Source organism: Rhinatrema bivittatum, chromosome 1, assembly GCF_901001135.1.
Source record: "Rhinatrema bivittatum chromosome 1, aRhiBiv1.1, whole genome shotgun sequence".
Lineage (NCBI taxonomy): Eukaryota > Metazoa > Chordata > Amphibia > Gymnophiona > Rhinatrematidae > Rhinatrema > Rhinatrema bivittatum.
The window spans coordinates 366,727,177-366,799,265 of record NC_042615.1 but is presented as its reverse complement, the minus strand read 5'-3'; the positions used below and the strand labels follow the sequence as shown (position 1 = coordinate 366,799,265).

General features: G+C 43.9%; 1 long non-coding RNA gene across 1 annotated transcript; it reads right to left on the bottom strand.

The window, feature by feature from the left end:
- Window positions 1–45,122: 45,122 nt before the first annotated feature.
- LOC115080834 lies at window positions 45,123–47,975 on the bottom strand. The gene is made up of 3 exons (XR_003853681.1): window positions 47,550–47,975; window positions 46,235–46,436; window positions 45,123–45,227 (listed from the first exon to the last, which is right to left on the bottom strand). It is a non-coding gene; the product is annotated as an uncharacterized LOC115080834 (long non-coding RNA).
- Window positions 47,976–72,089: the final 24,114 nt, after the last annotated feature.

Sequence of the window (72,089 nt, the reverse complement as noted above, 5' to 3'; positions counted from 1 at the left end):
AACTTAAACACAAACTTGATATCTATAGTACCCGAGCCGTGGAGCGCCCATGCAGTATCACCGTGCCGCCCACAATCCGCCATCTGCTGCAGTCAAGCAAGACAGCTGTGGTGTAAACAGCCCCCCCCCCCCCCGCCACATCGAGCAAGGGGGGGCCCCACCAACAGGCGTTGCCGTGCCTCACTGACCCATTTGCAACCGTCTTAGACAGGATATAATCTGGTGTTTGCCCCAGGCAGCAAATCCAGCATCACATTGCCTTGCCACCATGGCTCGGGTACCCCGCCCCTCTTACATTAACCCTGAGCTGCAACATATCAAACAACATAACATTACAATATCACAGTACCAGTCTCACTATCTAACACGGTATCCTCATACTGCCTACTGAATTTCCTCCACAACCGATTATATATAAATGGGGTGAGAGAGTGGGAATGCTGCCACTGCTGCCAATATGGCGCCTCAGATGATGGCCAGGCTTTTAAATTTGTCCCGAGCACGTCATCACGAGGTGCCACCTACCGTTGCTCCGGCATTGCGCGTATGTGTGGCCGCCGAAATCTCATGGGCTTGGGCAAGCACAGGATTCCCACCGTGCAGGACAATGCCAGAGCGACGGCACAGGGACCCCATGCAGGCATCCCCACCCGAACTGAATGAGGAGAAGGCCATAGTTGGAAGAAGAGCGGTGGAGGCCCCAGCGCCAGGTTATCAACGAACCGGACAATGGCTGGGATGTGTTGGGCCCAGTGTTTCTTTTAACGCTGGCAGCCGGATTTTCCCCCACCACCCCATCCTCCCCGCACGTCCCTGCCCCCCCCCCGCCCCAAGAAGATAATGGACTCAGTAGTGGATAACAAAGGCGCAGCTTTATTTGAACTACAACACAAACTTGATATCTATAGTACCCGAGCCGTGGAGCACCTGTGCAGTACCACTGCGCTGCCCACAATTCGCCGTCTGCCGCAGTCAAGCAAGACAGCTCCAGTGTAACCAGCCCCCCGTCATGTCGAGGAAGGGGAACCCCACCTCTGGGCACTGCTGCACCCCACTGACCATTCGCAATCATCATAGACAGGATATAATCCGGCGTTTGTCCCAGGCAGCAAATCTGACATCACATTGCCTTGCCACCACAGCTCAGGTACCCCACCACCAGCATGAGGCAGTGGGTGACTTGCTTCATGCCCCCTCCATCATCTAGCTGTGTCTGTGTACACCCTGACACCCAAGCATGCTTCCAAGACTTCCTGCAGTGAGTTGTTAAATAGGTCCTGCCCGATGTCAGACAAATGAACCAAATGACCTTGATACAGCTCCTCACATTGAATATTAGCCCATTCATGTTGAATCTGCAGGCATACGCCCACCTGCCTGAGCACATGCCACTGCATGCTGACTCAAAAGAGGCAACAGTTGTTCCCACAGCATACCGCGGTTACCGATCCATTCAACGTGGACCCTATATAGTGCCAGCCCGAGATCAAGATTGATATTAATGATTGTAAATTAGTTTTGCCAGTGTGAAGCATAGAATTTAGATATTATGTTAAATTCCCACCTAAGTATGAAATCTCATGCCATAACAGTTGCTAAATCTGTATTTTTCAAATAAACACCAAATAAATAATGCTCTTACAATATTTTTCCAACTCTTAAATATACACACAGGATTAATTCAAGCTTTCAGACTGCTTCCTACTACACAAATATACAAACACAGCAATAGTTTAACCTTCTAACAAATTCCTTTGCAAGATTCAACATCCCTTTCTTTTCAAATCAGTACAGACTTTCTGCTTACCCACAGCAGACCCAGCTTCTGCTTATGGCATTCCCTCGGGATCTTGAATTCATGGCAAGGAGACCAAGATGACTGGAGATCTTGCTATGCTGCAGGCTTCATTTGTTCTTTGCAGCTTTTGAGATCCTAATATCTTCTACCACCTGCTCTACCATTGAGGAGGAGTAACTCCTTTGATGAAGACTATGCAGCTTTAATATACTGGTTACGTCTTTTTGCCATATCACAACACTGTCAAAAAGTAATATAGTGGAGGGAAATTGTAACCAATGACGACACATTTCAAAGGAATCTAGGTGCCTAACTATGGGGATTGGTACCTAGATCCTTGGGTTGAAAGTGTTCTCAGATGGAGGGTCTGAATATATCTGAGTAATTTCCCACTATGACTATATTTAACTGCCAGTAAAGCAGGTGAACCCAAGGGAGTGTTTGAGTTTGGGGGAGAGAAGAACACACACATAATCACATTTTCAGTTAGTTTCATTTATAATTATAGAGCATAGTCTCTCTCTCTCATAACTCCAACCATAACTCCAAAGTCTGCAGATACGTTTGAGCCCATGTAACCAAGCAGTTTCTCTACGAAAACTGACTAAAGGTAGATGGACACAAAAGTGCCCACAGACGTTTTTCCTTCTATCTAGTGCAGCTCTTTTAGCACAAATCCCCTATTAACAAAGGTTTGCCAGCTGACAGAGAATTTATGGGCTGCCTGTATGAAAAGAAGCTTAAACACTGACCTGTCAGTAAGGTTTATAATTTATGTTAGGCAGCCCTTAATTCCATCCATTCCCTGTCTTCCTGCTGTACCTCCCACTATGCAGTCCCTTTTAAACTCAAAAAAGCAAGTATCATGCCACCTTCCATTACCTGTAACTCCCAGAGGTCAAACGGTGAATGGAGGACAGCATCTGGCAAGGAACTGTCCCAGGGATGTTGCTTGGTGAGATTTTTATCCAAGTATGTCCCTGTCTAAATGTCATTTTTTATTTTTTTTTTTTTTGCCTTTTGAGAAATTATCCCAGTTTTTTGATGCACACAGAGTTGATTCTCATTCATAATGAGTTTATTCACCTCGTTTTATTTTCTGCTCTTTTAGAAATCGAAAAGAATGACATTTAGGGGATGGGTTTCGAGTAAGGTGAGGAAACCAAAGTAAAAGTTTATTTGAAAATGATCCATATGTTTTGTAGTATGCACCTGCACCATACTCATTGATTGCTGATACATCTGTCTTTTTTTGTACTTTCAACTAAGATAAATCTTGAACTCCAGAGCAAATTTGAGCGTGTGCGTTCTATATTTATTATTTTCATATGGTTTTTATTCTTTTTTTTTTTCCAAGGCTCTTGTAAACCCTCCCCTCTAAAACATATCCCCAAAACAAATTGCAGACAATGATACAAAAAAAATATAGGCCCATCCGCTCAAAACTTCACTCAGTAAAAGAGCTCTTTCCACTGCTGGACCTAAACTCTGGAACTCTCTCCCTCCTGACCTGAGATTGGAACAATCAACACCCACCTTTAAAAAGTGACTCAAGACTTGGCTGTTTAATCAAGCATTCTCCTTATCCCAATAACTTTTCTTAACTTTTCAACAATCGACCTCAGGCCCAACTCATTCAATTCCGAATTTATCCTCCTATATTATATTGTATTTAAATTGTACTCTCCTTGCTCCATTGAAGTTATTTATTGCTCTCACTAAGTTATTTTATTTATCTCCAAGTTAAATCTTCCCTGTTCTCTGTAAGACATAATTCTATATTCTGTCAATTTTTATTGTTACAATGTAAACCGAATTGATTAGTAACTTTGTTACTGGAACTTCGGTATATAAAACTGTTAAATAAATAAATAAATAATGAACCCGTTGCCAATAAAGCAAAATCAATACATGGTGTATGTTTCAGTTATCCTGAACCCCAGACAATGAAGTTAAAAGTTGGATTTATATAGACACTGGAAGCAATTGCTAAATGCAATTAATGCAAAAAGGTATTCAGTGTTTCACATAACATAACACAATAAATGACAGCAGAAAAAGATACAAATGGCCCATCCAATCTGCCCAGAAAGATTTTTCAGGGTTACTGCTGCTCAGTGCAGGTTTCCCCATGCCTTCTGTTTACATTTTTAATTGCCTCTCCATTCATGTTATCTCAGTGTTTCATTATCATCCCAGTGATACTTTCTGTTTACCCCATGCCTTCTTGAATTCTTGTACTGTTTTATTTCTCCACCACCTCCACTGGAAGGGCATTCCATGTATCTACCACACTTTCAGTCAAAAAAATATTTTCTAATGTTGGTCCTGAGTTTCTTCCCTATTTCCAGAACTTACATTCTATTTATTTATTTATTTATTTATTTGACAGTTTTTTATACCGACATTCTGGTAACATAGTTACTAATCACTTCGGTTTACATTGCAACAAATAACTTGACAATATATAGAATAATGTCTTACAATTTTACTATTGTAAAAGATTTGCTTTTTTTGGCATTACAAATATATTTCAGGTATTTAATAGCCTGTATCATATCCCCCCTGTCTCTTGTTTCCTTTAGAGTATACATTTTTCCATCCTCAAATCTCCTCATATGCTTCTGATGTAGACCTCACACCATTTTAGTTGTCATTCTCTGGATTGCCTCTAGCCTTTCTTGATCCTTTCTGACATGTGCTCTCCAGAACTGAACACAGTATTCCAGGTGAGGCTTCACCAATGACCTGTACAGAGGCATTATCACTTCTATTTATTTTTCTGCTGGATATGCCTCTCTCTATGCATCCAAGCATTTTTCTGGCTCTAGCCACTGCCTTGTCACACTGTTTTGCTGCCTTGAGATCATAAGGCACTATCACCCCTAGGTCTCTCTCTTGTTCGGTGCACATCAGCTTCTCTTCTGCTACTTACAGCTCCTTTGGATTTATACAAATGCATGGTTTTGTACTTATGCCTTGAATCTCATCTGCCAAGCACTCAATCACCCCTCAAGCTTTCTAAGATCACTTTTTATTTCGGCTACTCCCTCAAGTGTGTCTACTTTGTTGTAGATTTTAGGGTCTCCTACAAAAAGACAGACTTTTATTTCTAACCCTTAAACAATATCACTCATAAAAATAATGAACAGAACCAGCCCCAGGTCTGATCCCTGAGGCACTGCAGTAATTACTGTTTTCTCCTCAAAGTGAATTCCATTTACTACTAAGTGTAAGCAGGTCAAAATATGTCATTTTATGTTGTGTCATATTGTTTTGGGGGGGGGGGGGGGAGAGTGTCGATTTTCATTTTTCCCATTTTTTATTTTCATTTTTTACATTTCTGTAAGAATGCACACTATTTCTGAATAGTGCGCATTATGTTTGAATAGGGCACATTGTTTCCAAATAGTGCAAAATATTCATAAAAAATGTGCATTAATAAAAGGATAGTTTAGAACAACAAGCAACAACATTGTCTATGACGTTTCAAATGAATGCACTTTCCTATTTACTACCACTCTCTGTCGTCTATTACTGAACCAGTTTTTAATCCAGTCCTCTACCTTAGGATACACCCCAGGCTGCTCTATTTATTCATGAGACTCCTATATAGGACAGTATCTAAAGCTTTGCTGAAATCCAAGTAAACGACATTCAGCACATGTCCTTGAATTAATTCCTTTGTCATCCAGTTGAAGAAATCAATCAGGTTTGTTTGATATGAACATTCTCTGATAAAACCATGTTGCCTTCAATCTACTTGGTGGTATTGGAGATGTTCATGGCATTGCTAACAGTGGAAAAATTCTATCATAGAGGCCAACATTCAAATAATGCTGAGAGGTCCATATTCAGCAGAGCAGGGAACAGAAATTTAAATATAGAATCAATGAATAAAAATAGGCACAAAAGGCACAATGAGACAAACAATGCCTGGTACGAGGAAAGGAAAATACTGCAAAAGCCAAGTGTTGATAATAAATGCCTGGTTGAAAAAACAGATTTTGACTGCTTTACAAAATTTTAAAAAATTCAGTTGTGCTCGGATGTCAAAAGGGAGAGAATTCCAGTCGAGGGGAGCCTGATATGAAAAGGATATGTTTCGCCACCTTCAGATCACGCACCATCAGTCCAAGGTCTCTCTCCCAATTTATGCTCATCAGTCTTTTGCCTCCCAACACATACAACTCCTTCAGTTTGCTGTATCAAAATACATGACTGCACTTCTTGGCATTGAATTCCAACTGCTAAACTTTTGAGCACTTATCAAGTTTTTCTAGGTCAACTCTCATTCTCTCAGTGGACAATTTTCTCAGTAGAAAAGGGTATACAGTGGAGTGCCTCAAGTATCTGTACTAGGACCTGTGCTTTTCAATATATTTATAAATGATCTGGGAATGAATATGATGATTGAGGTGATCAAATTTGCAGTGGATACAATATTATTCAGAGTGATTAAATCACAAGTGGATTGTGATAAATTGCAGGAGGAAAATTGGACATCCAAATGGCAGATGAAATTTAATGAGGATAAGTGCAAGGTGATGCATATAGGGAAAAATAACCCATGCTGTAGTTACATGATGTTAAGTTTCATATTAGGAGCTACTGCCCAGGAAAGAGATCTAGGCATCATAATGGATAATACTTTGAAATCATTGGTTCAATGTGCTGTGGCAGTCAAAAAAGCAAACAAAATATTAGGGATGTGAATCGTTTTTTGACGATTTAAAATATCGTCTGATATATTTTAAATCGTTAAAAATCATTAGAGGCATAATACAATAGGAATTCCCCCGATTTATCGTCAAAAATCGTAAATCGGGGGAGGGGGGAGGGGAAGGGGGAGAGCGGGAAAACCGGCACACTAAAACAACCCTAAAACCCACCCCGACCCTTTAAAATAAATCCCCCACCCTCCCGAACCCCCCCCCAAAATGTTTTAAATTACCTGGGGTCCAGTGGGGGGGGGGGTGGGTGGTCCCGGTGTGATCTTCCACTCTCGGGCCACGGCTGCGTTAATAGAAATGGCATGTCCCCCGACATCACGAGCACAGGAGATCGCTCCCGGACCCCCGCTGGACCCCCAGGGACTTTTGACCAGCTTGGGGAGGCCTCCTGACCGCCCACAAGACTTGCCAAAAGTCCAGCGGGGGTCCGGGAGCGACCTACTGCACTGGGGCCTTATTGCAAAATGGCGCTGGCCGTATGGCCGTATGGCCGGCGCCATTTTGCAATACGCCATTTCTATTAACGCAGCCGTGGCCCGAGAGTGGAAGATCACACCGGGACCCCCCCCCCCACTGGACCCCAGGTAATTTAAAACATTTTGGGGGGGTTCGGGAGGGTGGGGGATTTATTTTAAAGGGTCGGGGTGGGTTTTAGGGTTGTTTTAGTGTGCCGGTTTTCCCGCCCTCCCCCGATTTACGATTTAAACGATTTAAAAAAAACAAAACAAAACAAAACCGCGACGATCAGATTCCCTCCCCCCCCCAGCCAAAATCGATCGTTAAGATGATCGATGACACGATTCACATCTCTACAAAATGTTAGGAATTATTAGAAAGGGAATGGTGAATAAAATGGAGGATGTCATAATGCCTCTGTATTGATCAATGGTGAGACCGCATCTTGAATACTGTGTACAATTCTGGTTACCGCATCTCAAGAAAGATATAGTTGTGATGGAGAAGGTACAAAGAAGGGCAACCAAAATGATAAAAGGGATGGAACTGCTCTCCTATGAAGAAAGACTAGAGGTTAGGGCTGTTCAGCTTGGAGAAGAGATGGCTGAGGGGGGATATGATCGAGGCCTTTAAAATCATGAGAGGTCTAGAATGGGTAAATATGAATCGGTTATTTATAGGGGTGTGCATTCGTTTCCTACGTATTGATAATCCGCAACGTATAGGGCCATATTCGTTGTATTCGTGGGGAAGCGAAACGTATCGCGATTCCCCATGAATACAACCAATCTTCACCGAAATATTCGGCCGTCTTAAGGAACAAATCTAAACAAACCCCCCCCCCTCCTGACCCCCACAAGACTTGCCAAAAGTCACTGGTAGTCCAGTGGGGGTCCGGGAGCGATGTCCTGCACTCGGCCGTTGGCTGCCAGTATTCAAAATGGCGCCGATAGCCTTTGCCCTCACTATGTCACAGGGGCTACCGTGCCATTGGTCAGCCCCTGTGACATAGTGAGGGCAAAGGCTATCGGCGCCATTTTGAATACTGGCAGCCGACAGCCTGAGTGCAGGAAGTCACTCCCGGACCCCCGCTGGACCACCAGAGACTTTTGGCAAGTCTTGTGGGGGTCAGGAGGGTCCCCCAAGACTTGCCAAAAGTCCCTGGTGGTCCAGCATGGAGTCCGGGAGCGATCTCCTGCACTCAGGCCGTCAGCTGTCAGTAATCAAAATGGCGCCGATAGCCTTTGCCCTTACTATGTCACAGGGGCTATGGGTGCCATTGGTCGGCCCCTGTCACATGGTAGGAGCACAAGATGGCACCGGCCATGTGACAGGGGCCGACCAATGGCACTGGTAGCCCCTGTGACATAGTAAGGTCAAAGGCTATCGGTGCCATTTTGAATACCGACAGCCGAGGGTGTGAGTGCAGGAGATGGCTCCTGGACCCCCCGCTGGACCACCAGGGAGTTTTTGTAAGTCTTGGGGGGGCCATGAGGGTGGAGGGTTATAGTTAATTCAATTTTAGCCGGGAAATGAATAAGAATTAATGCATGAACGTATTGGGGGACCCCTTGCCAAATGCAACGTATCTGCCCCCCGACGAATCCGAATCCCGAATACAACGTATGGCGTCCTTCTGCACATCTCTAGGAAAAATGCCTAGTAAAAGACCCCCTATGTGTACACTCGTTACTGTCTGCCCATTTATGGGTGAGTTGAACTTACCAGCAGCAGCTCGTGTGGTGTGTAGCTGCTGATCCATGCCCTCAGACACGTTTGGTCCCAGCCTTTCAATAAGGCGCTGCTCCATTTCTTTCACGACAATGGGACGGGGGCCCCTCCTCCAGTCTGACTCATGTGTTTGGAACACTCTGCCATCTTCACCTTCAGCTGGGCCTTGATGTCTCTGTAGCAATGTGCGACCTGCTCCCCGCTTTGTTGAATGCCGCTGTGCTGGGTGATGGCCTGGGCAATGTTGCACCAAATTTGCCCTTTAGCTGCTTTGGATGTCTTGGCTGCTCTGTTTCCCAAGAGACTGACGTAGTGCTGCAGGACCCCAGTGATGAGAAGCTCGTTCTCTGCCTCACTGAACCTGATTGCCCGCAGTCTCTGCCGTACTGCTGGCTGACTGGCCGAAGGCAGTGCCACTTCCTCTCCTGGAGATGTGTCCTCCCTGCCCTCGTTCTCCATCCCGCTCTCCTCTCTCGTCCATTCCTCCTCCCCGCCTGACCCTTCCCTACCAATTCTCTTCCCGTCTGGCCTCTCTCTAACCCTATGCTGCCGTACTCTTCCCACCACTCTTTCCTGCCTATCCCCTCCCCCCCCCCACCCTTCTATCCCTTCCCTCCTGCCTGTCTCTACTTCCCCCCCCTATCCCTACTCCCATTCCCCCTGACACTTCTGCCCTCCTCATCCTCATGCTCCCTCTGCCTCCTCCTTCCCCCTGCTATCCTCACCCCTCTTCTCTCTCCTCTTCCCAGGCCTATCACGCTCCATGCTTTCCTCCTCACACACACTCCTTCTCAGCTCCTGACACTCCTCCTCCACTCATGATACTCCTCCTCCAACTCCTCCTCCTCTCAACTGAAAATGACAGACACGACGTACTTTCTTTCACTCCAACAAATATCACAAAAGACCAAGGTAAAGGAAACAAATGACAACAGAAAACAGAACAACTCAGTCAGAAATCCGCAACAACACTGACCACCTCTCCTCTCACTCCAATGCTCGACACACCTTCAAAGAAGGAGGGGCAGGAAATGAGTATTTATACTAGAAAAAAATATCGCATTGTGCGATAATGTACCATGCACAGAGATGACGTAACATGTACTGTGATGTCGTAAAATGCACCACTATGACATAATGCATACCGCAATGTCATAACGTGCAATGCGATGACATAACACGCACGGCTATGATGTAACACGCACCACAATGACTTACTGCGGCATGCGTTAATTCCTTCTGCACTGTGGAAAGTCGCCGATTTGCATAAACAAGCCCTTTTTGTTATCATGGGTGTTAGCCGTGCAATATTACAGCATTTTGATGAATCTAGGGGCATGCTGGATAATCTATACCTGCCCCATATTGCCACCAGAATGCGTCTTTTTTATCCAACTAAATTCTACCTGGATAACTTTATTTATTTATTGAAAAATCACTTATTGATTGCTTTCCTGATAAAAATCTCTCAAAGTGATATACAACATATAAAATAACATATCATCATTAGAACAAAACCAAAACAGCTGCTTTTACAAAATATCTAGTCTACCATGGTGAGATATCAAAGGCTGATAACATTACCCACATTTTTAATTTTTTTTCTAAATCTCAATGGACCCTTTTCTTGCTTCAGCTCAGATGGGAGACTATTCCACAAACCTGGAGCTGTAGCTGAAAAGAACCTATTTTGCAACCACTGCTGACAAAAGGTCTTTGACTTAAGAGGCTGCAAAAGGAGTTTTATAGCTGATTGCAAGATTCTGCCTGCCTCATACCAATTTAGTTGTCCTTTCTGACGAGAGGAGCAGTTGCCTCACAATTTCTTAAGGGCCAGTCACAATATTTTGAATGTACAACGCACGTGCACAGGCAGCCAATGGAATCCTAGAGGCAAATTTTAAAATTGCGAATAAGGCAGGCCGGCGTGTGCTGAGCAGATTCTAAAAGCCACCCGGATGTGCGCATATTTTTTGCAGCGTGCTCATCTCCAAAAAAAGGGGCAGGTGTGGGCATGGTCTGGGCATTTTTGGGGCGTGAACCAGAGATGCGTGTGTAAATAATTACGCACCTCAGCGCACGCCGAGGTCCCCTGCCGTGTAACTTTACTTCTGCTATGTACGATGTGTAAGTTAAAAATTTAAGAAAACTAGGCAGATCTGCGGGGTTTTAAGGATCAGGGCTAACTGGGGGGAGTGAAGGCTATTAAACTAACAATTATTCACCATAACTTGAATCCCAACAATGAATTGCTAGGAATAAAATGCAATCCTCGTATCCCTACACCATCACTAAGATCTCATAACAAAGGCTTACTTGAAATCCCAGCTATAAAAAGCTACCACCTAAAACAAACAAGAGACAGAGCTATATCAATTGCAGGCCTATGCTCTGGAACTCCTTTCCAGAAAACCTTAGAATATCTACTGACACCAAGAAATTTAAGCAAGATCTGAAATCCTGGTTCTTCAGCAATGCCTTCTCGCTAACTCAGTAATTAAACGTTTTCCACTTAAATCTATAACTTTTCCATTAATTGTCCTCCTGTTTATCTATCTTCCTTTTAACTTTTCCATTGTTCATTATTTTTAACCTTATACACCGTTATGATCTAGTGATTCTCACATGGAATGACGGTAGATAAAAAACCTAAATAAATAAATAAACTGCGGGGGGGGTTGGAGGATCTGTCTCTTAACTGGGTGAACTGGGGAAGAACTGGTAAAACTGGGAATGGTGTCAGTGCACACCCCCTTTAAATGCCCTGATTTACGCGGTAGAAGCAGGATTTGCATGTACATGCAAGCGCTCACTTAAAATTCAGCACACGTGAGCATAGCAAGACTATTTTACATAAGAACATAAGAAGAACATACGCAATTGCCATGCTGGGTCAGACCAAGGGGTCCATCAAGCCCAGCATCCTGTTTCCTACAGAGGCCAAACCAGGCCACAAGAACCTGGCAAGTACCCAAACATGTGTGCATATATTATAAAATGGCCACGTCCTTGGTGCGAGCCAACGTATGTGCGCAAATGTGCGCCCGTGTGCCACTTTCAAAGATACTGTCCCTGCCAGTTAAGGGTTCCCTAATATTTAAAAGTTTGCATTTAGTCAAATAACTCAGAAGTGCCATTGAATATTGACCCTCTAGCAGGGCCGGTGCAAGGGTCTGTAGCGCCCTAGGCAGACCGATGTAACACCAGCCCCCACAAACCCATTCTGAGGTGAATGTGCCCTCTGACAGTGGTAGATAATATATAGAGTTATGATCATCCTCTTTCAGTGCTCTCTCTCTCTCAGCAAGTACTCCGTGACTGCTGTCGCCCCTTCCTCACATTTTGAAAATGGTGCCCAGTGGCACGCTGCCCTAGGTGACCAGCCAGTCGCACCAGTCCTGCCCTCTAGTGAATCTATATAATGCTCTTTCAAAGCTATTTTTAATTGAGTGACAAGGCAGATAGGTTACAATGGAGAAAATTAGCAGGCAGTTGCTAGGTCCAGTTGTGCAGGCAGTTTTTTTCCCCCAATGTTTATGTATTTAACAAACTATTTCAGTCAAATTCTTCTATTTTAAGACTTGTATGCTGAAGCCAATCAGCTGCTGAAAACTAGAATGGCATCTTCTAAACAACTGTGGGGTAGATTTTCAGACAAGCGCGAACAGCCTACTTTTGTTTGCGCTCCAGGCGCAAACAAAAGTACGCTGGATTTTAGTAGATACGCGCGTAGTCGCGCGTATCGGCTAAAATCCTGGATCGGCGCGCGCAAGGCTATCGATTTTGTATAGCCTGCGCGCGCCGAGCCGCGCTGCCTCCCCCCGTTCCCTCCAAGGCCGCTCCGAAATCGGAGCAGCCTCGGAGGGAACTTTCCTTTGCCCTCCCCTCACCTTACCCTCCCTTCCCCTACCTAACCCACCCACCCGGCCCTGTCTACACCCCCCCCTTACCTTTGTCGGGGGATTTACGCCTCCCGGAGGGAGACGTAAATCCCCGCGCGCCAGCGGGCCTGCTGCGCGCCGGGCCGCGACCTGGGGGCGGGTACGGAGGGCGCGGCCACGCCCCCGGGCCGTAGCCACGCCCCGTACCCGCCCCCAAAACGCTGCCGACACGCCCCCGGAGCGCCGCGACGCCCGGGCCCGCCCCCGACACGCCCCCCTCGAGACCCCGGGACTTACGCGAGTCCCGGGGCTCTGCGCGCGCCGGGAGGCCTATGTAAAAATAGGCTTCCCGGCGCGCAGGGCCCTGCTCGCGTAAATCCGCCCGGTTTTGGACGGATTTACGCGAGCAGGGCTCTGAAAATCCGCCCCAGTGAGTGTGGATCATTTGGACAGTTCAAAATTTAAGTCTACAGGGAACACATTTATCAGGTTTAAAACTGCATTGCAGTGTAAAACGTGAATTACCATCATCTGTCAAGCAATTTATGGGTAATGTAAAGACATTTTATATGAATGCAGCAAGTGCAATCAAGAAGAGAATGCAAATTGGTAGCAGAGTTCTGAAGCTTCTTGAGATTTTAAAGCCTGCAAACAGAGCCACAGTGGAAGAATCCAATATTTTGGTGAAATAAGAATTGTCCACAGATTATATATCTGGAAGAATTTGACAGTTTATGGTCTGTTCATGGATTAAGTTGGCATTTTAAAGGAGTGCTGCAGTTACAGAACCATATGATGACTATTAGCATCAAATTGAACACATAACTTAAGCATGACAAACAGAACACACAGTTGCAAATTTAGCATAAACTTGGTTTGCACTGCTATAATGCAGCTGAATGAGTTTTTTCAGTTGTTTCTCTAATGCAAACAAGTATTAGAAAAATGGAGGCATATTATTCAGAAGGATAGTCTGGCTAAGTTCAGGATTTAGCCAAACAAATCTTGTCTTAAATATTCCCCCTCTTCCCAGCCACTGCTGACCAGATAAAATATGGCCAGATAAATTGTTATCCAGAGAAGACCTGAATTAAAAAAGAGGGGGCCCCGGAGGTGGGTAAGTCAGGCCATATTGGAAAACAGGCCTAAAGTTGGTATGCAGACCAAATACGTTTATCTGGATAACTTTAAACCTACAGGGGGTCCTTCTAGCACCTTGCTGGGCAATATAGAATTCTTGCTATATTTTTTGTAATTTCGGTTCCATTTCCCAGAAGTGCATCCCAGTTACAGTAAAAAAAAAGTGCTTCTCTCCCATTCCCTCCCTCCCCCTTCCCTGGGCATTACCATCTACCTACAATCTGTTGAGTGGAAGACCACAAGGAATATTGAGTTATAAAGGATGTAATGGCCATATCATAATGCTCATTCATCCTATCAAACTAGTATCATACCAGTACCTTAGCGTGGAGTGTTCTATGCATACTAAGTATTTTTTGCCTGGAAGAGGTTAAATATTGCAACATATTTGAGTTTTACTCAACATTAACTGTTGCAAAATGTATGTATCTGCATAAATTTCTCAAGGCAACTCCTTAATAATAGTGTGCAGACCAATAATGCTGTGTCATGTCGTGTTTTAATCATTTGGAGGTTGATTTTCATTTTGTTAGTTTTCCCATTTTGTTTTCTTTTTTACATTTTTTCACATTGATGGATCAAGGCTATATTTTACACCTCTAAACAGGAATCTGCAGGAAATTTCTGAATACTGTGCACTATTTGCAAAAAGGTGTGCATTGTTTTTGAATAATGCACACTATTCTGAAATAGTTCACACTAAAACGAAAGAAGAAAAAACATGAAATTTAATGTTTCTTTTACTATCATTTCAGTTTGAAAATGACAAGAAAACATAGACAATCTCTATTAGGGGTGTACATTGATTAAACTTTGTTTCATTTTTTGTTTCATTTTTCCCCTCTTTGTTTTGTTCATTTTATTAGGTTTACAATTTTTCGTTTACTGCATACTATTTCAATTTAGTGCACACTGTTTGAGTTAGTGAGTGCTCTTTGCGTTATAATAGTGCACACTAACTCATATAGGAGTAGATTTTACAAATTTGCGCACACGCGTACTTTTGTTCGTGCACCAGGCGCAAACAAGAGTACACGGGATTTAATAGATACGCACGTAGCTGCGCGCCATCTGTTAAAATCCGGGATCGGCGCGCGCAAGGCTGTGCAAAATCGGCAGCCTGCGCACGCCGAGCCGCGCAGCCTGCCTCCGTTCCCTCCAAGGCCGCTTCAAAATTGGAGCGGCCTCTGAGGGAACTTTCCTTCCACCCCCCAGCACCTTCCCCTCCCTTCCCCTACCTAACCCATCCCCCCAGCCCTACCTAAACACCCCCCTACCTTTGTTGCCTGAGGCAGGCGTAACTGCGTGCACCAGGCCGGCCACTGGCGTGCGAATCCTAGGCCCAGGAGCCGTTTCGGAGGCCTCAGCCATACCCCCGAAATGCCACTGGGCCGGAACCACGCCCTTGGCCCCACCCCTAAATGACACGCCGCTGCGACACGCCCCCCCTGACATGCCCCCGCAGGAAAGCCCCAGGACTTATGTGCATCCCGGGGCTTGTGTGCACTGCTGAGCCTACTCAACATAGGCTCGGCCCACGAAGGGGGAACTTCGGGCAGGTTTTCGGGGGTATCTAACGCACGTACCCCTTTGAAAATCTGACCCATAGTGTGCATTCGATCAAAAGTGCACATTAAAATGAAATAATAGAAAATACCAAAATGAAAATTTTTTTTACTGTTTCAGTTTAGAAACAATATGAAACAAAATAGGCAATGTCAATGACTTTGCTTATGTCATGAAAAATAAAACCACATCCCTATTGTCTTTTTGTTTGCATCCCTACTCCTTAAGGGTTGCAGTCTAAGTGGCTGTTCAGTCATTCAGATCCAGGTATGAAGTAGGGTACAGTAAATATGAGATATATTCTCCACTTTAGTTAGATTTTAAAAGATGATGGAAGGGAGAGCACCTGGAGGCGTCTTCTGTTGCTGAACCTTGTTGCTGAGGCCGCTGACGTCACCGCAAGCCCAGGGTCACCCCAATAAACCGCGGTGTGCAAGAAACATCGCTGGGAGAGTGCCTAGAGGCTTCCCTGTCAGTTCCCTTACATCTGGGAACCTTGTTGCTGAAGCCGCTGACATCACCACAAGCCCAGGGCCATGCCGATAAAGAACGGTGTGTAGCAGCGTGCAGCTACCGGCGCACGCCAAAACCATGCGCCAAAGGGACGCGCCCCTTCTGCCATTTTTTTCCTGGAAGTTTCTTAACTGTATTACTTAAGTTTCATCTCAGGATATGGGCAAGAAGAGAAAAGGTACTTTGAGGAGTTTCCCTCCTGCCTCTCAATCTACCCAACCTGGTTTAAAAACTTAACTTTACTAGTTCATTGTTGGGACCAAGCGAGCTTGGATCTTCTGGGTTTTCTGGCTCTGCTCCTACGGAGCTTTTGCTCTCTTAGTCCATCTGGTCCAATCCCTCCGCAGCTGCCTAATCCACCTCTCTTAGGCCCTAGGGAAGGATTGGTAAACGTAGCAAATCTTTCCAACCCTTCCCCAGAAGTGAGGGCCCCAGGAGTTAGGTGTTTCTTTACCAGTGATACCTTGTAAGATGGCTAAACCTGCTGAAATCACATTAGATTCTCTATGGTCCGCAATCACTAATTTGGAGTCAGCTCTTTCCCTATGTATTGCTAATGTTTTGGGATCTTATGAGGTTTTACCTGGTTTAGTTAATGAACAATCTCAGAAAAATTATCGATTTAGAAAGTCAGATTACTAATGTTGTTTCTGATTGTAATAAATTACAAGATACCATGGTCTCTTTGATTAGAGTTAATCAGTTCTTACATAGGATGATAGAAAATATGGGTAATTATTCTAAAAGAATTAACCTGAGATTTCTTAATTTCCCTCATTTGCTCTTTAATTTCCCCATTGGAGATGATTAAGAAGTTTTATACTGATTTTTTAAAAATCTCTAAAGAAACCATCCATGAGATTGTTAACCACTTTTTACATCTTGGGTGATAAATCTTCTGCTCAGGGTGAGGTTGTTAAAAGAAAGCTGGATGCGAGTGAGAAATTATTAAATCTTTCTGAATTTTTTGGAGATTCTGTTACTGATGTTAAAGATCGTACTGCTTTGTTAGAAACTTTTGCTCGTGAATGTGATAAACAATGGACCCTTAAACTTTTTTTTCGCTTTAAAATATTCCTTATTTCTTGGTTCTAAGATAAATGTTTTCCCTGATGTTGTTAAAGAGACTCAGGATCGTAGAAGATGTTTCTTATTAAAAAGCCCATAATATTGGCTCTTGGTGCTTCTTTTTTACTTAGATTTCCTTGCAAGTGCCTAGTTAAACTTATGTTGCGTAGGAGGTGGACCCTTGGGCCGAGGTGGGGTTGATGCTACTGGTAGGAGGGATCCTACGGGTCCCCACCGTTGGTAGGTGGAGTGGGCTGACTGATGGAGGCCGGCTGGAGCTTTGCCAATACCAGCCCTCGTTCCCCGTGGGTTGAGCCTTTGGGTACCGGGGCCGGCTGGAGTTAGGTGGGCCTCCGTATGTAGTCATCGAAGGAAGAATGGTTTAGTCAGCCCATAGGCAGCAACAGCTGAACTAGAAAGTCTATACTGGACGAGGCGGAGTCCCAGAGACCCAGGCGCCAATAGGTACCAAAGTCTGACAGGGGGTGCCCGAGCAAGAACAGGCCGAAGCCTAAAATACCAAGTCCAGGACGTTGACTGAAGAGGCATTGTTGAACAAGCTGAAGTCAGGGCTGGTGGAAATCAAGGAGCAGTGGCAAGGCAAGGCTGAGGTCTGATCCAGGAGATGATCAGTAGCATGGTCAGGCAAAGCAGATGTCTGGACTAGGAGATGATCAGTAGCGTGGTCAGGCAAAGCAGAGGTCTGGACTAGGAGATGATCAGTAGTGTGGTCAGGCAAAGCGGAGGTTGGAACTAGGAGATGATCAGTAGCATGGTCAGGCAAAGCAGAGGTCATATCCAAAAGAAGATCAGTCCATAAGGAAGCTGGGTAGCAGGAACACAAGACAAAGGAGACAACCAGGAACAGGAACTCGAAGGGAACAGGAACCAAGAACACAGAGGAATCACCAGGAGGCAACAAAGTACACTACCATGTGGAGACCTGTTGCAAAGGCGACTAACAAGAGCTGAGCCAGGCCTTATACACTGGAGCTTCAGTGACTTCATCATCTGGGGCTGCAACCAGGTTCCCCGCCATGGGCCCTTCATAAGTAGCAGTGATGTGTGCGCACGTAGGGAGGGGCGCGGTGCTAAACAGTTGTGACTCTCCGCGGGCCACACAGAGAGGCCCATCGCAGAGCACAGGAGCTTGTCGCAGTATCAGGAGTGCTGGGGGTGGCCTGAGGATGGAGCCGGCGGCCTACCGCCGTGAAGGACATGGAGCCAGACACTGGATTCAGCAGTAGAGGGTAAGAGGGCCTGGCTGCAGGCCTGCCACTGCCAGCACACACACAACAACTTCAAGGTACTAATTACATTTTCTTTGATCCCATTCAATTGGAAAATATTTTACAAAATAAAAACTACTTCTAAATGAAACTGTATGTTGGCTATAGGGAGGTGGGATAGACCAATATCAAAATTACTTGTGGTTCCTGTTTGTAATTTTTCTTATGTTTCTCTCCCCATAATGTGGTATTTGTTAATGTAATCTTTAACCTTTGTACATCTTTAAGTTTTCTTATATGTATTACAAATGTTTCTTAAATGCAAGGTATTCTTGTAAAATTTCACAAAACGTAATAAATAATTTTAAAAAAATGATTGAATTATGAATTTATGTGAAAGACGTATAATAGAGAGTAGCCAGGGTTGAAGCCTGACGAATGGTATTATTACGGTATCTGTTATCATATTAGTAGCAGTGCATTGCTTTTTCCCGAATTAGGCAGTTTCATCACAACGAAATTGCCTAATTCATAATGGGTTCAGGAGAACTGAAAAATGATTGAATTATTTCCAAAATTTGGGAAAATTTCATTTTTGCTTTAGTGTGCACTAACTCCCTCGACAGTGTACACTAAAGTGAAAATCGGGGCCCCTGAAAAAAAAAACACCGAACCAACGGAAAAACAAAATTCCCATAGGAGGTCTCCGAAACGAAGCCAGACACGAAACCTGATCCCGAAGCACATCCTCCACTTAATAATGCATAGAAAAGCTTTTCAGTAGCATGTTGGAACCAGATTTACTGATTCCTGCAGATCTTGAGCAACAAGCAGACTTGGATCATTTTGTCAGGCTATGCTTTGAAGTTAGTGGTTAAGTGTGGAATATAATCTGGGATGAGCATATAGGATTAGTAGTGGTTGTGCTCTCAGTTTTATTTGCAATAAGGAAAACTAAAAACATCTTGAAAAATATTTGTTGTTATAATTGGATTTAGTTAAAAAAAATTAGATGAAACCAATGATTAAAACTTGGAGCTATTGTTAAAAACTGGAGTTACATGTGAGCTATGTTGGATTTGATCACATGAAAGTAGCCCTTATATATTTCTTATTTGTATATTGTTATATGTTGTTTGGCACTCCATTTGGCAGTTAAGTGTATAGTATTATCTGCTATCATGTATCCAATGTATGTGCACATATTTGTCAGCATATTCTATGAACATTAAGGTCAGAAAGCAATTCGGGATGTTTAGCCAGGAGCATGGAGTTTGTGTCTTTTTGGCTAGGCTTCACTATTTTTCAGTTGAGAATGGCTTGGGAGCGATGGGATGGGTGTCAGCAGGGGATTGTGGCAATGTTTTTAACTTTGGGCAGAAAAGAAGGCTAGGAGACCTTTCATTTCTCAAGGCGCAGAGTGCAAGTGGGGATGCTGGGAGGTCTGGTAGCTCCCCTTGCGATAACATTTTTACATTGTGGAAGGAGAAAACAGCAGGATAAAAACAAAGCTTCAAGGGAGTTCAGGGGGAAGTTGGCCCTCATTTGTAAGCATCGCAAGGTTTCATAAGGATTGTTATTGCCCTGAACGATTTTTACGTAATTGTGGGGTAAGGGTGTGAGGGATTGAGCTGTTGCTGATGCAAGATTTTTCTTTTTTTATTAATCTTAACTGGGTATATCTCCAGAATATACCTGGATAATTTAAAGTAGGAAAACGTAATAGATAAGACGTCACGGAAGTTTAAAGTTATCCAGGTAAACTCTACCCCTGCATGCTCAGAGTCATGGCTACAATTATCCGAGAAGATTCAGCAGTAGACTTGTCCTGTTGAGTAATTCAGCTAAAGCTACCCAGGTAACTTTGATGCTTGCTGGCATCCCTGAATATGGACTTCAAACTGCCTACAACCATGCAAGTAGAGATGTGAATCGTGTCCTCGATCGTCTTAACGATCAATTTCGGCTGGGAGGGGGAGGGAATCGTATTGTGTTGCCGTTTGGGGGGGTAAAATATCGTGAAAAATCGTAAAAAAAAAATCGAAAAAACGTAAAATCGCAAAACCGGCACATTAAAACCCCCTAAAACCCACCCCCGACCCTTTAAATTAAATCCCCCACCCTCCCGAACCCCCCCCCCAAATGACTTAAATAACCTGCGGGTCCAGCGGCGGTCCGGAACGGCAGCGGTCCGGAACGGGCTCCTGCTACTGAATCTTGTTGTCTTCAGCCGGCGCCATTTTCCAAAATGGCGCCGAAAAATGGCGGCGGCCATAGACGAACACGATTGGACGGCAGGAGGTCCTTCCGGACCCCCACTGGACTTTTGGCAAGTCTTGTGGGGGTCAGGAGGCCCCCCCCAAGCTGGCCAAAAGTTCCTGGAGGTCCAGCGGGGGTCAGGGAGCGATTTCCCCGCCGCGAATCGTTTTCGTACGGAAAATGGCGCCCGCAGGAGATCGACTGCAGGAGGTCATTCAGCGAGGCGCCGGAACCCTCGCTGAACGACCTCCTGCAGTCGATCTCCTGCCGGCGCCATTTTCCGTACGAAAACGATTCGCGGCGGGAAATCGCTCCCTGACCCCCTGGACCTCCAGGAACTTTTGGCCAGCTTGGGGGGGGCCTCCTGACCCCCACAAGACTTGCCAAAAGTCCAGCGGGGGTCCGGAAGGACCTCCTGCCGTCCAATCGTGTTCGTCTATGGCCGCCGCCATTTTTCGGCGCCATTTGGAAAATGGCGCCGGCTGAAGACAACAAGATTCAGTAGCAGGAGCCCGTTCCGGACCGCTGCCGTTCCGGACCGCCGCTGGACCCGCAGGTTATTTAAGTCATTTGGGGGGGGGTTCGGGAGGGTGGGGGATTTAATTTAAAGGGTCGGGGGTGGGTTTTAGGGGGTTTTAGTGTGCCGGCTCACGATTCTAACGATTTATAACGATAAATCGCTAGAATCTCTATTGTATTGTGTTCCATAACAGTTTAAGACGATATTAAAATTATCGGACGATAATTTTAATCGTCCTAAAACGATTCACATCCCTAAATGCAAGAGAGCTTGCTGACTGACAGAAATGGGCCTGGGACCATTACAACCACTGTGATTGACAATGCAGCGGTGTCAGTGCATGATCATAAAAAGATGCAATTCTGATGATAACATGCATCAGACCTACAGTAATTATTCTTCTGTAACTAAAAGAAAGAGAAAAGCCACCCAACTCACCTTTGGTTGAAGGTGAGTAGGATGTTGTGAGGTTTGTTTTTTTTTCTATTTTGCACCCTTTTATGTTAAATAAAAAGTGCATCAGCAAAAAAGTTTGGTGTCAGCAAAACTTTGTCAGTCTGTTAGGAAACATTTTACGATTCGATATTATATGTATGAAACTGGAATCCGCTTTGTTCAATGTACTTGTAACGGAACATACCAACTAAATAAATAATGTTCTTTAGGAGGTGGTAACCCCAATGCTCTCTATGAAACTAGGTAGAAAGGCACCATGAATCTGACCAGTGAGTGCCGCTGTAGAGAAATGAATGGGACTCCCTCCCCTATGAATGCTGCCTCTGGCTGCACAAGAAGAGCTGGGCTTGGGAAAGAATGTTACGCGTGCTGTCCAGTGCAGACCCGGGGCACAGCCCCCTCACCTCTCTCCAGTGACTCCAATGCCTGGTCCCTCGTCTCTGGCGGAGGGAGGCTGCCGGCTTTCTCTTTGGGCCACCCCTGATGCCTCAGGCTCCGCTACAGACCCTGGTGTTTCTAGTCCAGCTACCGCTTCTGCTGCTCCATGTTGGGCCTCTCCGCATGGCCCACAGAGAGACGCTGCTACTCTAGGGTGCGCCCCTCCCTAGGCATGCACTTGCTCATCACTGAAACTTAAGTAGGGCCCGCGGTGGGCACCGAGTTGCGGCCCCGGATGATGACATCAGCAAAGCACTGGTATCTAAGTCCAGACTCCACTCCCTAGCTATGCTTTTGCAACAGGTCTCCTCGCTGGTCGAGTACTCATTGCCTCCTGAGAGATTCGTCTTATTCCTGTGTTCCTGATCCTCGCTGACATCCTGTTCCCAGTTTTCTTGTTCCTGTGTGTCCTGTTCTCAAATCTACCCTTGGATCGCCTTCTTGGATCTTGACCTCTGCTTTGCCTGTCCCAGCGGGTTGAGTCTCTCCAAGCCCGGACCTCTGTTTTGCCGGACTACTACGTTGCTTCTCTCCAGACCCAGACCTTTGGCATTGCCTGACTACTCCATTGCCTCTCTCCAGACCCAGACCTTTGCATTGCCTGACTACTCCGTTGCCTCTCTCCAGAACCCAGAACCTCTGCATTGCCTGACTACTCCATTGCCTCTCTCCAGACCCAGACAGCTGCATTGCCTGACTGTGTTTGACTTATCTCTGCGATCAGACCTCAGCCTTGCTTGCCACTACTTCCAGATTGCTGCCATCCCTGACTCAAGCTTGCTTTACGATGCCTCTTCAGCCTACGTCCTAGACTTGACCTATTCAGGCTTCGGCCTGCTCTTGCTCGGCACCCCCCTGTCTGACTTTGTTCCTTTGGCACCCGGTTCTCTGGGACACTACCTCGTCCAGTACAAGACTGTACCATATCTCTGCTGCTGTTCTGGGCTGACCTCAATCCCGCCATCAACGACGACATACAGAGGCCCACCTATGTCCAGCTGGTCCCGGCACCCAAAGGCTCAACCCATGGGGATGAGGGCTGGTATTGGTGATGGTGAAGCACCAGCCAGCCTCCATACATCAGCCCACTTCGCCTGCTGATGGTGGGGTCCCGTAGGACCCTTCCTATGGGTTGCATCAAGCCCACCTCGGCCCAAGGGTCCACCTCCGGCGCCACAAAGAAAAGCATGGCTGTGGTTAACTTATGTTATATAGTTTGACCCATTGAAATTTCGCTGTAGAAAGAAACGGATGAAGTTTAGGTAAACCCCTAGACATTCTATTATATGTACAGTACCCCTTACAATTTAACTGAAAAGCACTTTGGATGTCCTTGCTCCTTTGGGTCTCCAGTTCAGCTGGAACCAGGGCTGGGGTCATGCCAACACAGACCTTTCATTCACAATTACCTGGGTTTTTTTTCCCCTGTTTTATATCCTTCCTGGTGTACCTAGTCTGATTATTGTAGTGAGTTATAGTCCTGAGCTGGAGGCCACGCACCAGAGTGCCTTTGGGACACTTCAATCATAGACCCAGAATTATTTATTTATTTTAAAAATCACTTAATATTCTGCTCTTTCCAAGCAATATTTGTTCAAAGCAGATCACAGAGTACATATTCATACTTAAACAGTAATATTACAAATGATAAACATAAACTAAGAGCACAAACAAAATATATAGAAATTAACCATAAACTTGTTTAAACAGGGTGTGCCTCTAAATTTTTCTAAACTTTCAATAATCTCCCTCCCCCTTATGTTTTCAGGTAAGAGTTCCATAACAGGGAGCTTGTAAAAGAAAACAATTTATTCCTAGTTATTTGCAACTTAAAAGCTTTCAAATTTTACAACTAATACAATCTGAACCAAAGACTGAAATACTCTTGGTGCTACATAAGGCACCAACTATTAATTTACCACATTTACCTCTTTATTTACCTCTTTATTCAACCCTTAGGAACTAAAGACAAGACCTTATAATTTGTATATGCTGAAATATTGGTAAGCAGTGTAACTTCTGTAAATAAGGACTAATGTTTTCCCTATTTCTTGAATTTTTCAATATTCTTACGGCAGCTTTTGCACTAAATCAAGTGCTCACAAACTTTTTTTAGGTAGTCCAAGATATAGGGAATTACAATAATCCAATTTACTTAAGATCAAAGCTTGTATAACACTTCACATACTACTTTGATCAATGTAATGTTGCAAAGGTCTTATTATTTTCAATAGAGTGAGGATTTCACTACCTGTCTAATTTGAGATTGTAGTTGCAAAGTAGAACCTTGAATTATTCCCAGATCATAGCCCTCATTAAGAATGGCCAAACTCATGTCTTCCAGCTTACAACTAGTGAGATGTGGATTGTTCAACTTTCCATCTATCCAAAATAGCGTTCTTTTTGTAAATTGAAAACTAACATATTTAACTTCATTCACCCTTGAATGTAAGACATCATGAGCCTGATACTGAAAGCGCATTTAGCGCCATACAGCCTAAGTAGGATTTATTCAGCTAAGTGGTGGCTACGGAATAGCCAGTTATTGGTTAAGTGGCAGCCGCTGAACATAAGTCACTTTTCTGGCTAAGTAAATAAGCAGATACTCAATGGGTGGATTGGGGCAGCGCTACCTGTCCAGTTATCCTAACCGGGTAAGTGGATATATTCAGTCTTATCCAGTTAAGTTAACTGAATAAGTTAGACCTGCTCAATAGCAAGTCTAAAGTTATCTGGATATAACTTATCCAGATATCCAGAACGTAACTGGTTTATTCAGTAGCCTAGCCATGAATCATAGCAATGCAGCTGAATATCCGGATAACTTAGATAACCTGATATCTTTGAGTATTGGGCCCCACTTGACAAAAAGGTTGTAGGCAATCTTCAATCAGCAACACAAGGAAACAGAAGTTGTATGTCATTGGCATATATATAAAATTTATTTCAAAAGAATATAAAACCTTATAGGCAATTTTTAAAAGTCCTACGTGTGCCAAAGCCAGGAGATATGCGCACAAGTTGGGTTGGCATGCGCTGAGCAGATTTTATAAGCCGCCCATGTACACGTGTATCTCCCACCATGTGCACAAGTCACAATTTTAGAAAAAGGGGCGGGGCATGGGCCTGTCAAGGGAAGACCAAGAGATGTGCGAGTAAATACTTATGAGCACAGGCATGCACCACGGTCCCCTGCTGCGTAACTTTACTACTGCTATGGATGGTGTGTTAGTAAAAAACAAAAAACTGTAGGCTAATCAGCAGGGTTTTAAGTGTTGAGGCTAACAGGGGGAAAAGGAGGTTAATAAATTAAGGGGGTTTGGAGGTCCTAGCCTTAAACTGGGTGAACTGGGAAAAATAGCTATGGCATCTGCGCACGTCCTTTATAAAATTCCCTCACTTGTGCGGTAGATGCAACATTTGCATGCACATGCGCTCGTCCATTTAAAATCGCGCATCCAGGCTATTTTATAACATGCGCACAATACGAGCATATGTTATAAACTGGATGCGTCTCTGGACATGAGCTGGCAAATAAACATACATGTGCGCCCATGTGGCTATTTCAAAGTTACTGTCTAAGCCAATGGCTGCATTAAAATGTTGAATAAATTGCTGATAATGCATATCCCTGAGACACCCCTGAAGACATAAACTTCCAGAAAGTTGTACAATTGCCAAACCACAGTTGTTGCAGAACTGTTAACCCTATCCCCAGATTTTGCAAGCAATACAATACATTAAAATAATGTGATGAACTGTGTCAAAGGCCAAACTTTCATCAAGCTTAACTAGCAGAACAGGTTTTGCCATATCAATTCGAACCAACAAAGAATCTACTAAGAAACGCAAATGAGTCTCAGTCCCAAATTAGCAAGAATCCAGCACCTCCTTTGTTTTCATGAAGTCACATAATTGATTTAATATACACTCTTCTATTAACTTAGCTATAATTGTAAGGTTTAAAATAGGACAATAATTTGTCATATCAAAAGAGGATATAGCTGAATTCATCTTAATAGATCTCATATAGGCTCTCTTCAAGGCCTCAGGAAAATGACCTTCATGTAAAGAAACATTCACCATTTGTGCTAGCATACAGGTAGATCTTAAAAGGGGTGGGGCCAAGAGTTATGTAACTCCGAATTTTAGAAAAGCCTACCATGGCACGTTATCTGCATAACTTTACTGATAGTCCTGATGAGGAGCAAGTTTGGAGATCTCAAGTTTTAGGGTTAAGTGAGTGGCTTACAAGATGTAGAACCAAAGGGGTCTTCAAGACTGGTGAACTACTATATAATATATTTGCGATCCCCCTGCTGCTGCGCTGCAGGAGGTCTCTTACCTTCCTCCAGAGGCCGCTCTGAAGCCAGGGCCTCGCCTGCGCATCATCCAGGACTTGCTCCAGGGCCTGAGAGGCCTAGCTGTGCCGGTGGCTTGCAGCCTCAGTGTTTGGACTTCCTGTTGGGCGACGCCCTTCCCTAGGGGCTGGCCCGCAGCTCTCTACCCTAGTTATAGGACCAGCGGTGGGCGGTCCTGGCAAGCTCCTCCCAGGGAGTTGCCTCTACCTCCAGTATTTAAGGACTTTCTGTTCACTGTGTCTTTGCCTTCGGATTGGGTTACACAGTTGCCTGTGGCCTCTCTCCGATCCAGGTCCTCCGTGACTCGACTCCTGCTTGTCAGCCTGCCTTGACTCCGTGACTCCGACTCCTGCTTGTCTTCAGCCTGCCTTGACTCCGGTCCGTGACTCCGACTCCTGCTTGTCTTCAGCCTGCCTTGACTCCGGTCCGTGACTCCGACTCCTGCTTGTCTTCAGCCTGCCTTGACTCCGGTCCGTGACTCCGACTCCTGCTTGTCTTCAGCCTGCCTTGACTCCGGTCCGTGACTCCGACTCCTGCTTGTCTTCAGCCTGCCTTGACTCCGGTCCGTGACTCCGACTCCTGCTTGTCTTCAGCCTGCCTTGACTCCGGTCCGTGACTCCGACTCCTGCTTGTCTTCAGCCTGCCTTGACTCCGGTCCGTGACTCCGACTCCTGCTTGTCTTCAGCCTGCCTTGACTCCGGTCCGTGACTCCGACTCCTGCTTGTCTTCGGCCTGATCAGGCCTTACAGTTGTCTGTAACCTGCTGATCCAGGTCTTCCATGATTCCTAGTCCAGTGTCCTTGCCTGATGTCTGCTCCTGTTTCTGCCAGCCGAGGGGCTTCGGATGTGAGTATCCCAGCATCGGAGTTCCTGTTCGCCTGGGTCTTCCCCGCCCTCCTTCTCAGCGTGGTCCGCGACCAGCCTTCCTAGGCTGTGTAGGGCGCGTCTGGGACAGGGTGGTCCGCGACTCAGTCCCACGGGGGGGCTGAGTAGGGCGCCCTGATGGACAGTGCAATGTTCCCGTCCAGCCTTGTCTTCAGTGTCTGCTTCAGCCCTTGTCCGGATGTCTACCTGTCTCTGCCTTGACCTGGTTCCTGAGCCTTCTGTCCTGTTGGGCCCTGGAGTGGCCAACAGGAGGGATTCGTCCCACGGGCTCTTGAGCTTCTGCCAGCCGAGGGGGCTTCGGATGTGAGTATCCCAGCATCGGAGTTCCTGCTCGCCTGGGCCTTTCCTGTGTCTCGCTTCAGCCCTTGCCTGATGTCTCCGTCTTGCTTCAGCCTGCTTCCCGTCTGATGTCTTCAGTTTAAGGACTCTGTCTGCCCTCGCCTCTGTCCGGCCTGCTGCCCATTGCCGTTCCCTGCGGCGGGTCCGAAAGGGCCGGGAACAGTCGGAGGACCGTTCACTAGTCAACTTCCCCGTGTTGGCTACCATGGGCATGCAGGTCCGGCTGAGGGCCGGACTCCCTGCTTCTGTTCCTGCCTGCCTGGCTCACCATGCCTGCTCAGCTCACCTCCCACGGTGTGGCCTTGGGCTCCTCCTGGGGTCCTGCCGTGGCCCAAGGGCTCACCACCCGCCCGAGACGACCGCGCCCGCGCGCGCTCGTAACAAAATATATATATATATATATATATATATATATATATATTAGTGAGAGTGAGTGAGAGAGAGGAGAGAGTGAGGAGTGAGAGAGTAAGAGAGGGAATAAAACTATATCTATATTTATCTACCACTGTAAGAGGGGCACTTTTAACTCAGGCTGGGTTTGAATCATAAGAACCTTATCCAAACCTTTTAAAACCCAGTTACACTAACTGTCATAACCACATCCTCTGGCAAGGAATTCCAGAGCTTAATTGTGTGTTGCTTGAAAACAAAATTCTCTGATTTGTTTCAAATGTGCTATTTGTTAACTTCATGGTGTGCCCCCTAGTCCTTCTATTGTCTGAGAGAGTAAATAACCGATTTATATTTACCTGTTCAAATCCTTCTTTGCCTCCTCCTTGGCCAGGGTGCAAGGATCTGTAGCACACCAATGTAACACTGCACCCTCCCCAAACCCACCCTGAGTTGAAAGTGTCCCTCTTACAGCGGTAGATATTGTTGCGGTTCTGGCCGCGAGCGCCGCGACCAGACTCTTATCTCTGAGTTTCTGGACCTGTTCCCGCTTTTGCTGGCCTGGTTCCTGTCCTGTTTGGCGGCGTCCCGGCGAGGGCCGCGCCACCGGGAGGCCCTCCATGGACGCCCTGCCTCTAGGCGCGTGTGCCATTTGGGCGCTTTTCTAGGCCGTTTCCCGCCAGTGGTGACTCCGCCCAATTCCTGACGTCAGACACCGCGGCCTTGATAAGCCGGCCACGGCCATCCAGGCTTACCTACCGGATCCCTGTTGTGCTGTGCCCCGGAGCGACCTGCTTTGTTAATTGCTCCGTTCCTGCTTGCCTGCTACAGTACCTGCCTGGTTCCTGTTTACCTGCTACAGTTCCTGCCTGGTTCCAGAACCCGAGCCCTGTTACAGTACTGACCTACTGTCCTAGTCTGGTTCCAGTTCCCAGTCCTGATCCACTACCGCCTAAGTCCCAGTGGCTGGGCTCTTACAGGCTCCTCCCAGGGGAGTACCAGCTTCCAGGGTGAAGAGCACCTCTACGTCCAGCCTGAACATCTGCCTCCCAGTCTGTGGTATACTAGAGACTTTTGAATATCTTTCCCAGTCTCCTGCAGGTTGGCCCAAGGGTCCACTAAACTGACACTTCCATAACAGATATATAGTCAAATTGTCTCTCTTACAGTGCTCTCTCTCTCCCCCCCCCCCCCCCCCCCCGCACATGATATAAAATTACAGCGTATCTCTGCTCATGTGCTGATGGCGCATGCGAGTTCTTTTTAAAATTAGCCAGACAGCATACTTATCTTTTTTAATGATATGAATAACTGAAAATGAACAAGGATCTGCAGGGCAAAAAGTAGTCTTCCGCTGGACATTCAAAGCCGTTAACCTAACTGGAGTTAGAGGAGAAAAATCTACCCAGTCTTGTACCTTGGAACCAGAAACTAAATCCAAGTAAGCCAACACATCTGTATCTAGAGAAGATCATAAATCAGCAACCTTTATAACAAAGTGTGTAGACAAACATTGACAATCAGGTAATTCTTCTTCCATCCAGTTGGAATCATGAAATAATCTCTGTACAGTACTAAACAATAAACTAGGATTATTCAAAGAGGCATTCATATTTTTAGCATAACATTTCTTCTGGATCTCAAAAACTCTCTGCTTCTAACTAAATAAGCATTCCTTATATTTACCCTTTGCTTCATCACTTTTTAATTTTCTCCACCTTCTTTCTTCTCTATGAAGGTCCAGTAGTTCTTTATTAAACCATAGGACAACATTTTTTATTTTTTAAATAGACAGCTTTCTCAAGGGTAACATCATCATATGCTTTATTCAAAGTACTTTTCCAGCAATCCACCAAATCTGCACAAGAAATAGAGATTACACCAACTGCATTTATGACCTCTGACCATTTTTCATATACCATTTCTGAAATTACTATATTTCATATACTTGCTTCTTTTTAGGTATAAAAGAAGCTTGACTCTTAACAGATAAGCTTATAACAAAATGGTCTGACCAGACAGTTTCAAAAATCTCCTCTACATTTAAAACATATAACCTTGAGATGCCCTTGATTCCCATCCCTATGGGTGCTGTAAACACTATCTCTGCAGCATCCCCAGCTCCAGTCAACCTGAGGAACTGGCGACCTGACTTGGGAGTCGAGCCAGGGGCCATCCGCATGGTAGACAACTCAGCCACTGTGTTGGTCCCATTGTCATTTTTTATATGCTCACGAAAGTTCGATAAAATAAGAATTAGTGTTTCTTAATGATGACATTTGACATGGCTGCTCTAATCTCCTTTTAGAAAGTTGCATAAGCTTATTGCCGATATCCTTCCTTCCCCTTTATGATGTACTCTACATTTGTTAATTTAAGTGCTTTTATGATATTTTATGGTTGTGGATTTTTATTTTATCACCTGGATAACATGCTTGACAGGTGGAATATAACATTTTAATAAATGAAATAGGTGTCAAAGACATTTTAGAATTGATTTAATTAATCTAGCTTCAAAATTACACTTTTTGGTAAATTCAGAAGGATTTTGTTAACATTCAACTTTGCAAACATTGGGCCTGATTTACTAACGTTTTATTTTCCCATAGAACAAAATGGGAAAACAAACTTTATTAAATCAGACCTGTTATCTTCAACAAACATTTTTTTAAACCATACTGTGCTGAGCTCTAACTTGCTTTAATGCATTTCAAAAAGATCAGAAGTATGTAAGAATACATTATCTGTTTTCCTTGTGGGTAATGTGACCTTGTATCACAGGGTGCAATCTGCCAATGTTAGCACTGAGTCACCTTGGTTAAAAAGTCAGCTTCTCACACTGAACACAACTTGGTTAATTCCAGCACTGTGATCCATGCTTTCACATGGTGCTTCAAATGACTGTGGAGATATGGCTTTGTTTTAAACAAATGTGATTGTTGGTTATAAGAATGTGACCTTAACAAGAAAGCCCTCATGGAGTGGAGTAGCCTAGTGGTTAAAGCAGTGGCCTTTGAGTAAATGAGACCAGCATTCAAATCCCATTGCTGCTCCTTATGACCTTGGGCAAGTTGCTTTACCCTCTATTGTCTCAAGTTTTCATGCTCTCTGGGGACAGAGAAAGAACTACAGTACCTAAATGTAATCTGCTTTGAAGTGCTGAAAAACAGAATTTATCCTGAAGGTACCTTATTTAATATTTTGCTTTTTCAGACACTTCAACGTGGATTACATTCCCAGAGGGTTCACTATCTAAGTCCATATCTGAGGTAATGGAGGGTGAAGTGACTTGTCCAAGGTCACAAGAAGCAGCAGCAGGATTTAAAACCTGGCTTCCCTGTTTGCCGCCCTTTGTTTAACCACTAGGCTCCTCCTCCACTACACATTGCCTGCAAGAAACACAGGGAGTCTGAAAACTGGCCTTCCCATTGTAATGATGGTCATTTAACACTATCAGGTGAATTTTAGCAGCCTGACATGCGCATCAGTTAGGGCAGTGGTTCCCAACCCTGTCCTGGGGACCCCCCCAGCCAGTCGGGTTTTCAGGATATCCACAGTGAATATGCACGAGTTTGCAAGCATATTCATTGTGGATATCCTGAAAACCCGGCTGGTTGGGGGATCCCCAGGACAGGATTGGGAACCATTGAATTAGGGGATGCGGAATATATGGGGCTGGTGCAGGCCGAGTGGATTTTAAAATCTGCCCGAATATGCGGGTACTTGCTGCTACGTGTACAAATGAAAAGTTCCCAAATGTAAAATAGAAATTAGCATGTGTATAATTACGTGCACTGGCATGCAGCAGGGTACCCTGCCACGTAACTTTACATGTAAGTTGTAAAAACAAAAATTCTAGATTGTTCAGCGACATTTTAAAGGTCGAGTCTAAAGGGGAGGCTATTAAGTTAGGGGGTTTGGAAGTCCTATCCTGTAACTGGGCAAGCTGGGAATGAACTGGGAAAATAGCCAATGGCATTGGTGCATGTGGCTTTTAAAATCCCCCCACTTGTGCAGTAGACGTGGGATTTGTGCCCACATTTGTGTGCCCACTTAAAATTGAGTGCACGGTAAGGTTATTTTATAATATATACGCATATATGCACTTATGTTATAATATAGCTGTGTCCCTGGATGCAGGGCGACAAATGTGCTGCACCCATGCACCGCTTTCAAAGTTACCATCCCTATGAGGATACAAAGGAATAAAGGTTAATAAACATGTTGTAGGTGATACATTTTTATTTGACTAACTTAGGGGGTTATTTTTCAACTCGCATTATGGCCTTTTCGCATGCGTTAAGGTGTTTTCGCATGCAAGAAACACCTTAACGCATGCAAAAAGCACCATAACGTATGGCGCGATGCAAATTTTTAAAAGGGGAAGAGTTGGGGCGGAAATTTTGGAAAAGTGAGCTGGCTTCGCAAAGGGCCAGATTTTAAATGTTACGCGCTCTGAGTACATTTGTGCGCGCTACTCGGCGTGCACAAATGCACACCCGATTTTATAACATGTGCTCGCTGCCACGCGCATGTTATAAAATCCAGAGTCGGCGCACGCAAGGGGGTGCATCTTGCGCACGCCGAGCCCAAGGGGAGCCCCGATGGTTTTCCCCATTCCCTCCAAGGCTGCTCCGAAATCGGAGCTGCCTTGGAGGGAACTTTTTTAGCTCCCCCCCACCTTTCCCTCCCTTCCCCTATCTAACCCACCTCCATCCCTACCTAAATCCCCCCTACTTTGTTTCGCCAAGTTATGCCTGCCAGCTGCCGGCGCGTGAACCTCCGGCGGACTTGGTACCACCCCCGGACCGCCCCCAGACCGATGCCCTGCCCCCGGACCACCCATTTTCGAAAGCCCCGGGACATACACGCATCCCGTGGATTGCGTGCACTGCCGAGCCTATGTTGCCGAGCCTATGCAAAATAGGCTCGGCACACGCAAGGGTAGGTGCGAAGCCATAATGCACAGGTTTAACGCCAAAAATTACTACACCTTTTTTATTGGTGTTAAGCTGTGCAATATGCCCATAACGCAAATGGAGTTTTGGGCATTTTTAGGCTGGGGAAAGATTAGAGGAGCCCTGAGATTGGGGGGGGGGGGGGGGGGGCGCGAGTGAGAGGGAGGAAGAGAGAGAGAGAGCACCTCTGGGGATGGCACCTTAGTAAGCAGCTATATATGCTACTATAGGAGGCCCACCTAGTAACTCGGGTGAGGTTTAGGTAGTAGTGTAGGGGTTAGGGGCCACTTTGACATGCAGAGTGAGACGTACAAACAGAACAGTACACTCTTGTGATGTCCTTCAGCGTGAGGAAACTCACACAACGATGAGATTTGTACAATGTTCTCAACTTAGCTTGATGTTACCCAGGTAGAGAGTCCATCAAGCTAGGTTGAGAGAACACTGTACAAATCTCTCCCTCTCTATCTCTCCCCTAGTGGTTACAGGTAGGAACTGCAATAATTGTGGTATTACAGCAACGTGCAAAAAGGTTATCACACTCTGCAGTAATACCTATGCGAAGCGTTAAGATAATAGCCTATTTATTGCAATGTACACTATCATAAAACATGCCCCTCTTCCTTTTGTATGCGATAGTTTGATGAATCTAGCCCTTAATGTTTTGGACTAGTTCTCCAGTGTTATGTACACTGATCTGATAATGGGAGAATATAGCTCTTGAAAGTTTGTCAAAAATGTATTTAGCTAATAAATCACCTCCCATAAGAGGCAACAGTCTACAACATCATCCACTTAAATTTTCACAAATGCTTTATCCTTTTCTTATTGGAAAATGTACCATCTCAATTATACTATTTAAAATACTTTTATCGCTCATTCAAATGTTCAAACACTGAATTCTTATCTCATTGATATATGTGCACTTTAATATCAATGAGATAAGAATTCAATGTTTGAACATTTGAATGAGCGATAAAAGTATTTTAAATAGTATAATGAGATGGTACATTTTCCAATAAGTAAAGAATAAAGCATTTGTGAAAATTTAAGTGGTTGATGTTGTAGATTGTTGCCTCTTATGGGAGGTGATTTATTAGATTGAGATCTACAGACGGTCTAGGTTGCGGTGTGTGGTTTCATTTGTGTGTTACAAAAATGTATTTAGATCAAAAAAAAGTATCACCTACCTAGATTTCTATATATCATTTTAATATAATTTAGAAAATTGTCCTGCATCCTTTTATAATGTCCATATTATTTATCTGTTTGGTTCTTTCATTCTGCCTAGCAAACAGATGATCAATTACCCTACTTACTTTGTCAAACCATTACACTGAGCAGTTGTAGAAACCAGTTTGCTCCTTCCATGGAGTTGTGGATCACAAAACTGAGAAACAATAAAAAAAAATACAGATATAAATGACAGATCAGAAAACCTCTCAAACAGGGTTTAAACTAGACAGAACCAGCTGTTCGACTTGTCTTAGAATGCTAGAGTAAAAACATTTTCTCTTCCTGCATTTGAAGAGAATTGATGCGACATCACAACCCACTCAAGCAACATTAAGAAACCTCAAGAAAGATTTCTGCACATCATGACACCCACTTGCACTGATGCACCAAAAACAAAGTATGGCGTGTTCACTACACTCATGTCTCCTCTTTGATGATGCAATGCTACATATAAAGAGGGTAGAATCAATCAGGAGAGACACACAGTGAGAAGGATAAGAACCTCCAGTGCAAAACATGAAATAGATCCCTTGAGGGTTTATTTTAAAAACTTTACAGAATGAATAAGACAACCAGCTAATTTAATTGGTTATTTTTAAAACAAATATTTAGCCACTCAACTAGCTAATTTTATGAATTAACTGACTAAATCTCAAAATAGAAATAACTTCCTGTTTATACCCAAATTTTTAGCCAGACCAAACTGGCATGTTTTTAATTGAAAATTCACTTAAATCTAGCTGTGCAAAATTGAACCTGTTAGATTTAGAACTGATATTTGTGTACCTGTGGTTGCCTAAGTCTTTAAACTGTCTCAAAAAATATCCCTGCAACTGAACTTTGGCTAGTTAATGTGGGGAATTTTGAAAACAGAAGTTTAACCAGCTGATTCCTGATGTTAGCAGTTAAATCTTTTGAAAATGGACCCCAATGGGACATAAAATGGGAAAAAGATAGGCCCATGGATGAAGGGGTCTGCTCCTACTTTCAGCCATAATACCTGAACTTCTATCTCTGTGTAAGACCTGTGGATCCTTGTTGCTGGTGAGATTGGCTCAGCCTACAGGGTAGGCCACGTTGGCCATCACTGACAGCTGGTGGAGCTATGCAGAAGAGAGACTGAATAGGAGCTTCACCTATACCAACCCCGTTACTCTTGGGTTGAGTTCTCGATTCCAGAGGCCGACAGTTCCTGGCGAGAGTCTCTGTGGCAATGGTGTAGGCATTGATACAGGCCAAGCAAAGGTCAGAGTGCAGGCAGCAAACAAGATGGTCAATGTCCAGGCAAGTGGTGAGATCCAGAAGACAGTCCAAAGAAAGGCAGGGAGATGAGGCAAGCAGGACTGAGGAGACAAGGCAGGCTGGGCCGAATAGACAAGGTAGGCTAGGTTTGAGAGATGAGGCAACTCTGGGCTGGAGAGACAAGGCAGGAAGCAGGAACAGGAAACAGGAACATAGGAACCAGAAGCAGTAAACCCACACTACATACAACAATGCAGAAGACCCATTACTGAGGTGTCCTCTGGAAATTCCCGGGGCATTTTTAGTAGTGGGTAGGACTTCATCAGTTACGTGCTGGGTCTGGATTTCCCACTATTGGGCCCTTTAAGAGGCACCATATACCACGTGCGTGTACCTAGCAAGACTGCAGGAGCAGGGCATCTGGGCATTGTGTCTGAGCAGCCATCATCGCTGGGACCTGTGTTTATTTGAGTGGCATTGGAGGGTGAGTCTGTGGCCCCGCAAAATGTAACAATCTGGGAACTGCCTAGGCAGGAGCTTGTGACCTTGAAGGAGAAAGCAGAAATGAGCATAAAAGGAGAGAGGAATTCTGACTGCTATCTAGTGATTCTTCTGGCATGATCCTTGCAAGGGACATGAAAGGCAGAATCTTTTATCTCCTGTCACCTTTCTTCTGGATCCTGAAGCATCCTGCTTCCTAAGAAATAGAAAATAGGAGATTACTAATATGATTCAACTGACAGTGATAACATGCAAATATTCTTAGATGCCACTCTGCGGGGAGGCCTGCATATTGCTGTTCTATACTTGTCATATCATTACATGTTTGGGTTCCTCTCTTTTTCTGCCCCAAGTCCCTGGGCTCAGTTGCAAGTTTATAACAAAATGGGTTGCAAGCAGAAAGAGGGCATCAGCCTTATGGTCGAGCCCTACTTCCACATGGTTCCTGATTCTAGTTAATCCCATTTTTCAACCCCATTTCTTTAACTGCATACTTCAGGAAAGGGTCCCATATTCTCATTGCATTCTGATATAGAGATGTGCATCGGGTGCCCGATCATTTCCGCTTTCGGGTTCGTGTGGCCATGGGAAAATCTCGTATTCCCGCGGATCGGCATTTTTTTTTCGTGAAAAAACGATGTTTTACGAAAATTCGGGGAACATGCAATCGTTTTATCGGTTTCCCGATCCATGACGATTTAGGAAATATCGTACCAATTTCCTAATCATCAAAAAATGATTGCACATCCCTATTCTGATATGTATCTATCACATAGAAAAAGATGAGTCCCATAGCTATTACTCTCTAGATTTATCTGGATTTATTTTTCTCTCTCAGGTTTGTTCTGAAAATTTCCAGTGTTGGGCTACATTTTGCCTTGCTACCACGAGGCGTAGCGAGGGTCTCCGACGCCCAGAGACCAATTGCATTTGTGTTGGCTCCCATGTGCCCCCTCCTTTCTCTCCCACCATTGCATCACTGCCTAGCACAACTGTGTTGGATCTCTTTTCACTGGGGAAGGGTGGGAACCCAGCCAGCATGTCACCATAGGGTGCTGCCGTGCAGGGCCAGTGCTAATGCTTTTGCAGCCCTGTGTGAACAATTACAGTGCTGGCCCTTCCTCGTTCTGTTTTTTTTAAATATTTTATTTGTATTCTTTTTCTAATCAGGGTCAGTGCAAGGGTATTACGCACCCTAAATGAATCTTATAGCTTTATGCCCAGCCTTCCCCCAACCATGGCCCTCTCCACAGAATTTCAAATTAATCATTTATAATAAAAGATTTTACATGAAAAAAGACACTCAAAGTACAATCTTTTGAAATAAAAAATATCACAACAGCATGTATATTATATTTACATGCACTGCTGTGGTATCAACCACAAAACCCTGTATGAAAGCCAAAAAGATCCTTGGAACACATATGATGTTAGGACTATTGTAACGCATGTTTGGGTGTGGGCTTGGTCCTCAGAAGCCATGAGAAAGCAAAATTACAATTACAATATAATAAACCTCCCTTTCCAACACAGCACTAAACTGCCAGCACTCAAACAGTTACCACCCTTTGAAAAGGTGACACTGCAAATATTACACCACGCCCTAAAAACACCAATAAATCTGCTATAAGAAACGCGGAATAATCCAAACTTCTATAGAACCCTACATTGAACGACACATTAGCAGATACTTAACTTCAATCACAAATATAGAACACAGACAAACCCCTCTTCAAATATAGAATAAAGTGACCGTAAAGTATAAAGTACAGACAAACTAAACTGGAAACTGCAACATGTCAGACTCAGTATGTAGTGCATGTATGGAAAAACTAAAGCATCATCCTTCCTCAGAATCATCAAATAATAAATCAAGAAATATAAAGCATCAATCATAATAGTGAAACCATATTAATAACATAATGAATATTTCAAAACAGGAGATGGACAGAATAAACATCCAATAAAAGACTGATATATTTTTTTTAAATTCCCAAACACCAATATAATATGTTCAAAATCGTACACACATCAAATAAAACATAATTAATTAAATCAATAAGGAGAAAAAAAAAAATCACTCACTTCTCCATACCGCAGAACTTTTGACCTTCTGGTCAACTGAGATTATCATAGAGTAGTGAGGGGGAAGGGAGGTTGCACAAACTTTTTCCTCTCTCATACACACACACACACACACAACACACACACTAATCTTCATGCTCACACTGACACACTTAAACACTCTTTCAAAACTCCACATGCTCATAGATACACAAAACTTGGGGTGGCTCCCTCTCTTTCAGGTTCAAACACACACACACACACCAACACACACACGCTGGCTCACTCTCTCTTGGGCACACAACACTGACTCTATCCCTTTCTTCCACACACACATACACTGGCTTCACTCACTCTCCTCCATAAACACAATCTAGCTCCACTCCCTCTCCTCCAACCACACATTCAACACACACACAGGGTTTCATTCTCCTGGACTCATACTCATACACTGGCTCTGCTCCCTCTTCTCTCCAACACACACACCACACACACACACACACACACACACACACACAACGCTCCATTCCCTCTCTTCCATACACACACAGGCTGACTCCATATCCTCTCCTCCACATACGCACAGGCTCCATTCCCTCTCCTCCATCTCCAAATACACACACACATACACACACACACAATGGTTCTATTCCCTCTCCTCCATACACACACAGGCTGGCTCCATACCCTCTCCTCCACATACTCACAGGCTCCATTCCCTCTTCTCCATACACACACATGCTTGTTCCACTCCCTCTCCTTTACACACACACACACACACACACTTGTTCCACTCCCTTTCCTTCACACACACACAAACATACACACACACATACTCTAGCTCCACTCCCTCTCCTTCACTCAGACATCCATAGGGGCTGATTTCACTCCCTCTCCTTCATACACACACATGCTGGCTCCACTCCCTCTCCTTCACACACACACACACGTTCCACTCCCCTTCCTTTATACACACAAACATGTTCCAATCCCTCTCCTTCATACAAACACCCACATGTTGGTTCAATTCCCTCTCTTCATACATACACACATGCTGGCTCCACTCCCTCTTCTTCACACACACCCACTCACACACACGTTCTACTCCCTTTCCTTCACACACACACAAACATACACACACACGTACTCTAGCTCCACTCCCTCTCCTTCACTCAGACACCCATAGGGACTTTCACTCCCTCTCCTTCATACACACACATGCTGGCTCCACACCCTCTCCTTCACACACACACACACACACACTGGCTCCACTCGCTCCCTCCACACAAACATACATGGGAAGGCTCTGGTTCCAGCTCCAGTCCCTCTCCTTCAGTTAGGACACGGGCCTCCTCCACTTCTGCCATTGGGTTAGGATGGGCTCCCCTGGTAACTGCAGGCCCTCCTTCTCCTCTTCTGTTGTCAAGCAGAATGGACTCCCCCTGGCAGCTGCAGGTTTCCTCCATTTCTGCCACCAGGTGGGTTAGGTGTCCCCAGAGGCTGTGGGCCTCGTCCTCTTCTGCTGCTGGGTAGGATAGGCACCCTCAGTGGCTGCAGGCATCCTCTTCCTCTTTTGATGCCAAGTGGGATGCACCACCCTGGTGGCTGCCCTCTGCTGCCAGGCAGGATAGGTACCCTCAGTGGTCCCAGGCCTCCTCCTTTTCTGCCATCAAGCGGCATGGGAACCCCATGGTGGCCATAGAGCCTTTTCTTCTTTGTGTGATATGGGATCCCCTGCCCCCGTGGTGCCCCCCTACAGCCTGGCACCCAGGGCCTTGGCCCCTCACTATGCCACTGTTTGATACACTAGCAAGCTAACCCCTAAGGGATGTCACCCCCAACTGAAGTTACTCCCTTTAATTGACAGGCCCAACAAGATAACTGCAGGGTGAAACAAATTCTTCTCACGTTATATATTCATGATATCTCTACCAGTACATCTCTAACATGTCTTATATGGAACAGGGGAACATGCCCACCCCCCCCCCCCCCCCCCCATCACCACCACATCCTCTCCAGCACCTATTGGAATCAATTAGACCAATTTTTTTGAAGCCTAACCAGAATATTATACCAATGACAAAAGGCCCTTGCATCTCCATAGTCATCATACATAAAGAATTGCCATGATTGAGTCTCCATACTGTTTGTTCCCAGTGCTTTTCTTAAATCTTAAGCCAATAATTCTTTGAATTTCCTTATTGGGTCTTCTGTCCCTTCCAATAGGATCCAATAATTTTTTTTATATTAGATCCTTATTATACAGTTGTTCACTGATCAATTCCTCAAATGCTTTAAGCATTCTGCTGACATTTGCTTCATTATGTCCCTTGTTAAAAATCTCCTCTTCTGGTAGATACCTACCAGTGTTTAGATACCTACCTCTTAGGTAGGTATCTAAACACTGGCACCATCTCCACTTCATGCTTATCTCTTAACTGTTTGGATAAAGAGAAACATTCCTTCATTAAACAATACACCTACATAATTAATATTGTGGTTGCATAGCCATTGAAAATTTATCTTACTGAGGTGACTATGAAAGTGATGATTGTTCCTCAGGGGGACAATGGAGAAAAAACAAGAAGATATTTTACCTCTGGATACTACAGCATGCCAATTTGCAAAGCTCCAGCAAGAAATGGGTGTTTCGCCAGTTATGTCTCCTTGTGTTCTATTGGGCACAACCCAAGAGAGACTGAAAAGATACACTTACAGGAAGCAAATCCCATCAACAAATCCATCTCAATCGAGTGCTTCTTGGTTGGGGTTTTCCTTCATTCTATAATTCTCTCCAGGTACATGACTATTTGGTAAGACCCAAGGCTCAGCCCTCCTCTCTCTCTCTTAGGTCCACCTTTTTACAGACCTGTGCCCTTTTTTTCTTCCAGATACATTTGGCCACAGCAGAATTTAATCCAGTCCAAAAGGTGACTGTGATCCAAAGCGGGAGCTTCTCAAACAGGAATAACACTCTTGAGCATGTGTTCATTTTAATGGTCATGATGTTGCCAAACCAGGAGAGAGAATAGGGTAGCCATTTTTTCAGATCTTATTTGATAGTTTTGAACAGAGGGGGATAATTCAGGGAGTTCAACATAATAAATTATACTCAGTCTGTGAATTACCAAATATTTCAGGTATCCCGAGATCCACTCGCAGGGATAGTTTTGATTTCTACATCCAATTCTGGAAACAATCCTATATCCACAGCTTCATCTTCTCTAAATTGACTCTATATTCTGAGAAGAACACACTGGATTCAGAAATTATTTCAGCCAACCTAGCTAAAGACTGAAATGGATCATTAATGAATAGAACATCATCCACAAGCAAGGCTATTTTATGCTCCGATCTCTCTTTTCCCTACATGTACTTTATATTTGAATTTCTCCTAATTGCAGTGACCAGAAGCTCTAAGGAGAGCACAAAACATACTGCAGTGGCTCCCTCTACCAAGGAGAAATTGTTTCAAGTGTACATGGTTCCCTATATAAGCTTGATATCTGCCTGAGAAAATTAGCCTTTTTTTAGCTGCAAATAAAAAGGAATAGTCCACTTTATGGAAGGTTTTTTTTTGTATCTAGGGAGTGCAAAAGGTAGTCAAGATTTCTTTCTTGAGCATTGTACAACAAGTTCGTGACTGTTTCTTACTTTGTCCTGAATCCTGGTATCCTATTATGAAAAATGAATAGGTCTTGTAGATTAACTTAGGCAGGAATCTCTCTATTCAACTTGCCAGAATTTTTGCAAAGATTTTTACGTTATAATTGAGGAAGGAAGTAGGCCTATAGGAACCATGCTCCTTTAAGTTTTTTCTCTTCCATGGGTATTACTGATATAGAAGCCAGCTTCATAGATTTAGGGAAAGACTCCCCTCTTGGGATTCCATTAGCTAATTTAGAGGTGAGGGTGTAGGATAACATGTTATATGAATTCAATGAACTTTCCCACATTCAATGCCACAATTGCCTTTCTATTTCAAAAGTGGGTGATTTCTCTGTGGCTCTACCTTGAGTCAGCCACTAGATAGCGCTAGGTCCCTGCTTAGAATCTACATCTCAGTGAGCCTCCCATCCTCTTCAGACCCTCCCAACCTGGAGGGCTGTGGTTGGTTGCCTGAACCTATATAGAGAAGTCATTTTAGTAATCTGGGTAGTCAGTAGGGATGTGCAGAGCAAAATTTTATGTTCATATTTTTTATGTCCGAAAGGGGGTCCCACTTGCGGCCAATATGGACATAAAAAAAATCCAATGAGTTGGGTATATGTACATATGTGCAAAAAAAAAATTTAAACCCCCTCACCCTCCTTAATCCCCCCCCAGACTTACCACAACTCCCTGGTGATCGAGCGAGGAGTGAGGACGTCATTTCTGCAATCCTTGGCGAGAAGCATGTGACGTCGGTGGCACGTCGAGTGACGCGGCGTCACGTGATTCCCGGCGAGTTCGCGCCGGACGGCTCGTTCGGCCCAAAAAGAACTTTTGGCCAGCTTGGGGGGGCCTCCTGACCCCCTCAAGCTGGCCAAAAGTTCTTTTTGGGCCGAACGAGCCGTCCGGCGCGAACGAGCCGGGAATCACGTGACGCCGGCGTCACTCGACGTGCCGCCGACGTCACATGCTTCTCGCCAAGGATTGCAGAAATGGCGTCCTCACTCCTCGCTCGATCACCAGGGAGTTGTGGTAAGTCGGGGGGGGGGATTAAGGAGGGTGAGGGGGTTTATATTTTTATTTTGGCTCAACAATCGCGATTTCCCACATATCGAACATATCTATGTTCGATATGTGGGAAATCCGATCGTTTATGTCGAATCAATTTTTTAAGTAAAAAAAAAATATGAGTTGCGTTTTACTAATGCGGTCAATCCGAATGCACACCCCTAGTAGTCAGTTTCAGATTGATTCAGAGCAGTGAGGATGCAGATTTCCTACTCCCTGGTGAGGCCTCCCAGCCTCAACATGAACATTATTTTTAAGAGGTTTCTCTCTGTGCACACCCTGCCAGAGGGTCATCCTTTATTTAGTTGCAGTGTGATAGAATTTTTCAGATCCCCTTTTGGGATTCCTGTGAAGGGGCTGAAGACCTATGAGCCCCTTTACTCCCTAGGTGAGTTAAGCATCAGTGACAATACTCACAGGGGTAGATTTTCAAAGGGCTACACGCGTAAGATACACACGTAACCCCCGAAAAGCTGCCCCTGCGCACGCCGAGCCTATCTTGCATAGGCTCGGCGGCGCGCGCAAGCCCCGGGACACGCGTATGTCCCGGGGCGTGGCCTGAGCCTCCAGGCACAGTGGCCATTTGCCGCTGTGCCCGGGATCGCGGGCCAGCCATCGGCCGGGGCACGTAACTTCTTCAAAGGTAAGGGGGGTTTCTAGGTAGGGCTGGGGGACGGGTTAGGGAGGGGAAGGGAGAGAGGGAAAGGTGCGGGGGGCGGAGGGAATGGAGGCAGGCTGCCTGGCGTGCGCAAGTTGCACAATTGTGCGCATGTTATAAAATCGGGCGTAGATTTGTTTGCGCCTGGTTGCGCGAACAAATCTGTGCCTGCGCGCAGGTTTTAAAATCTGCCCCACAGTGTAAGATGGCCAAGATGTTTCCTGTTGTCTCAAGAAAAGACAGCTGCTTAAACCTTGTTCCCTTTGAAGAAGGGTTCCCCTGGACACAAAGGACAAGGGCTAAAGACCTGCGAGCCCTAATCTACTCCCTAGATGGGGCAAACACCAGTGACAGTGAAGCAGCAGTCACTGCTGATTTTTAGAGAGCCAGTATTCGTATATTGTTTGTGGGGAGATTTTTTGACTCACCCCTCTCCACAGGGTTCCAAGGCTGGGATAGCCTGGTTCCCACATTCTAAAGACTTTTCCTGCTAGAGAAGTCACAATCACCAACATCAAGAGAGGACCAAGATCTCTGGAGTTTCCAAACCAGATCTCCATCCCAAGGGACCAGGACAAGCTGGGTGACTGTGAATAAAGTGGACTCAGGTAGGATTTTTTGTGTTTGAGGGGTCCTCTCCAATAAGATTCACAATTGTCCACTGGGAAAGTTTTGTGCACATTAAAAACATCATGGAAGCTTTACCCAGATATCTGAGATAAAAAGGACACTTACACAGAAGAGAAAACCACTTTTGTACATCAAACCTGGTTATTTATGAAAGCCTTTCCAGACACCAACTGAATCCCTAATTCTCCTTAAGCAATTCTGATCACCCAACAGGGTAACCAATAACTTTGCCAGGTTGGCAGGTTTCTTTTTTCTCTGTTAACTACTATCGCCGCTTCACTGTTCCAAGTTGTATCTCGTCCCTGTTTTATTGTAACTGCTATGTTTTTCTTTTTAGCACCTGTTAATGTTATTATTATTTGCCTTTGTCACACCTTGTTAATTGTAAACCAGCATGATGTGATCCCCATCGCGAATGCCGGTATAGAAAAAATAAACTCAAATAAATAAATAAATCCACTGTAAATTCACCTTTATGAAAAATGGACTTTAGTTTAATTTAATTGTTAAATTAAATGTTTACTGATTCTTTAACACCCAATACCTTGTTATTCCTGGTTTCTCCCAGCATCTCTCTACCTTATCTGCGACCTTATCTAAAAATGCCTCTGTTTTGTAGGCCCAGTGATTCCTGTGTATATAAATTTTGATAACAGGAGTAGAAAGAGTCACTAATCAGCTTAGGATGTCTGGTGAACAGGCCATCTCTCAGCTCAACCCCCTTTGTATACCTATTAGGTTTCAGAGAATTTAATTTTCAAGCTAGAAGTCACCCTACTTTATTACCTTGTTCATAAAACTCCTGTTTAGTTATTCTAAGAGAAGCCTCCACTTTAAGATCAATAAGAGTATTAAATAGATTTTGCTTATTATAATAGTTTTCTTCTCAAGATATGGGAAGGAAATTGAGCATTTCTATTATCCAGAGCCTCAGACTTCTACACTTACTCTATTTTCCTTTCCAGTCTGAACTTGTTAATAACACTCTTCAGTGCAATAGTATAACTCCTGACTACTGCCTTACTAGCATCCCATATAAGATTCCTGTGTAGGCTGGAGCCCTCACTGAGGTCAAAGTACTCTTTCAGGTGATTACCAACTTAGATAATATTTTCTTACCTTTATTTAAATGGAGTCATCAAAAATCCATTTTCTTGCTAGGGTTCAGCTGTAATAGGCAGGAGATTAAATCTGGTGCATGGCTGGACCAGGTAATTACTACAATTTCATTTCCACTATAGCAGAAAGTACATTTCTACTTCCCTATATATAATCTATTTTTGAGTAAATATTATGGGAAGCTGAGAAAAAGTTGTAAGCCCTGTCCTGAGGATGGACACACCTCCAGAAATTGATTAACCCTCTCCTCCTGACTCCCGAGAAAAGGTTGGAATTATGCTGAGATAGCATTGATACCCCTCCTGTCTTGTCAAGCTCCCATTTGGCTCCTTACCTCCTGCAAAAGAAGACAGTGATGTTAAGAAATTAGCAATACATTTCAATTTGATAACATTTGGGGCTTATAGAGAAGCTAAAGATCATTTGTTTACATACTTTGCAGTTCAATATAATAATCCTTCCCTCCCAGTCTTCTTATATCTCATTTATAAAAAAAAAAAGGAAACGTTTGCATAGGAGAATTCCCTCTCCACATTTTTTTCCTAGCAGAGGAGGAAAATTTAACAGACGCAACATGTATTAAACTTTAAATTGACTTCCCTAGATTTTTGAAAGCGAGTCACCTTTTCTCCTGTAGGAATTTAACTGCAGGTTTTCATTTGGCTATTTCTTGGTAAAGCTTTACCTGCTTTGTTGGGGCATTCAGACCTTTAGCATTGATGGAGAGGTATCTGAGATGAGTGCTAGCATTAAAAGTTACTGAAAAACAAAAGGCATTAGAGCACCAACCCAGAACTCTCTTATGAGAGGGGACTGGGTTGTGAATTCAGCATACCAAGACCGTTTATTCTCAATTTGTGTTGTAAAACTCTAAACCCTTTGTTCTTTGGAACAAAACCTCCTTACCCGGCTCTTAATATAAAACATATCCCTACCTACCCACCCATCAACCCCACCCCCTACTTACCCACCCACCAACCCGTCCCCCCTTTAGGTCAAGGACCTCTTTGGATCCCGACCTTCAGGTCTTCTTCAGAGAAGATAGATGCAACTCTTCCCCTCCCATCAAAAAAGGAAAGAGATAAGGGAAACCAGCTTACTGGCAGAAATATAAAGAAACAGCATGGAGCAAAAGAAAAATAGGGGACGAGGAGTAAAATAAATAGAGGAGAAGAAGCAAATGGGGAGGGAATAGAAAGATGAAAGCAAAGATGAAGATGTTATCATAACCTTTCTTCACCCCCCCCCCCCAATTCCCAAATTGCCCTAAGAAAAGCCTTCCAAACTCTTCCAACTCCAAAATTTCATGAAGAATTACAAAAAAAATCCTAAAGCAAAAAAAACCTGCAGATTGCTTCATGTTGTCTCTGATCACCACATCATTACACCTTTCTCTAGGACAGGATACCCCTTGATCATGTGTATTCTCTGAGGCTACAAATTCAGTCCTGCCAATCCCTGAGCACATTCTTCATCTTCTTCCTTTCCCTCAGAGAAGAGCTTGGAGCTACCTGATTGTGCTTGCTGCAGGCTTCTTTCCAAAAGTCTAAGGTAAAACAAAATCATTCTTTAGCACCTCAAGAGTTATCCAAACACATCTGTTAGCCCATGAATAAGCTATTATCACTTTAGAGTTCAATGTAGCATTTTTCTTTTTTACACCTTTTTCTTTTCATTAGGATGTATTACACTTTGAGAGAGAGAGAGAGAGAGAGAGAGAGAGAGAGAGAGAGAGAGAGAGAGAGAGAGAGAGAGAGACTAACTATAAGGCCCTTATGGTACTTATGTATTTATATCTCTATATGAGACCCACCTAGTAACTCGAGGTAAGGTTTAAGTAGTAGTGTAGGGTTAGGGGGCCCCTTTTACATTCAGAGTGAGACATACAAACAGATCAGTGCTCTCTTGTGAAGATTTGATGACCTTCGGAGTGAGGAAACTCACCCAAAGATGAGATTTGTACAATGTTCTCTCAATCTAGCTTGATGCTACCCAGGTAGAGAGTCCATCAAGCTAGGTTGAGAGAACATTGTACAAATCTCATCTTTGTGTGTTTCCTCACTCCGAAGGTCATCAAATCTTCACAAGAGTGTACTATTCTGTTCGTACGTCTCACTCTGAATGTCAAAGAGGCCCCTAACCCCTACACTACTACTAAAACCTCACCTCGAGTTACTGGGCGGGCCTCATATAGAGGTATAAATACATACGTACTATAAGGACTCTCTCTCTCAACAATTGTGGTATTTACTACAAAGTGTGAAAAAGAAATGGCACTCTGCAGTAATACCTCTGCTAAGAAAGCACACTTTGCAATAAATTGGCTATTACCCTTAAATTCTCCCCTTTTCCTATCGCTTGTGATATTTACTGGATTTTGATAAATCTAGGCCTTAGAAAGGGAGCCATCCCACCTGGAGGTTCTGATCAGAGGACTGGATGTGGCAGTCCTCTGGCCAGGCCCCTCTACCTGCTCTGTTCGCCTAGCGCAGCGTATTCTACTCCATGGCAGGCCGATCGTGGCCCGCCGCATGGCTGTGACAGCGTCCTCCTCCCAGCCAGCATCAGGGCTCTCCCTAGGCACATGAACGTGGGAGGCTCCACCTTTTAAAGGGACTGTGGCGGGAAACCCAAGCCTGGCCCTGGAAGATAACGTTACCTAGAAGGGGTATTTAAACCCCACAGCTACACTCTGGAACTGCCTTTGCAACGGATCTTCTCTGCGGAGTACTTAGTTGCTGTTCCTGCGATCCTGCGTTCCAGTCCTTTGTTCCAGCTCCTGCCTTGATCCAGCTCCAGCCTGCCTATCCGTGCCTTGTTCCTGTTTCCAGCCTCTTCCCTGCTCCAGTATCCAGTCCTCGGCTTGATCCTCAGGTTTGACCTTGGCTTGTCTTCTTGTTTCTGATTGTCTGCTGCTCGCCTTGACCCTTGGCCTGTTTCCTCTTTCCTGATCATCTGCTGCCAGCCCCAGATCTCTGCGTGGACACTGTTTCCACTTCTTCGCTGCCTGCCCTGATCTGGAATGCTGACCCTGTCTATGTCATCCTCTTCAGCTGCTTCACCGAGGCACCCGCACCTAAGTACTGCCGGCACCCAAGGGCTCAACCTGCGGGGAACAAGGGTTGGTATAGGTGAAGATCCCATCAGGTTGTCCTCACCAGCGCCACCTCCCGGGGATGTGTTCCATTGGGGGCAATCCCTCAGTGGTCACCACCACTCACTCCGGCTCAAGGGTCCACTACCGTAACATCAGTGCTATTTAGCCCAGCCATTTTAAGACACCCTGGGATCAATTAGAGAGAAGTCAGAGAACAAGATGTATTTTTCCACACTCTAGTGAGGCCTCCCAGTCTCACCCAAAGGAGTGTATTTTAGAAGTTACACCTCCCAGTGCAATCCCTGCCTGAGGGTCCTTCTCCAATTTTACAGAGAGATAGATTTTAAGCCTGATTCCCCATTTGGGGTGAAATCACTCTTTTCAGGGGACCAAAGATCTGTGAGCCTATTCTACTTACTAGGTAGGCAAGCACCAGTGATGGATCCTGCTGTGAGATACAGTGAGGGCAGAGAAGATTTCCACTTTAACTTTTGAAAGTATTATTTTGACTTATATGGAGAAGTTTTGGATTCCCCCTTCCCCACTGAGGATCATAAGAACATAAGAAATTGCCATGCTGGGTCAGACCAAGGGTCCATCAAGCCCAGCATCCTGTTTCCAACAGAGGCCAAACCGGGCCACAAGAACCTGGCAATTACCCAAACACTAAGAAGATCCCATGCTAGTGATGCAATTAATAGCAGTGGCTATTCCCTAAGTAAACTTGATTAATAGCCATTAATGGACTTCTCCACTAAGAACTTATCCAAACCTTTTTTGAACCCAGCTACACTAACTGCACTAACCACATCCTCTGGCAACAAATTCCAGAGCTTTATTGTGCGTTGAGTGAAAAAGAATTTTCTCCGATTAGTCTTAAATGTGTTACTTGCTAACTTCATGGAATGCCCCTTAGTCCTTCTTTTATTCGAAAGTGTAAATAACCAATTCACATCTACTCGTTCAAGACCTCTCATGATCTTAAAGACCTCTATCATATCCCCTCCTCAGCCGTCTCTTCTCCAAGCCGAATAACTCTAACCTCTTCAGCCTTTCCTCATAGGGGAGCTGTTCCATCCCAATTTATCATTTTGGTTGCCCTTCTCTGTACCTTCTCCATCACAACTATATCTTTTTTTAGATGCGGCGACCAGAATTGTACACAGTATTCAAGGTGCGGTCTCACCATGGAGCGATAAAGAGGCATTATGACATTTTCCGTTTTATTAACCATTCCCTTCCTAATGAAACCCCTGATTTTTCTAAAGAGAAATCTCATAAGTAACAGCTAAGGAAAATGAACAAGTGAATCAAAGGATAAAAGATCGAGAGGAGACCCTGTCTGGAACTTTGCACATCAAGAAACCAGGACAGGTGGGTGTCCAAGGGGAAGAAGAAGTCTACAGGTAGGATTTTTGCAATGCAAGTGGAACCCCTTCTCCTTCTGTAGGAATCCCTTACAGCTGCTGGGAGAGCATGCACATTTAGAATCACCATGGTCTCTACCCAGGTGTCTGTAACAAAGGACACCTACCTTCTTAAAAGACATTCCTGTATCATCAGTTAGATGTAATCTCACATTTCTGAATTATGGACTTTATTTGGCTTTAATCTAATCAGTAAATTATCATTTAACACCCAATTCCTTCCTGGTCCTGCCAGTTCTTTTGTAGCATCTTCCTCCTGGGGATGCCATAGCTACAACAACACACAAGGGACACACTAAAGTTCTTTCTCACTGTCTGAGCCAAAGACGAGAGTCTCCGTACATAGAAAGAATCCTCCACAGGGATTAAGAGTCAAGCTGGGAAGGAGTCAGCTAGCTGGAGCAGTCCCAGAGGTTATAAATGTGCCCTTGGGATTAAACACCCCAGGTAAGGGTTACATTAATATAGTGTAGAGATGTGATTCGGCCAAACCTTTTAGTTTGGCCTTCGTTATCGGCCTTCCGCGGGAAATTTTGTTTCCCGCGGTTTGGGCCTTTTTTTTTTTTTTTCCGGCTCTCCTGAACCAAAAAAAAAAAACAAAACACACCTAACCCTTCAGATTTAATTAATTACAGTCCCCCACCCTCCCAAACCCCCCAAAACCTGCCTAAAGTCCCTGGTGGTCCAGCAGGGGTCCTGGGAGCGATCTCCTGCTCTCGGGCCGTCAGGTGCCAGTAAACAAAATGGTGCCGTGGCCCTTTGCCCTTACCATGTGACAGGGGCTATCGATGCCATTGGCCAGCCTCGGTCACATGGTAGGAGCAATGGATGGCCGGTGCCATCTTAAAAAAAAATTCTTGACCACAGTTTTGATTTTTAAACCCACAGAAACTGGCTGACTTTATCTGTTGAGTCCTTATTTTGAAGGGGATTAATTTTTATTAATAGCTTTTTGTTCTTTTTATTTTTTGAAAAAGGGATTTTTTTCATTCTTTTTTTTTTTTTTTGGACATTTAAACAACTTAGCTTTAGAAAGAAAGAGTAGAAGGGAAGAGGTTACCTTGGTCTATTGTCTATTTCTTCTGCCTTTGGCTTTAGTAGTTCAAAGGAAAAGTTTTTTCATTGAAGCCTGGGAGTTGAAAGGAGCTCACTACCTGTGTTAATTGGGTTAGGATCTGAGCTCTGTATATAGGTCACACAGCTAAGAAAAAAATCTGCCTTTCTTGGAAGAGGTAAACTACAAACAGATAAGTTTTCTGGCTGAATAAACTGCAGAGACCTTATTTTGAAGGTGAATATTTTTTATTAATAGCTTTATTTTTAAAAAAGGGATTTATGCTTTGCTTTTTTGTTTCTTGGGCATTTTTTCTACTTTACTTTAGAAAGAAAGAGAAGAAGGAAAGGGGCTCCCTCCCTCCACCCTTACTTCATTTCTAACTTTATAGACCAACTAACTAATTAAGGGGTTGGAATACATAGAATAACCTGACATTGGTTGGCAGAGTATCTCAAGGAAGTAATTTAGATAAATTTAGTTATTGTAGTGTGAATAGGGAATAAAAGAAATAATTACCTGCCCAGTTGGCGGGGACATTGGGTGTGCATCATGGATGCTGTCAGGTCCTGGAGGGAATATGGCCTGCTGGAGGAGAGGCTTGTGATGGGTCCAATTGAGGCCTGATGCTGGAGGGGCCTGGCAAACATGGGGCCTGGTGATGCAGATGGGGATGGTAGAAGCCCCAGTAGTGTGGACTGGCACGTGAGGCCTGTTGTGTTGTGGCCTGCAAGAGGCCCAGGGAGACTTTGGAGCCACCATGGGAAGTGATGCAGGCCCCTTATGGTACTCCAGCTGAACCGTAGGAGCAGGAGAAGTTCCACGTGGTATGAAGCAGGCAGGCCCAGAAGGAGAAGAGCAGTGCTGGTGCTGCATTGGGCAGGTAACTTTGTGAGCCATGTGTGTGTGTGTAAGCCCTGGGAGCATGGGGAACTTCTTGTGGCATATTAAAGGCAGGCCAGGGGGGACTGAGCAGGCCTCAAGGAACTCTTCTGTGGCAGTGAATAAAAAATGAAACTACCATGCAAATGCTCCTGATATAGGAGGGAAGTGAGCCAAGGTGTCAGTCCCTGACTTAATTTCACATGTGGTATGTAGTGCCATGGGAGCAGATGGAGAAGGACCTCACCATAGATGAGCCAAGATCAGCAGTGGCAGTCTTGGGGAAACTTTAGTAAAGGGGCAATCCAAGGAGTCAAGGGCCTTGGGAAAGCCCCCAGCACAATAAAGGATGAGCAGGCCACAACTGCTGACGTCACTGATGACATCAGAGTCGTTATTCATGGGCCCAGTTCAAAGACAAATTAAAAGTTAAAGGGGAAAATTTACAAAAAATAAAAACAAATTAACTACAAATTCATGTGGGGATCCCTAGGAGAGGCTCCCCATGGATTTTTAGCCACCAGGAAGCACCATAGCAGCCCTGGAAGTGGAGGAGGAAATACCATCACATGATAAGAAGGAACGAAATCATTCAAATCCTAATCCTCAGGTACAACAACCATTGCACTAAGAGGTGAAGGGTAGTGGTGGTTGGCGATTCACTTCTGAGGGGCATGGAGGCATCCATCTGCTGACCAGACATGTTGTCCCAGGAAATGTGTTGTCTGCAGGGTGCCAAAATCTAAGACATTTCCGAGAGATTGCTGAAAACTTAAAGCCTACTGAACATACTATCCAATGCTGCTCATCCATATTGGCATAAATGATACTACTAGAAACAACACAAATCATATCAAAAGTGACTTTATGGTTCTGGGAAAGAGGTTAAAGCAGGTAGGTACACAAGTGGTATTCTCCTCCATCCTCCCAGTCAAAGATAAAGGCCTAGGCAGGGAAGTTCACATTTGGAGATAAATGAATGGCTGTGTAGATGGTGTTGGTGAGAGCTTCCTGGATCACGGACTGCTGAGCAGAGATGGCGTTCACCTGTTGAAGGGGTACAGCGTCTTTCCACACAGAATGGCAAACCTGCTGAGGAGGGCTTTAAACTAGAATCATTAGGGATGGGTGAACAAAACCCTAAGGTAAGTAAAACATTAAGGGGTAGATTTTCAAAGGGTTACGCGCGTAACTTACGTGTGTAACCCCGAAAACCTGCTCCTGCACATGCTGAGCCTATTTTGCATAGGTTCGGCAGCACGCACAAGCCCCAGGATGCGCATATGTCCTGGGGCTTTGAAAAAGGGGCGGTCCGGGGGAGTAACCGAGTCCTCTGGCCCAGTGGCTGTGCCGGGGGATGGTGCGCCGGCAGCCGGCCAGCACACGCAATATACACCTGCCCCTGGTAGCACGCACAAATGTACTCCGTGTGCGCCGATTCAAAAATCTGCCCCACAATATTTATATAGAAATGGGAAAAAGGGCAATATTTGGAAAGCCATGTGTGCTAATGCTTATAGTATGGGAAATAAAGTCCCTGATTCAGAGGCAGTCATAGAAGAAGTTGATTAGACATAGTGGCTGTCACGGAGACCTGCAACATGGAAAACCATGACTGGGATTTAATTAAACCAGGTTTCAATCTATTCAGGAAAGACCAGGTAGGAAGGAAGGGAGGAGGTGTGTCATTATATATTAAAAATAATATTAAAGCAACAGCATTACTGGGCTTATAAACTAAGGAGGAGGCACTGTGGGTTTATCTGGAAAGAGGAAATGCCAAATCTATTTATATTGGTGTAACATACAGACCTCCATCACAGATAGAAGAAATGGGAAGAGATTTAATGGAGGATATTCACAGGATTGCTGTGAAAGGGGAGGTGCAATTACTTGGGGATTTCAATCTGCCAGATGTTGATTGGGACATCCAGGCTGAAGTGTCTTCTAGAAGCAGGGAGAACCTGGATTCTCTGCAATGAGAACTGTTCTGTCAATTGGTAACAGGACCCACATGATACTAGACCTGGTGCTTACCAACAGGGATAGAATTTCTATTGTAGTGGATGATCATCTGGGATCCAGTGGTCACCGGCTCCTTTGGTTCAGTATTAGAATTCAAGAGATGAAGATTCATTCAAAGGTGAGGGTCCTAGACTGTGGGAAATCTCTTTCTTAAAATGGAGGAGCGCTATCTAGGGCAAGTAGAAGAGCAATGGGCAAAACTAAAAGAAGATATCATGAGCAACTAATCTTTTTGTTAGAACAGTAAATAAAGTACAAAGAAAAAGACTTGAATGGGAAACATAAATAATGTTTTTTTAAATTTGTGGTCACCCTCCTTTTTTGAGAGGGGTTCCACAAAAATGGTCTCATTCATTCATTGCATTTTGTTCATTTGGTTCAGTCAAAGGCATATCCCTATTGTGAAGTGCAAAAAGAGCCCCATGGCATTCCAGAGAGAGTGAGAGAAACAGGCTGAGAGATAGAGAAGCCAGTATTACCACTCCATAGCAACAGTGCTAGAAAGCCATAAATACAGGAATCCTAGAAGTATCCAGAGTGACTGGCATAATCAGCTGATGAGTGATATGGGTTTTCTTGTCCCCTTAGAAGCAAAACAAAGCAGAAGGAATGGGAAATGTCTGAAGAAGTGGCCAGCCAGGTTGGACTTTCTCAGCATGGGCTGAGTTGCCTGAAGCTATCAATCTTACCTAAGTGACTGCCAGCGCCAGAACAGAAGCAGAACGGTGAATTCAAAGCAGTACAGCTCCTGAGAGGTAGGCACTGATTACTTGAATAACAAGTACTTTTTATAAGCCAGCTTTCACAATAGATTGGAGAGCTGTTAACACCAATTGAAACCAACAAAAACAACCCATTAAGTGCATCACAAAAAAAGAGTTCCAATAGTTAATTCCTCCATTTTGAAGTTTTTTTTAAAATTATTATTATTATTTTTTTTTTTTTTACAAAAAAGGAATATAACTTTTAGTACATGAGTGCTTTCATATTTTTTATTTAGATGTTCCTATATATATATGAAACAAAGCACGGACTGCTATTTATGCTTCTGGGTTTATTCCATATGTAATTCAGTAAAGTTCTTCAAGAATCCCTGATCTTCTCTTTGGAAAGGGAACAGGAAATATCCTGAATACATATACTAATGTCCAGTGTGCCTGGCAAAAATAAGGTAAGAATATTTGGGGTAGAATAAATGTGAAAGGTGAAAACCTCAGTCTGGACAGAGGGATGGATCTGAGAGTGCCTATCATACCTTCCCAGATTAAAGAATCTGTGTTGTCTACCATACGTGCAGCATGTTTTATTTTAATTCTTTTTTTTTTCATGTGATCCACCTCCACATCTGACCTTAAATCTGGCGCGGGGGTTACACATTATTTTTTTTTTTATCTGAAGAGCCCTATTCTGTGTAGTCTCTCTTCCTGGGGAGCAATTCTATCCCCTTTATCACTTTTATTACCCTTCTCTAAACCTTTTCTGGTTCTGCTATGTCTTTTTGAGATAGGGCGACCAGAGCTACATACGGTACCCAAGGTATGGTCACATCATGGATCGATACAGAGACAAAATGATATTCCCCTAATAGCGCCTGCAACATGCAAATTTAGGGAATAGCCACAGCTATTAATTGCATCAGTAGCATGGATTCTTCTTAGTGTTTGGGTAATTGCCAGGTTCTTGTGGCCTGGTTTTGGCCTCTGTTGGAAACAGGATGCTGGGCTTGATGGACCCTTGGTCTGAGCCAGCATGGCAATTTCTTATGTTCTTATGTCCCCACTTTGGTCTGAAAATGAATGGAGAATAATCTTAACATTCTGTTCGCTTCTGGGACCAACTCAACAGACTGAACTGAGAATTTCTATATACTTGTTCAATATTCCCTGTTAGGCAGGGGTATCCTCTTTTGGCATAGCTTGATCCCTTTCTATCAGTTCACATGCTGGATTCTCAGCAGGGTTCAGCCTGGAATCAGGATCAGGCTGGGTAGTTTGGCATGACATTTGGCCAGGAAAGCTGGAGTCTCAGCAGGCTGCCAGAAGTGAGGGTCATGGTTACCCTCTTCCAGTTTTCCAAACCTCTGGAACAGGGCAACAAAATACCCCTTAAAATTGTGTAAAGTGGTCCCATCTTCCATGTATTCCCACCAATTTAGAGCTTCCCCACTGAGCAAGAAGTTCCACCCACTTTACTTTGAGAGCCTCATTTCTGAAGTGGGGGGTGGAGTGGTGGGTGCTGTGCCCAGGTGTAGCAATGGTTAAGGGGTCTGTGAAGTTGCCCTCCGGCTCTATCAAAAGGATCGGGATATGGTGGCTGATCTGCAGCCACTGGTGTTGGTGAGGTCTCCAGATCCAGAAACCTCTGTTCAAGGGCTTTCAGGAGAGCTTCAAAATCCCCTTTGGTTATGTTCTGGAACCAGTCCTAAGCAAGCTCCTTTGTTATGCCCAGGAGCCTGTGACACATCAAGGATCTTCTAGTTGCTTCAGTATACCACCCAGCAATACAATCTTCATAAAACCAGTAGCAGCAACCATCAATAAAATTCCACAGATCTTTTGGGTTGCCCCAAAACTCATTTTGGTATGGTGATATACAAGCCATGGGTTTTAAGCACAAAGAGGCAGAAGTAAATTGTATATCACAGTCTGTACAAACTTGAAACTCACAGTTCTTTATACCAGTGTAAAACAAGGACTGGATTGTAATCAGGATTGCTGCACAGCTTCAAGCAGAACAGTTTGCAGGGTGTGGCACTTTGCTGGGGTAGAGAGTTCAAGTGGAGAGCTGGTTGCAGCCTAATTAGCTCACACTTGTAAAGACTTTCTTTCTCTAGAACCACATATAACCCCCCTCCCCCCCCCCAACTTATAAGACAAAATTCTAGCTCTAACCGAGCGCTAACTAACTATACTTGTTTTAATTTTCTAGCTATCTCCAGAACAGGGCTAGATCCTTTTGACTCAGATAACAAAAAGAACACAAAGATTATAGCTATGTGGCAAAAAACATTCAAAGATTTGTTTGCATACTATTCCTCTAGCCAGCTAGCTGCAAAAGCTGGAGACAGAGTAAGGGGTTCCCAGCATGTTATCAGGCTCTGAAGGCCCCTGCAGCTCACTCACACAAGATTTATGTTACAATAGTGGTTTTATGCACTGTAGGTAAACATAAGAGATCATTCACAATTGCTTTTTTTCAGTCCAGGTCTTTTGACAGTAGTTATCTTCATTAACAGCACACAACATGATTGTAGACACGACTTCTGCTTATAGAAAAAGCAAACTTTAACAGGACAATATAATATACAACATTAATACACAAGTGGAAGAACTCACGAGTCTACTCTGTGATCCCACACCCTCCTCTGGCCTCCATGTCATCTTAATGCTGAGAACACCTTCCAAGTGTTTTCCACACTGCTTTTGAATCCCTTGAGCATCAATCTGGCTCCTCAGGGGTGGGGCCAAATACCAGGGCTCTGCATAAAACACCAATTCATAACTAGGACTCCAATTCATAACTAGGAAACACACTTCTTTCCCTGACATCTATTTGCTTTCAGCAGCAGGAGTAGGGGTTGGAGGGCCCTGGGAGGATCCAGCCTGGTCTGGGATGGCCCAGCTGGGTAGGCCTAGGCTGCAAATTAAATTTTACTGGGGCAAAGTTGGTTGGTGGACAGCGGGAGACCGGGTTTGGCTTTTTTGTTGATTTTTTTTTTTTTGTGGGGATGTAATGTTTTATTTGGGTTGGAAAATGAACCAAACTGAGAAATTCATTAAACAAACTAAAAAACAACAACAACCCAGAAATGAAAAATGAACCAAACTGAAAATGTTATATGTCCCTAATAGCTCAATGAGTCAACTATGTGGCAGCTAAATTTCAGTATTTAAAAATGCAGAGTTATAGGTGTTGGGTGAAGAAATCTAAGGAGCAGTACGTAATTGGGGTGTATTGATAGGGGTGTGTGATGATGGTTATGTGGGGGTGTAGTGATGGGGATTTATGATGGGGTGCACAGATGAGGGTTTCTGATGTCCATAGAATAAGAAAGAGATCCTGAAGTGACTTAAATCAGATGATTTCAAGGTAGTAGAATGGTATAACAAGGCAATAAAAGTAGAGGGATGCCTGGGTACATGGGGGAAAAAATGTATAACCATGTATGTTTTTTTAATATTAGACCAAGAAAATGTTTGAGCAATAGAACCATCTACGTAAAATTCTTAAAAAAGGAAAATACAGCATTAGCTTCACAGAGAGGAACCTATGTGCACTGATAACTGTGTTTCAGGGGGTCTGGTAAATAATTTTATATTAGGCCTCTCTGAAAATGCACCTTGCAGAATCTGAACAAATGAAGTATAGGCAGTTTGTGAGAAGGTGAGACCATGAATTAGAGACATTTTTTGGTGTACTTTATTCAGAGGATAACTTTATTCAGAGTTTCACCTAGTGATTATATGCAAGTGAATTTGCATTCTGTATGTTCTCCTAATTCTTTGTGTTCAGAATGTTAAATCAAATTCTCTGAATGCTGATAATTACTTAGACCATGTTAGTAAACTCCTGCAGAAATATGGAGAAATACGGGTCAAAGAGACATTCAGTGTTGTTGTGATAAGGAAAGAGAGGAGGAGGGCACATAGGAGGGCACATAGGAGGGCATAACTCTTTCCAGCTTCTGAGCTGTCATCTACTACTGGCTATGTATACAGCATACCCTGTCTACTCACTATCTATAGCCTCTCTACAGCTCAGCAACCCTGGGATCGCAGTTCCAGTATCTGAGGGACTTTAGCCCTGCCGGGCATATCAGCTCACTACTGCCACCTCTGGTGGTTCTACTAACCTGTCTAATAAAAGAACTATCTGTGTTTGTCTCCATACCCAAGCCTAGCCGGTGGTCCCTCTCAGGATACCCTCCTGGGGGCGCTCTCATCTGCCATCGGCTCAAGGATTCACCTATTTACATTCCTTTCCAGCTGAGTACCCTCTCTAGCACTCCACTGGTACAGATTGCCAACTCAGCAGTCTATATCATAACAAGATTGCTAGTTCTGCCTATGGAGCATATCCGATTGCTAAACTCCTCCCACTCCAGGAGCTAATTTTACAGATCGCTAACTCCCATCTGCTTGCTCCTCCCATCAGTACAGCAGATCCTAACAGTGTGGTTTGGGGCAGGGAACAGGCAGGACTATACCCTTTTATTTCTATGGGGTAGAAGGGGCATTGGTGGGGGCTTAGACCATAATTAGCTGACATCATCCTTCTCACTTGTCAATCAATTTGATGATTGGTGTACTCATTACACTCCTAACAAGAAGTCATGAGATGAGATTCCTAGGAGTTAAACTCAAGAGCTGGAAATATTATTTGTATGGAAAGGGTGGTGAACACATGGTATGCCCTCCTGGTGTGGGTGACGAAGCCTTAAACACTAATGAACTTCAAGAAGGCTTGAGATTATCACAAATAATGTTTACTGGTAACAAAAAGAAGGAATAGCAAAAGATTCAATTCACAGCTGGATCTGTCTGAAAGATTGATAGTACAGTAATAACTAGTACAAAACACATGGCACTCACATTGCTGGATCTGTCCGGATCTGGGGGCAGATTTTGCAAGCAATGAGCCTGTCCTTTTGAAAAAGTTTCAGAAATTAGTTTGATGAACCCATGGATTTTGCACTTTTGTCAATTGATTTGTAAACCTGTTTTAAAGAAATTCACAAATCCTAACATAAAAGTATGATATTTATCTGGGATTCTAATAAGAATCCCGAATTGGATTTTTGATGGCAGAAGTCATTCAGTAGAAGGCATTTTAAAAATCATCATGTATTATTACCGTACTATCTCTGCAGGTTGTAAAATATAAATGAGAGCAACAAGGATGTCATTCTCATTTTGTTTGTTTTATCTGCAAGTCACATTATCTAAAGCAATGATTCGCAAATGTTGTTCTCTGAGACTCTGAAAGAGTTCATGTTTTCAAGCTGTCTTAGCCATGATGCATATTCATGAGATATATTTATATAAATATGATCTGTAAGACAAATTCGTTTGCATAACAGACTTTATTACTAATGTTGAGGACAGGATTTTAATATGACTTGCTGAAACTAACCTAGACTAGAGCAGCATAGTACTAGATGGCACTGGATGACAGAACTCACGTCAAGCACACTGACACTGTGTGATACCAGATTCCCAGAATTTAGACTTGTTTTGTTTTTTTTGGGAGGGTGGAGGGTGGAAGGAGTATGGGAGTGGGTTGGCTATCCATACGAAGGCAAACATACTTCCCTATAGACAGGTAGACGTTTGGATAAATAAAATATAATATTTTTTCACCTAAAGTATTGATCTGTGCAACACTGTGGATCTGTTCTAATAATTTTAGAACCAAAACATAGAAGCATAAAAGCATGATGTTAGGATCTGCTATGCTGATGGGAGGAACAAACGATGATTTGGCTGAAGAAGAACTCTATATATGTTCTCTAGCAACCGTCATACATGGCCACAGTAAGCTAGGTGGCTTATATATGCAAGCTCGTATGGCTACTGGGCTTGAATAATCATAGGTTGCAGAGAATTTTGAAAGTGCTGACACTGGGTGCTAAACAACTACTGTGCGAGCACTTATCTGATTCCACATGTAGCAAATAGATGTGTATACTCCTGAAGGGCTGCTCCAACACTGCGGTGTTTCGGAGTATTGGACTCCTTCCTCAGGGATCCTTCAGGTAGGATTGTGCTTATGGTTCTGTGTGGAAACAAAAACAGTTCTTAATTATGCCTACGAGGCTAAAGGTAACAATGGAACAATGTCAGGCTGGTGAGACAAACTTACGAAGCCTTTTAGTTGCAGTCATTATGTGCGCTCGTGGAGTTTCACTGAAAATGCAAAGTATAAAGGCAATAAATGTCCAAACCTTGTTCTGATATTGTGCCTAACAATGGACACAATTATCGTAAAAAACATCACTAAAAGTGCAGGTTGTATATTCCAAGGGTAGCAGGTAAGCATAGCTGGTAAGTTACTGGACAGAGCTGGTGTAGAATCAGGAATGGCCCAATGTATCGAGGAACAAGCCACATGGAGGTCATCTGGAGCCTGATGTGATGGGTGCTGAGCCAATACCTATCGCTCCCTCTGAGATTATGTTATCCTTTCTTGAATTCAGATACTGTTCTTGCCTCCACCACCTCCACAGGGATGCTGCCTCATGCATTCACTACCTTCTTTGTAAAGAAATATGTTCTTAGATTACTCCTGGCTCTACTCCCTTTCACACTCATCCCATGATCCCTCATTCTAGAGTATCATTTCCAATGAAAGGGGCTCGCTTTCTGTGCATGAAAATGTTGGAGGCATTTAAATGTCTCTATCATATCTTCCCTATCTTGCCTTTCCTCTGGGGTACACATGTTTAGATATTTAAAACTGTTCTAAAACTTTAAAATGAAAACCACTGACCATTTTAGTGCCCATTCTCTAGACTGACTCTAACCAAAACTGAATGCTCAGTAGCATCTTTAACCTCTAAGACAAGGATGGCCACCTCTGGTCCTCAAGAGCTGCAAACAGCTCTGCTTTTTTCAGATATCCACAAGGTATATGCATGAGATAGATCTGTACACACTGCTGTACAATTCATAGTTTGAATTCAGACTGTAGCATATGTACGTTTAGAACTGCTAGCTTCTGGTTGATTGTTTAACTATGTGAAGTAATAATTTATGGAATTTTTTGTACTTGAATAGTCATTGCTTTCTTTTTTTCTGATGACTTGTTTATTTCAAAGTGTACTTAAAAATGTAATAAAACATTGTCAGCTTAAAAAAAAAATGCATGTACTGTCTTTAGTGTATGCAAATTTATCTCTTGAAAATCCTGAAAACCAAACACATTTGTGGCTTTTGAGGACCAGAGTTGGCTACCCGTGCTCGATAATCTCATTCAACTTTATTTGAAAAAATGTCAACTATAATAGCTTGAACTGCTCATGTTAATAGCATATTTTGTAGCTCTACAGCTCTTGGAGTAAAGAGTTCTTTCTTCTGAATAAGTTTGAACTGCTTTCTTTGTGATCTTAATGGGTGCCACTTTGTTCCACCTGCATTGATTGTTAAAGATTTCCTACTGTCATCTGATACACTTTTACAAGGATATCAGTTCTTTTCCCTAATCTTTTGATTTTCTTGCCAAGGCAAACATTTTTTTAACCCTCCCTTCCCCCAAAGCCTCAGCTGGAATACTGCCTGCAATAAATAGCACTGAACTGCTGATGGGCCCTAGTTTTCATGGGACTGACTATGTTTTCTATCTTTTTTTCAGACTGAAGTCTTTCTCTTGGGGTTTTCAGTACAAAATCTTACTACCTCTCTTGCCTTCTCTCTCTCCCCTACCAGGATCAGGAGCCCTATTAGGCCTGCTCTTAATTCTGGAGTGACTCAATAAAATTGCAAGCTAGGGAGTTTTGTTATACCTGATTGGGGGAGGACTCCCTAGGACAGGGGAAGGCAACTGTAACTGTGGTCCTTCGAGGGTTGCAAGTCAGTCCAGTTTTCAAGATTCCACACTGAATATTCATGAAATGTATTTCCATGCAAAGCCCCCATTGCATTCCAGTACATCTCATGTTTATTCATAGTTTATGCTCGCGGCCCTCAAGGAATTCTCTAGAGTAATAATTCTCAACCTAGTCCTCCGGGATCACCTGGCCAATCTGGTTTTCCAGATACTCCTCATGAATATGCGTCAAATATATTTGCATACATTGAAGGCAATTCATGAGGGGTATCTGGAAAACCAGATTGGCCAGGTAGTCCCTAAGGACCAGACTGAGAACCGTTGGCCTGGGGTACTAGAATTCAAGTCCTTAACCAGCTCCAAAGACTTGTTCTCCACTTGTTTCTGACATCCTGTTCCTGAGTTTGCCTTTTCAGTTCATTGATTAAAAAAACAGTTCAGATCCATTTATGAAGGATAACAGAACGAGGGAGAATGCACTGAAGTTTAAAGTGAAGGGCTGAGCCATCCCTGTGGCTCAGGTTGCATCCTTCTGCACTAATACATAGGGAAATCAGATTCATATGCCCTGTTTGATGGAGCTGATTGGGTCTTGGTGCACGATGGAGGTAGTGAGCTCAGGCCCAGGGAAGAAGGAAAGATGTCTCCTGCTGCCACATAATCTTCCAGTAACAACAAGAGTAAACCTGGCCTTGATCATTAGTGGAAGATAGGTGTAGTAAGGGTTGCAAAATAGAATGGGGAAGGAAGTGGGCAAGTGTTTAGAGCAATGAAGTGTAAACCAAGAAAGGCAGGGTTCAAATCCTAGTTATCTTACACTGATGTTTTCTGGGACCCTGGCCAAGAACACTTTACTATCTATTGCTTCCGGTTCCCATTCAGGCTATAGACCCCATTTTCAGTAAACTTATCTGGCTAATTTGGCTGGGGTATTTACTGGCATGGGTGTGCAAATGAATATACTCAGCTATCTAAATGTTAGTTGGATAAGTTAATTCATCTAACTAACTCCGAGATTCATCAAGCTGCGATGTCTTCTTGCAGGAGAGGTCCGACTATCCTGCGAGAAAGTAGGACCTCTAGTAGGACCCACTATCGCAGCAACACAAGGGGTGTTGCTGTGATAGTGGGGCCCCTCCCCCCAAAACACATTGCGGCTCGATGGCACGTTCTTTTGTGTCGCAGCCAAATACCGTGACACAAAAGAACGCAGCGAGTAGCCCTTTAAGGCGATGGCAGCCCCAACCTCATGGGACCACCTTCATCATAAAGGACCACTGACTGCCAAAAAAAATAAGCCGTGGGCAAACGGGGAGGTTGAGCAGAGGTCATTGCTGACCCCTTTTTCAACCCAGGGCCAGCGATTGAGGGGGTCTCGACTCCCCCAAAATAAGAAAGTTTAAATTATGCACACGGTGGCGCTGGTGCCCCTCCAATGTCCAAGCCCCCTGCTTCTGCATAGTCAAAGTCCCCTCCTCCCATCCTCCTGGCGCCTACCAATGAAGCAGGCCCCCTCCCCCCACTCCTCCAGACCCCTAGGTGGAGCCATCATCCTGCCCACCTTGCCCCCATAGGACTTACTCGCATAAGTGCACATTACACGAGTAAATGCTTTTTGAAAATTTCTATAATAGTATGCTACATTTACACATGTAAGTCCTTTTGAAAATGACCTCTCTATGTGAATGGTTTTCACTCAAAATTGATTTTTTTGCACAGTTGTGAATCTTTATGCACAATTGTGTTAATTTACCACATAATTGCACAGAATTTTGAAAAGATCTGCCATAGAATTTGCTAACTCACCTCAGAATTTTGAAAAATCTTCAGCAGGAAATCAGGAGCTTTGCATATTAGATGACATCATGGTTCTTTCTTTCCATTCATTTTAATACAATAAAACCATAACATGAATCATGTAACACAGTTTATTTCTTTATAGGGAACTGCAGTTTGCTGATACAGTTTTATTATTAAAAAAATAAAATAAAATAAGATAGTATAAGTTGATTGGAATTATGAAAGTTATCCTTTTAATACTGCTTCTAGAGCATATGCGCAAATGGATTAGCCAACAAAATAATTTGTATTGAAAACTGTACTCTTTGTGTCAAGGATGAGGTAACACCAGTGCCATTAAAGGTACACTACAACTGATATATTAAGTTAATTTTTACAAGAATACTTTGAGTTTCACATTTATGGTTGCCTTCTAAACTTGCAGTGGTTTCTGTAAAAAAAAAAAAGATAGGAAACATATTCTCCCTGCCTCCTGCTATATACAGTGCAACAGTCTGATTCTATTCCCTGGGAGCTGCAACACTGATGTCAGAACTCTAGCTGGCAAGCATGAGGCATATCATTCAATCTAATTGGCTGCATGCCCCTGGGTGCTTTATGATACAGTTAAAGGAAAGATTCCATCATTGCTGTTTCTTTTTTTTTTTTTTACTTTAAATGATAAAATGCCCATTTACCTGGAAGGTTTTCTATTATAATTTTTTTTTTCTGACCTGTGGAGGAGTGATTTCAGCTTAGGATGTGTGACTCCAGTAGATTAAGACATTTCCTGCCCCATGCCCTTCTACTGCATTCAATGTCACTGATCATTATGGGACCTATTTTCTAAAGCGCGCTAACTGGCTTGAGTTAGCTTTAACATGCGTTAATGTATAGTCAGCAAATGCACACAAATAGGATAATTATGAGAGATGGGGACCTTTAACACATGTTAAAAAAGAACAAATTTAAACATGGGTGCCTTAACATGAAAATCTTAGTTACACCTCCAGAGCTGTAGTTAATTTTTTTTCCTGTTAATCTGTAAATTAATATATGCTTTAATTGCAAAATGCACTTTTGCTTTACCCCTTCTCTGATGTTTATCTATCAAAGAGAACTTAGCATGTCAGCTGTAGATAACATGTTTACTTTTGTGACGTACTCTATAATGCTAGAATGCTTTAGGGTTTCAGATGTGCAGCTGCAGAATTGGCAGATGCCAGGGCAGGAGGAAGCTGGAGCCAGGGCAGGTGCAGAAGCTGGAGTAGTCACAGGAGTGGGTGCAAGAGCTGGAGGAGGCAAGGAGAAGGCACAGATATAGGAGCACTGGCAAGCTTTGCACCAGAGGAGGAAACTCAGGCTGACTTGTGAGGCCCCACTCCACTCCTGGGTCTTCCTGATGATGAGGGGGTGAGAAGATATTAGTTGAGCTCTGTGACCCCGTTGGCTTAACACTGACCTTGATCCTGTGACAGGCAGGTCCCATGCCATACTGGATCTTGCCAAGCTCCTGAGCTTGTTACATTTAATGGTTTAAACTCTTTTCAAACTAGCAGGACATAGCAGGGGGAATAAGCAGGCCAGCTTCTCAAGATGTTTCCACCAGGCTTTACAAGCCATGAGTAGATGGGCTAGACATTAAAACAAATTCCCCATCATGAAGCAACAATGGCTGGATCTCAAAAACATTATCTATGCCATTGCAGACTACCAAATATCATGTATACAATCAATTGCACATATGTAACATTCATCCTACCAGCCAGTGAATCATAAATATATTTTTATTTTTACATTTTTTAAAATCATATCTACACAATGTTCAAAGCAATTTATAATCACAAAACTATGAAAATAAAATTACAAAATATACAATATATGATACAATTTTGCATCTATCAAATGTAATCTACCTATTTATAAAACGCGCGAGTCAGTTCGTCAGTTATGCTGTTGTGTTTGTCTGTGGCTACTAGGGATGTGCAGAGGGACGCCATATGTTGCATTCGTGACATTGTATGGGCAAAGGCTATTGGTGCCATTTTGAGTGCTGGCATCGGACGGCCGGCATGCAGGAGGTCGCTCCCGGACCCCCGCTGGACTTTTGGCAAGTCTTGTGGGGGTCAGGAGGCCCTCCAAGCTGGCCAAAAGTCCCTGGGGGTCCAGCGGGGGTCCTGGAGTGACCTCCTGCACTCTGGCCGTCCGATGCCAGTAGTCAAAATGGCGCCGATAGCCTTTGCCCATACTATGTCACAGGGGCTACCGCTGCCATTGGTCAGCCCCTGTCACATGGTAGGAGCACAAGATGGCACCGACGACCATGTGACAGGGGCTGACCAATGGCAGCGGTAGCCCCTGTGACAAAGGCTATCGGTGCCATGATGAAACCGGCACCGAGGGTGTGAGTGCAGGTGATGGCTCCCGGACCCCCCGCTGGACCACCAGAGAGTTTTGGTACGTTTTGGGGGGGTTCAGGAGGGTGAGGGGTTTGTTTAAATTTGTATTTAGGTGGCTGTATAATTCAGCGAAGATTCGTGTATTCGTGGGGAATCGTGATACGTTTCGCTTCCCCACGAATACTACGAATAGTGCAATATACGTTGAGGATCGCCAATACAGCGAAAACGAATGCACACCCCTAGTGGCTACCGGGTGGCACCTGGAACAGTGGAAAATACACTGTACAAAGACAATATGCTCTGTCTGCAAAGCTCTGTCTGTCAGTCTCTCATACACACACATACACACACACGCACACACATATACGGCTTCTTCTTCAGTATCCAGACTCTTTTTTCATCCAATGTAGGATGGCATCTGCAGTAGCCCTTTCCTTGTTTGGTGACTGCAAGATGGGTGTTGCGTCCGTCGGTCGCAGATGGCTGCGACCACTCTGCCGCATCTCTTTTTTGCCCTTCTTCTCCTCCATGGGTAAGACAGCTGCCTCCGGTGCCGAATGCTGAAACCCTCGGAGTTTCCAACTCAGCATGGGCATCCCCGTCCACCATGCTCCTTCCCATGACCTCCTAGGGCGCACACACGCAAGCTGCCTATGCTTATCTACATGCCATGGTGGAAACCTTAGGGGCGTCCCTACCGCATGACGTCAATACCTCTGGGTATTTAAGCCTCCGCTCTGCTCCTAACGAACGAGTTAGCAAGCACTTTGGTTTAGCTACTCTGACCGCTTCTAAGCTGCATGCTTAGACTCCTCACTACCCTCCAGGGTATCTCACACCTGAAGAATCTCTGGGCATCCACTCCTCAGGGGCCTCTCGCTTCCAGCTACCCTTCGGGGTTTCTACTAACTCAGAAAACCGCTCCTCGGGGGTCTCTCTTCTCTTTCAGGATTATCTGCGCTCCCAGGTACTCGCTCCTCGAGGGCCTACCCGCTCAGAGTATCCTGCACCTTGGACCTTGGGTCCCACCTTCATCATCTACCAGGAGGATTCCTGCACTACACTTCAGTGAGTACCTCTATGATTCAGCTATCCATTTCCACCCACCAGGTTCGGCTTATCCCGCTCTGCGGAACACTACCAACCTTGTACATCTGGGTGAGACTTCTACATCTGAGACTATCTGAGCATATTGGCACCTTGCTGGACTTCAGTGCCATTCCTTCCTGCACACTTACCATCTATCTACAGCAGTACAATAAAGCTTTTCATCTCGTGTCTGGTCTCTGAGTCTAGCCTATCGCTGTGGTTCCCCACGGGGCCCCTCCACATGGGACGAGTCATCACCACTGCGACTAAGGGTCCACACTATGCCACAAACCCAACAGATTGCTAACTTCATGGACTCGGCTCAGCAAGTGGCCTTGCAGGCCATTCTTGGCCTAGCCCAGTGGATCACTGATCAACAAAAGTCTCTGGAAAGCCTAGCTACTGCCTTCAATCAGTTGCATGCTCAACTGAATACTTCAGCAACTCCAGTGAAAGAATTGCTGTCGCCAGTGGTGACCATCAAGACCATTGTACCCTTATCCACGCCTACCCGCTTCACAGGCGAAGCAAAGATGTGTAGTGGGTAGGGGTGTGCATTCGTTTACAACGTATTGGCAATCCACAACGTATATGCCATATTTATTGTATTCGTGGGGGGTGACAAAACGTATGGTGAACCCCCACAAATACAATGTATCACTAACGAATAAACCCCCACCCACCTGACTCTCCCCAAGACTTGCCAAAAGTCCCTGGTGGTCCAGCGGGGGTCCTGGAGCGATCTCCTACAATCGGGCCGTCTGTAAATCAAGACCCAGAGTTTGAATACTGACTTTATAAAACATTGTGATCTACTTTTGGAACAACAGTATATAAAATGACTAAATAAATAAATAAGCAAATAACCCTTGCTCAGATCAGACTCTCGCTTTTGATAGCCCTGGGATCCACCAAAGTCCTGCCGGCCACCAAAGCCCAAGGGCTCAACCTATGGGAGAGGCAGCTGGTATATGCGAAGCTCCAGCTGGTCCTGCCTACAGGCTTCTCTGCTAACTTCCGGTAAGGGCCTAGTGAGCTCACTCACCAGGTTGCACCAATGACACTGCAATCACAAGGGTCCACTTCATTTGATGGTGTTACACCTCCACAGGATTTGTTTGGTTTATATTTTGGACAAAACAATTTTATTTTAAACATTCTAACAAGGGCAGACTATTTCACTGTGAATGCTGGTGATCTCCTCATATGCCATGTTGTCATGACAGCGTAAGTCCTCATGGATATCACCAATCAAGCTGAAGGCTCTGTGCACCTCTTATTGCGCAGGTAGGGGCTGGAGCTAAGGCAGGATAAGTGTTACCTCCAGCTTTATGATAAGTACTGGTGTTCTGCCTTCTTACATTGGGGTCAGCTCCCAGCTAGTTCAAGGGTCAGTGGAATCACTAGAGGGTGAGAGAGTGTGTATGAGTGCAAGAGCATGTGGGAGGAGAGAAAGAGAGAGCTTGTATGTGTATGAGAGAGAGCAAGTGGGAGAGAGATAGCGTGTATGTGTGTGGAAGCATGTGGGTAGAGAGAGAGAATGTATGTGTTTGAGAGAGAACATATCTGTATGAGGGATCATATAGGAGAGAGAGAGAAAATTTGAATATAAAGGAGCAGGTGGGCAAAGTGGAAGAGTAGCTTAGTGGTTAGAGCAGTGGGCTATGAACTAGGAAATCCAGGATTCAAATTCCATTGCCACTCTTTGTGATCTTGAGCAAGTTACTTCACCCTCCATTGCCTCAGATACAAACTTAGATTTTGTGCCCTTGAGCACAGGGAAATATTTACAGTACCTGAATGTAATCTGCTTTGAAGTAGCTGAAAGATGGAAAATAAATTAAATAAACAAGTGGAAAGACAGAGTATATGTGCTTATGTGAAAGAGAGAGCAAGAGGAAGAGATAAAAACATGTACGTGTGTGAGATAGAGAGCATCTGGGAAAGAAAGAGCATGTGTGTGTGTGTGTGTGTGTATGTATGAGCATGTGGCAGAGAGAGAGAGAGAGTGTATATGAGTGTGAAAGCATGTGGGAGAGAATAAGAGCATGTGGGAAAGAAAAAGAGCATGTGTGTGTGAGAGAGAGCCCACTGGGAATAGGGAAACACCTACAGTACCTTGATGTAATCTGATATGAAGTGTCAAAAAGTGGAATTTAAAAATCAGATAAATAAAAATTATAGAGAGAGTGCATTTGAGAGTGTGAAAGAGCAGGTGGGAGAGAGAGGGAGCGATGTGTGAGAAAATGGGGGAGAGTAAGAAATGTGTGTCTATAAGAAGATGAATGGGAGAGAGAGAGATTGAGAGTGTATGTGTGTGTAAAATCATGTGGGAGGCAGCATGTGTGTATATGTATGTGTGAGAATACATTAGAAAGAGAGAGCATGTGTGTGTGAGAGAGAGATTATGTAGGAAAGAGAATGTGTGTGTACGTGAGAAAGTATGTTGGAAAGAGTATATGTGTATAAATGAGAATATGTGGAAGAGAGGGACAGACAAAGCATTTACAGGTGTGTGAGAGAGCATGTAGGAGAGAGAATGAGCATGTGTTTCTGAGAGCATATGAAAGTGAAAGTGAGCATGTGTGTGTGAGAGAGCATCTGGTTTAGAGAGAAAGCATATGTGTATGGGGGGAGAGAGATCATGTGGGAGAGAAAAGAAGAATTTGCATGTGTAAGTGAGAGACAGTGGAGAAAGTTTGTGTGCATGATGTTTTTGAAATATTTTCTTATAGTTTGGAAAATTTTGTAAAATTTGTTTATGAATTTCTAATTATTGGATGTTATTCTATTCATTCCCTTGTTTGAAATATTATTTTTATTAGTATGGTTTTAATCAATGATTGAGATTGTTCAGATTTATTGATTTTATTGTTTTATGATTTGAGTAATGGTGGTGATTGTTTTTACATTGTTGCACTGCACACAGAGTCTGACTTGTGGTGGTTTCCATTGCAGTTTTTGACTGCATATTTCCTATTGTAATAAGCCTGTGTTATTATGGAGGTTTTCCCCCATGCTAATCTTATGCATTTATGTAGTAAAGAGTTTAGCACCAAACAGACTTGCGTAAAACCACATTGATGATTTAGCGCAGGCCCATGCAAATAACATGTAAAGAAGGCTATTTATTTTGTATTTATAAGCAATGCAGAGAGTGTTCATAATTTTACGTGGGGTTTTTAGTGCCTGGGTCAGGACAGGAGTAAACGTTTCAGCACCTGTCTGTCATGTCAACTGTGATTGATTCTGCTGCATATTTCAGTTCATACACAGTAGGAATATGCAGGGGAAAAATATTCATTTTCATTTTCGGTTTATTTTTGGGAAGTTTTTTCCCCATGAATTTCAGTTCATGGAATGTTTGATTCATTTCATTGGTGTGAAAAAATGAATCAAATAAACTCCCAAAACCAAAAATGCCCCCCAAGAAACAAAAACAGGATCTCCCAAGGCCTCCCACTCACCCAGGAAAATGCCCAGGCTCTAGCCTAGGCCAAGGCCCAGGTATAGGGACTCAGCCTGGCTGCTTCTGTGGATACTCAACAAATCAGGTAAGATTCTTTGAGGGGGGGTGGGGGGAGAGCTCAACCGAGACCCCAGTATTGCACTCATGCCTGGGCCACGGTCCCTGCTTTGTGCCTCAGCCTACGCCCTATGTGAAGCCCTGGCCTAGGCCCAATGCATTCACTTAAAATGAGTAAAACAAATCGGCCTCATTGCTCGTGCTTTGCACGTTCCTTTTAAACGAATGCACATCCCTAATACACAGCACCTATTTGACATATATTCCCCATCAGAAATCAGGTGTTTACCTATGTGAAAAAGTATGTATCGCTGTATAATATTAATTGTATTAAAACAAGGACTCTTTTAAACACAAGATTCAATATGAGCCATGGATTTGCCAAGAAAGAAAATCCAAAACATACTTTTTAAATAAAGCAACTCTACAAAATTAGTGCCTATTTTAGTAGAGATGTGCAAAGCTCGAACCATTTTAATGTTAGCACGCACTAACCCGAAAACTGAATTTTCCTAAAATTTCGGGAAAATTTGGTTCAGTTTTTGGGTTCCCCAAACCAGGATGAATTAGGCACATCCATATATTTTAGTGCCTATTTTTCCCACAGCTTTCTGCATTAGGTACTTTTGTGGATATTTGGTCTAGCCTGGGTTTTTTAACAAATATCATATTGGCATGCCATTCCTTCATTACATCTCACATGGCTGCAAGTTTTTGCTGTGCATGCTCTAAAAAATACACAATAATAAATAGAACTGATTTCAGTGTAAGTCTTATTATATCAGCCCCTATGTTTGGTGAGAGTCTGTCTGTGTTCTTCCTGTGTAACTGAGGTGAGGTATCTATTCTGCGAAAGTAGATTCTGTTTTGGGAACTATAGCAGCTTGGCTATTACTAGCACCTGAAGCATGGGATATAATTAGTTTTTGGATGCTTGCCAGGTACTTATAGCCTGGATTGGCCACTGTTAGAAACAGGATGCTGGGCTTGATGGACCCTTGGTCTGACCCAGTATGGCAATTTCTTATGTTCTTATGAGGTGTGTTAGTATTATAAGGGCTGGAGTAAGAGTTGCAATGTTGCCTTTTCAAAGATAGGGTTGTTACTGTTTGAGTTATGGCAGTTAGTGTTGTTTCGGTATAGGTAAGTTATGATATTGTAATTGTAATTCAGTTTACTAATGAGTTTCTGAGGATGAAGTTCATATACAATGGGGCTGATGCAATACAGTGCTCTCAGCTGAGCGCACTGTATAACCTGCAGTCGGATGGGGGTTAAATAGGTGCTAATCCACCGCAATGCAAAAAGGGGATTAGCGCTTATTTAACGTGCGTCCCACACGGAGTGAATGGGATAGCGCTTATCATATGCAAA